The sequence below is a fragment of the Myotis nattereri genome (assembly GCF_964212035.1).
Source record: "Myotis nattereri genome assembly, chromosome: 5".
In the NCBI taxonomy this organism is placed as follows: domain Eukaryota; kingdom Metazoa; phylum Chordata; class Mammalia; order Chiroptera; family Vespertilionidae; genus Myotis; species Myotis nattereri.
Genome location: NC_138080.1, coordinates 110391766 through 110460812, shown reverse-complemented (window position 1 = coordinate 110460812; position 69047 = coordinate 110391766). Strand labels below are relative to the sequence as shown.

Here is a 69047-nt window from a genome sequence, read left to right as displayed (position 1 = left end):
GGCGATTTTTGAGGGGTCCTCTTGTGCGTGGTGGATCCTTTTCTCTTGCTGCTTTTAGGATTTCAACTTTTTGACTATAGCATGTGGTTGGGGAGCTCTGTCTTTATCCTACTTGGAGTCTGTGGAGCTTCTTGGATGTAGATTATTGTTATTCATCAAATTTGGAAAGTTTTCAGCCATTAATTCTTCAAATGTGTTTCTTTTCTCTTAGTGCTCCCATGACCCATATGTTGGCGTGCTTAATGGCATTCCACATTTTCCGTTGACCCTTTTCCTTAGGTTACATCATCTCTGTTGATCTTTAAGTTTAGTGACACTTTCTTCTGCTAGTTCAGATTGACTGTGGAGCTGCTCTAGTGAATTTTTCATTTTCATTATTTTATCTCCAACTCCAGAATTGCTACTTGTGTTTTTTTATAATTTCCACCTCCTTACTGATAGTCTCTGTTTTATGAGTTATTATCAACCTGTCTTCCTTTAAGTTATTATCAGCATGGTTTCTTTTAGTTCTTTGAAAATATTTGTAGTAGTTTCTTTACAATCTTTGCAATACTGGGCCCCTTCAAAGAGAGTGCTCTCTGCCAGCCCTCAGAGGGGGCAGTGTCAGCATGCATGCCACCTAACAGACCCCAAGGGTGACTCCAGTTTTAGTCTGGCTCTCTCTGACTGCTTTTTTCCGTGACATACATTTTTGGCTTGTATACCTCTACTAGTATCACACCAACCTGATGCTGACTGATTGCTCTATTGTTTCTAACAATGCCTTGGAGCAGAAATTGCTCCACAGTCTGATCTGAGTAAAGTCAGGCCCATTGGCACGGGAAGGGTGTTGGCAGTCTTTGAAGACGGCGTTACCATCTCTGATTCTGCCCCACCCTGGGCAGAAGCTCTGTGCTATGGAAGAGGAGCCGGGGGTGGGGAAACTGAGTCTTCACCAGCCACCCCTCCAAGATCCTCACCACAGGGCAGGAGCTATAAGGAAGGGAGGTGCAGTAACTGGTGCACCCAGCTGCCTCCGTCACCTGGTACTGATTACTAATAACACAGAGACAAGCAGCGTGGGATCTGCCCATGGGGACGTGGGGGCTGCCTGTCTTCTCTGAGCCACCAGCACAGCATCCCGCACACAGCGTGGGAGGAGAACGCTGCACTGTTCCCACTTCTCCGCCTGGGTCTTCCCGGCAGAGCAGGAGCAGGAGCCGGAGCAGGAGCAGGAGAGCAGGTGCCACCACCCCCCTGGCTCCCCTGGCATAGCTCTTCCGTAGCACCTTGCTGGGAAGGGACCCCATCATGCTCCCTGGCTGCTGGGCCCCCACAGAATGGCTTGTCCATCTCGGGGAGCTGGGGCGGCGGGAGTTTCCACACAACCCCAAGCCCCCTGGCGTAGGTGCTCTGCAGCAAAGAACCATGGGGGCAGGTGCAGTCCACATTGTACTTGCCAAGTGATATGGGTTTTGTTGAACAAATGCCCCATAATTTTCTGTAGCCCTTTTAGCAACAGCTACCAACACTAAGTGAGTGTCTTTGCTAATTACAACCAGTTTAACATGTTTGTCTAGGGCAGTGGTTGGCAAACTGTGGCTCACGAGCCACATGCGGCTCTTTGGCCCCTTGAGTGTGGCTCTTCCACAAAACACTGACTTCTGTGCATGGGCCACGAAGTTTCAATCACACTGTACGTGCACGCCCACACGTGGTATTTTGTGGGCTGCAGTTTGCCAACCACTGGCCTAGGGGAAAGTTTGTTGTTGTTGTTTTTTTTTCCCCAAAGTAACACTGCCAATCCCAAAGCTCAATTACCTTTTAAGGAGATTTAAATAACAATAAAACTTACAGATTTTCCTCAGTGTTTACCATCTCTGATTTTTTTTATTTCTTTTGTGTAGATTCATATTTTTATCTGATATAATTTTCCTTCTGCCTGATTTTCTTTAACATTTCCTGTAGTACAGGTCTGCTGGCAATACATTTTTTTAGCCTTTGTCTGAATAATCTTTATTTTGCCTTTTTTTTAAAAAAAAAAAAAGTCACTTTCACTGGGTATAGAATTCTGGATTTACAGGCTTTTTGCTCTCAGTAATTTAAAGGTGCTGCTCTCCTGTCTTCTCGTTTGCATGTGTCAAAGGAGAATCTGCTGCCACCCTCATCCTTCTTCAGTACACAATGCATCTTTTCCCGCTGGCTGCTTTAAATAGTTTCTATTCATTACTAGTTTTGAGTAATTTATCACATGCTTTGGTGTGGTTCTTTTCATGTTTCTTATGCTTATGATTCATACTTCGATTAAATGCTTTGTTTACTTAATTATGTTCCCTCTGCATTTCATTTTAAATAGTTTCGATTGCTATGTATTCAAGTTCACTAATCTTTTCTTCTATAATATTGAATCTGCTATTCTTCATCTCCATGGGCCATTTCATGGTCATTGTAATTTTTCATTTCTAAAAGTTCAATTTAAGCCTTTTTCTATATCTTCTATGTCTCTAACATGTTGTGTATATGGAATAAAGTGTTGGTAATTAATTTAATGTCCTTGTCTGATAATTCTAACACCCATGTTAGTCCTGTGTCATTCCCATTGGTTGCATTTTCTCTGTTATGAGTCATACATCCCTTCTTCTTCGTATGACTGCTAATCTTTTGTTGGGTGACAGACATTGTAAAATTTATCGTGTCACTAACACTTTCCACTCTTGCGCCCGGGCCTTTTGAGCACTCTCCCATGTGCCTCGGCGCCTGCAGCGTCCTCGTTTGGCAGGGAACTAAAAGGCTGCGTTCCCACTCAGGCTGTTCTCGTCCTGGCCTTGGGTAGTGTTCTCACACCGGTTCCCTGACCACGCACGGAGGTCCCTTGTGCACCTCGGCGTCTTCGCCCTGACGCTATGTCCCAGGACTCTCAGTCACCTGGCTCCCCCACACTCTCATCTCTCAACTCGCTTCCCTCCCCTGTGCTGTGGTCTGAATGTCTCTCGAGCAGTCAGCCGGGCTTTTGTAGGACCAACCTATTTGCTGTCCTTGCCGCAGGGATCGCTGTCCTTTCCTGCCTGGTGCTCAGATTCTTGAAAAACATTGTTTTAGCCCTGGCCGGTGTGGCTCAGTGGATAGAGCGCCAGCCTGTGGACCAGAGGGTCCCAGGTTCGATTCCGGTCAAGTGCACGTGCCTTGGTTCCATGCTCCTCCCCTGCCCCGGCTCTGGTTGGGGCATGTGCAGGAGGCAATCAATCGATGTGTTTCTCTCACATCGATGTTTCTCTCTGTCTTTGCCTCTCTCCCACTCTCTCTAAAAGATCAATAGAAAAATATCCTCGACTGAGGATTAACAAGCACACACACACAAACCCCTTGTTTTATATTTTTGTATGCAGGAGGGTGAATCTGGTCCCTTCGTTAGTCCTCCTTGCCCAGAAGCCCCACGCCTGTATTAACTGTGATTATGAGATGCGTCCACTCTATTTCTCCGGAAGTAAATGATCTCAGGCAAGGAGTCGTCGACCACTTTGTTTTTTCCCATCTTCCCACCTAGAGTTATACCTGGCACCCAGTAGGTGCTCGATAAATGAACGTCTCTTAGGAAAAAATGGGCAGTGGGCACCCCCACCGGGCAAGTGTGGACTCCTGAGGGGTCAGGACCCCGCCCTCAGGAGAGCACAGCCTGGGAGATGAGTCAGCCCCGCCCCAGGGACGTCCGATAGGAATGGTGGCTCGCTGTGGAATGTGAGACAGCCGGTGTGGAATGCACCAGGGAGGTCACCCAGGCCCCACCTGTCACGGGCCCTGGTGGGGGAAGCAGAAGGAAGAGACCAAGCTCTTTAGTTGGGGGCTTCCCAGAAGACGCCAAGTCTCAGAGGAGGAGGAGAACTTGGCCGGAGGGGCATGAGGAGAGAACGGAGCAGAGAAATGCACACAGTGAGGCACATGGAATTGCCATTTTTGTACATCAACATGGTTTGAATACTGGCAATTTCCTATGCTTCCACCTCATACAACTCATGGCATATGAATGGGGGGGGGAGGGGGGTCTGGGCACAGCAGAGCCAGGGTCCGAGACACTTTGGTGTTTGGCCCAGACCTCTTCCACCCAGGGAGGGGCCACACCTCTTGGGGGCCTTGCCCGCCCCACCTGGAGCATCTGTCTCCCCGTCTGGGCCTGACCCCCCAGAATCCTTTGAAGCCCCAGTGCCCCCCTTGCTCAGGGTCTGGACCCAAGACAGGGTAAGAGCCAGCTGTCTGAGTTTATGGAACCCAGGAGAGGGGAAAGGGGGGGCAACTGGTGTTTTGAAAAGATGCAGCTCCAGGGGGTAGAGAGGGGGCCGGCCCACAGCCAACCGCCCCCTCACCCTGGAACCCCTTGGGCTCCCAGCCTCTCTCCCCCGCTCTCCCTCCCACCTCCAGACCACCCTGGTATTCACCGAACCTGTCTGCACAACAGCTTTGAGGGGAGGGGTGTGTGGGGGGGGCGGTTTCGCAGGCCTGGCCCTGGGCCTGACCCCTCTCCCCCAAGAAGAACCCTCAGCCCCCCTGTGAGGGCTGAAAGGTTTGCCCAGCAGGTCTTAGAAGGAGCAGGCAGCACAGCCCGCTTTGAATATCAAGGTTTTCCGAAGATCAAATAAGAAAAAAAGAAAGAAAGGTATTTTGGAAACATCTGATGTGCCAACTAATTAAGTGTCTGATTCCTAACAAGCTCCCTGGCAGGAGAAGGGGGATCAGGCTCCTCAGCCGCCCTCAGCTGGAGGGAGACAGCTTCTCACGCCCCAGCGCAGCCGCAGGACAGACAGAGGGACCAGCGCGGCCGCAGGACAGACAGAGGGACCAGCGCGGCCGCAGGACAGACAGGAACCAGCGCGGCCGCAGGACAGACAGAGGGACCAGCGCAGCCGCAGGACAGACAGAGGGACCAGCGCGGCCGCAGGACAGACAGAGGGACCAGCGCGGCCGCAGGACAGACAGGAACCAGCGCGGCTGCAGGACAGACAGAGGAACCAGTGCATCCACAGGACAGACAGGAACCAGCGCGGCTGCAGGACAGACAGAGGAACCAGTGCATCCACAGGACAGACAGGAGCCAGCGCAGCCGCAGGACAGACAGAGGGACCAGCGCGGCCGCAGGACAGACAGGAGCCAGTGCAGCCGCAGGACAGACAGAGGGACCAGTGCGGCCGCAGGACAGACAGGAGCCAGCGCAGCCGCAGGACAGACAGAGGAACCAGTGCATCCACAGGACAGACAGGAACCAGCGCAGCCGCAGGACAGACAGAGGGACCAGCACGGCCGCAGGACAGACAGCAGCCAGCGCAGCCGCAGGACAGACAGGGACCAGCGCAGCCGCAGGACAGACAGGAACCAGCGCGGCCACAGGACAGACAGGAACCAGCGCGGCCACAGGACAGACAGGAACCAGCCCAGCGCTGTGAGCACCTGCTGGGCAGCGGGAACAGCGCCCGAGGGGAGGGCACCCACAGACTCGGATAAAACACTCGCAAACACACATCTGAGACAGGTCAGTCCCCCACAGACACGAGCTGCGGCAGCCGACACCAACCAGCCACCCATGGGACACGCGGCCAGCAGCCTGCTGAGGCCCCAGGTCTCAGGCAGTCAGAGAAATGCACTTTGAAACCGCGCATCAGACGGCTGTGCCCAAACGACTGGAAACACCTATTGTCGCGAGAACGTGGAGAAGCAACCCTCGGGCCGGGGGGGGGGGGGGGGGGGGATGTGGCCGGGGCCCTGTGGTGGAAACAGCACTCTTGTCCCCGACAGTTGAAAACCGAACTACCATGGGTCCAGGCATCGCACTTCTGGGTGTAAGTCCAATAGAATGGAAAGCAGGATCTTTTTAAAAAATATGTTTTATTGATGTCAGAGAGGAAGGGAGAGAGAGAGAGAAACATCAGTGATGAGAGGGAATCATCGATCGGCTGCCTCCCGCACGCCCCACATGGGATCAAGCCCACAACCCGGGCAGGTGCCCTGACCGGGAATCGAACCGTGACCTCCTGGTTCCTAGGTCGATGCTCAGCCCTGAGCCCGCCGGCCCGGCCGCAAGGGGGCCTTAAGGGTCAGGTGCTCACCGTGTCCACAGCTCACTCCCGATGACCCCGAAGGGGAAGCACCCGGTGTTGCCCGCAGAGGCGTGGACACCACAGCCGCACCCGGAGCCCCAGCTCAGAAAGAAGGCAAGCGGAGCCACCCCGAGGGCCCCGTGCTCCCCGAGGAGGCCCCACGCAGGACACACCGCGCCCGACTCCCTGTGTGAGGACCTGCAGGAGCCAGGCTCAGGCAGGAAGTGCGGGCGAGTCAGGGGCAGTGGGCAGGGCCTCCGTGGGGAGACGAGAAGGCTCCCGACGTCTGCCGCACAGCCGTGTGCGTGTGGTCAGCGCCGCTGTGACGTAAACACGAACGCCACGGCGCATTCTACGTCACATCTTTTTTTTTAACCACAATTACATTTTTTATAAGAGAAAAACCCACCCACCCACCATCCACTCATCCACCAGGTACTCACAGGCTCGCTCTGTGCTGGGCTGTTCCAGGTGCAGGGACACGGGGAGGAGGCCGAGGCTCAAGGCCCAGGCGGGAAGATGGGGGGGGGGGGGGGGGGCGGCGGGGGGAGAGAGAGAGAGAGAGAGAGAGAGAGAGAGAGAGAGAGAGAACACGACACTAACAAACAAGCCGGGATCTGGGAGGCGGTGCGATTGTCTTTCAAAAGCAAAGTAGGGTGAGGTGGGGTCAGGGGGTGCAGTGTGGGGGGGGGCTGAAGAACGGGGCTGCTTGTGGGTCCCAGGAGAAGGCTTCGAGCTGGGACATGCAGCTCGAGGGGGGTCAGGGAGGAGGGGACAGGCCGGTCGAGGAAGAAGGCGAGGCTTTGCCACCACCAGAGCTGGGCTGGGGACCAGCTGGGGCCTGGGGCTCAACCCTGTTAGTTTAAGTTGGGGCCAGGCCAGGGTCGTGGGAATCGATGCCCTGCAGAGAGGGAACCAGGGAGGCACCCCAGGCCCTGGAGAGGGCGGCACGTGGGGAGGGGGCAGCTCCAGGACCTGCACCCCCGAGAGCAGTGGACGCTGGGCCACACCTCCCACCTCTCCCCGCCTGGGGCCCACCTGGGTGCCGGGCGGGAGCTGCCCGAGTAACCCAGGCGTCTGCACTAATCCGCTCGAAGGGGACCGGGCCAGGGAGGGCGCCCAGAGCCGGTGCTCACCTGCAGGCGGGCGGGACCACGGCTCCCCCGGCGATTAGGGCCGGTCGGGTTTCATCCCAGGCCCAGGTGCCCCCGACCCCTGAGGCCTCACCGAGTCTCTCAGGGACGACCTGCCGCCAGGTGCCGGGAAAGGGGAGAAGGCCCACGCCTCCCTCAGCCATTACCGAGGATCAGCCTCCGCTCCCGGCTGGCTGCTCAGCCCTGGCCTCCTGGCGGCCTCACCGGTGGGAGGGGGGGTGGTGGCAGGGAGGGGTCCGCCAGGCCAGCAGCTGACCGAGGGACCCTGTCCCCTGGGCTGCCCCCACCCCTGCCCCCCTCCAGGAGCTGGTGTGCAAGCCACACACGCAGTGTCTGGTGTCAGGTGATGCCTCTTTGGCATCAGATAAAACGGGAGAGGGGCCTGGTTTAACACTTGACTGCGTCTGGTTTGGGATTCTCAAGGCGCTTGTCTGGAGTGAGGGGCTGGCAGGAGCTGTGGGCGCCTCCCTCTCCCCCTCCCCTGCAACCCCACCCTCGGCGCCCCCTCCCCCCAGCTCAGACCCCACCCTCGGTGCCCCCTCCCCCAGCTCAGACCCCACCCTCGGCGCCCCCTCCCCCAGCTCAGACCCCACCCTCGGCACCCCCTCCCCCCAGCTCAGACCCCCTGCATCTACGAGAGCCTGTTTACTCGTCCAGGTCCGGAATTTTCGAGGCAGCTGTGTGGTGTGAGTGATGCACCAAGAACCCACATAAACCAGGCCTCTCGCTTTTCCTCAAAGGGCCGCCCTTGGGCACCAGAGTGAAGATTCCCGGCCCCTGGGCTGGCGGCACCTCCTGGGCGGGTGTGGGTTAGGCCTGGGGGAGAGGGCCATGGCCTGGCCCCAACAGACGGACAGAAGCCTGAGGACCTGCCTGTGCAGAGACCAGGCCTCCTCCTCAAACTCAAGGCCAGGCCACGGGCTCCGGGGCAGCCCGGGGTGTCAGCACGGTGGGCCATGTTGCCAACCTGAGCCTGGTGTGTGCGTGACTGGCAGGGGCCAGTGCCTGGCCACGAGGCCTGGGCAGCAGGAGGCCATCTGACCAAGGACGGTGACCTCTGCCCTCTGCCTGCCTGCCTCTGGGCACACAGCCCTGCCGGCCGCAGACGCGCCCCAGGAAGTGGGACACGGTCTGAGCTCCCAGGTCCCGACCAGGAGGTGTGACCACACTCGCCTCTCCTCCCGGCGCAGGCCAGACCTCGCTGCCCACTTCAGAGGCAGGTCAACGTCAGCCCCTCGGGCGGCCGGGCACAGTCTGGGTTTCACTGCGTCCAGGTGGAGCCAGGGGAAAGGCGAGGCCCAGGGCCCACGGTCACGGGTGACCAGGAAGCGAGTGAGGTCAGGTCCTCAGAGCAGCCGGCGCCCCAGGAATCAGAAGTGCAGAGGTCACTGGGGGCCAGTGAAGGTCAGGGAGGTGGCAGCCAGGTGGCTCCTGGTCTCCCCGAATCCGAGCCTCTCGGGCAGCACCAGGCCGGGGTGTGGGCTCCCTTCTGACCAGGCAGGGCCCTGGGCAGGCGGCGGGGTGGTGACTCAGCAGAGGCCGCTCACCCCAACTGCCCACCACACCCTCCTTCACCCCTGGAGTGTGCGAGCCGTGTCCCTGAAAGGCCCTTGGACAGTTTATGACACCCACCACTTATTGAGCACCGACTGTATGCCAAGAGCTGTGCCAGGCGCTGGGGCAGCTAGAAGGATGTGCCTGCATCTGGGGCATCTGAGGGGAGTCAGCCCACATACATCACCCCCGAGGAGGGCCCCGCACCCCATGCCCAGGACCAGGAGGGCTGCAGAGTGAAAGCCAGAGGGCCTGGCGGTGGGTAGTACGCAGGGTGCAAAGCCTGGCAGGGGTCAGCCTGGTGACTGTGGGCAAATTGCTCAAACACTCGGGACCTCAAGTTCCCCATCTGTGAAGTGGGGATGCTAGTCACGCTGCCTCCCAGGCTGGGGACAGGATGGTGGGAGGTGGGGGAGGGGGCAGGGGGGTCCTGGTCCTGCATTTGGGGAGCCTCACTCTCACTCTCCTCGTCCTCAGTCTCTGAGGCTCGGGGACTCCGCCCCCGCAGATGCCCCCCCGCGCTGTGGCCGGGGAGAAAAGAGAAAGGTCCCTCCTGGCAGGGAAGACGCTGACCCAACACTTCCCATGACAAGGGCGGCCCCAAGCCGTTTGCACACTTTATAGCCTCGTCGTCTGGGCCACCCAGGCGCTGGGGCTGAGCCCAGAGAGGGGGAGACGAGCAGGGGGACCTGCGCGGAGGCCACACTTCCTGGGCGCTGGCTCTGAGCGCTGCCCCCCCCCCCGTCACTCACCTGCTTGCCGTGGCCACACAGTCACTAGCCCGCTCTGGGCCACCCCGCTTGCCGTGGTCACGCAGCCAGCGGCAGGGCGGCAGCCTGCTGCCAGGGCTGAGCCGGGGAACCAGACGCTGCGAACACCACGGCTGGACTTCGTTTGGGAGGAAGACTGGGCCATCGGGCCGGGCAGTAAAGACCAGGAAGGGGGTGGGGGGGGGCAAGAGAGTCCCAGCTAGCTCCCAGGAGCTGAACTGTGTCCCCCAAACGGGACCTGCTGGAGTGCAGCCCCCAGTTCCTCCGCAGACAGCCTGTGTGGAGATGCTGTCCTCACAGAGGTCACCAGGTTGGGGTGAGGTCCCTGGGGGGCCCTGGTCCAGAGTGACTGGCCCACAAACGGGAGAGCCAGGTGAGGCCTGGAGCTCGGACACCGCAGCCACACAGCCGCCTGCTGGAGAGGGGGCCCCAGCTGGCCGGCCCCGGACGCCTCGTCCCTGCGAAGCTGCCCCTGGCCCTGGGCAGGCCCGGCTGGAGGAGCGGGCGTCAGAGGGCACCCACGAGTCCTCCGCGTGTCTCTCCTGCACCAGCAAGACCTCCAGAGCCTCGGCCTCGGCGCCTCCCACCTTCTCGATCGCACGCGAGCCTCCCTTCGGGCCAGGACCACAGGAGGCTGGTGCTGTCCCAGGTCAGCCCGGGACACGGCTCCCGGCGCCTGGGCCCTCGGCACCGCCGCCCAATGGCACCTCAAAGACCCTGGGACTTGCTCCGGGGGCTCCCGGCCAACCTGGAATCAGCAGAGGACCCTTGGGCTGGTTTCGGCAGGAAGTGCAAGCCTGCCACCCTCCAGGCCCCGGCTTCGTCACCGACATCTCCGGGGAAAACCAAGAGAAACCTCCACCCAGCACGGCCGACCCTGTCCGTGTCCCTGGCCCAGGCTGGCGGAGCCCAGCCTCCCGGCCGCCCACCGGCTGCCCTCTCCTGCCCCGGAGCCCCGCCCCTGTGGACGTGGCGTAGCTGGATTCTGTGTCCATTTTGCTGCTTGTTTTCTGTTTTCGTGTCTCTTGCTCTCCTGTGTTTGGGGGGTTTTCGCTTCTTTGCTGTTTTTGGGGCACACCACGTATTTTACAGCAGCAGTTCCCAGGGTGAGGCCTAGAGCCCTGGGGAGCGCAGGACCCTTTCCCAGGCCCCACGGTCCAAGCATCTCGTGCTGAGAGCTGCACCTGGTGCCCCTGCCCGTTGACTCCGCGCGCCCACAGGTGCCCTTTCCCAGAGGCTGTGTGATGCGCAGGGTTAAATGCAAACGCAGATATGAGAACCCAGCTGCTTCCCTTTACAGCCCAAACATCAAGGAAACTTTCGAAAATGTAAGCGTGGCTCAGTGGTCGAGCATCGTCCCATGAATCAGGAGTTCGGGGTTCGATTCCTGGTCAGGGCACAGGCGTCAGGAGGGGGCGTGTAGGAGGCGGCCGATCAATGATCCTCACGGTGGATGTTTCTCTCTCTCTCCTCCCCTTCCTCTCTCTGAAATCAATAAAAATGTAAAGCAATGCTAGTCACTATATTTTTGTGAACATGGTTATTTTTTAAACTGTTGTTATGGTAGCATGTGATGGGTTTACTGTTGTTAATAATTTTATTGGGTTGGGCTTCAGGTTTTCACCCCATTTCAGAGATGAGCAAACAGCTGTTCCTTTACCCAACCTTCGTGCGACTTTGGCGCGACCCTGGGCTGTGGGTCTCCTGCCTTGACCCTTGACCTCTCTGCCCCCTCGGCCACTCCCGCTCTTGGCCGGGAAGGACTTTGCTGGTGCCCCCTGCCTGTCCCCATCCAGAGGTCAGTCCAGCTCAGGCACTGGGAGAGCAGGGTGTTCTGCTGGAGCCCCATCCCAACTGGCCAGAGGCAGCCCCGCTCTGTCCAGGGAACCCTGGCTCGGCCGCCTGGACGCCGGCCCTGTGCACAGCTGAGCCCAGGCCTGCAGGGCAGCCAGGAGTGAGGGGGCGGGCTTTCCGTCAGGCCTGTAGCGGGGCACCCGGAGCTTCTCCCGGAGTTTACGTCCCCGACGGAGCCCCGGGCAGGAAGGTGTGTGGCGGGAGGAGGACTGTGCAGCTCTGGGCACTCCGTCCAGCACCAAGCAAGGCCGGGGGCAGGTCCGGTCACCTTCCCTGAGGGTCGCATCATCCGCCTGCTGTCAGCAGGCAGCGGGCAGCGGGCAGCGGGCAGCGGGCAGCAGGAGGCAGACATCCTGCCGCATCCCAGGGCCAGGAGACAAAGGCCCAGGCAGTTCCTCTCTCCTGCTGCTGGACTTGCTGGGGCCGGAGGAGGAGGAAGAGGGGCAGGGGGACGCCAGAGACCCCCCCCTCCGCCCCCCCCCCCCCCCCCCCGCCGGGGAACCCGAGAGGCAGCCAGCACATTTTGTCAACGGAATGTAACTTCGCTCCGTGCACTCAGGGCGGGCACAGGGCCGGCCGCTCCCATCGGGCAACCCTTCCACGCAGCTCCTTGCACAGGAAAGGGGCAGATGTGGGGGACCCACACGGGCCAGAGAGTTCACGCCTGCCACACAGGGACGCGACCCGGGGCTCAGAGGGGTGCGGGAATGTCCCCGTGGGGGCGACCGGCTGGCAGGCGAGCACAGGCCCGGCAGAACCTCCCCAAGGCCTGGAGGTGCCCCGGGGGTCACACAGGAGCCCGGATCCCACGTGACAGGCGGGAACTCGTCTGAGACCCACTGGGGACTTGGAGCCTCCAGCCCCGGCCTCCTCTGTCCACTGCCCCCGACTCAGGGTCCCTGGCCACACCCTCCATGGGGAGCGGCGCCGCTTTCTTCCCGGCCCTGCTTGGTCCACAGACCCCTTTCAACATGTGCCCGGCTCTCGGCAACAAGGGCTCCTTCAGCCCCGTCCGCCTGCAGGGCGTGAGCTCGGGAACATTCCGTGTGCCGGCCACGCACCCAGAGGGCAAGGAGAGGCCACTCCCGGAAGGACACAAAGGAGCCAAAGCTGCCCCGCGCTCAGGAAAGGACGCTAATGCTGAACCCTGCAGGGGGCAGGCCGAGGCGGGACGGTCTCGCTGGGCCTGGAAATGGAGCGTCCGTTGCCCCGACCCAGACCCCGCAGGGCCTCCCCTGGCTCCCTGGGGCCCGACCTCCGACCCCTGTCCCCTCGGCCTGACCGCGGCGTCCGGTCCCCGGCCTGCGCCATCCTGTCGTGCGGGGCGGTCAGCACCTCCGCTGGAGCCAGCGCGACCCGGGAGTGACCCGAGACCCCCGCCCACTGATGGGGCTTTTCAGCGGTTTGTTGTACCCCTTACCCACCCAGTCCCGGCAACGCTGGCTCTGTTTGCTCTGCTCCCGCCTCCCACCTGTTGCCCATCCGTCATCCTGCGTCTGAACTCAGACACCGAGGCTCAGCCTGACGCCCGGGCGGGCACGGCAGCCAGCAGCTCAGCATCTGTGTCTCAGGTGACGTTTACTCGCAGGGACGCTCACAAATCCACAGCCCCCTCAGGTGCCACCAAACCCCACGGAATCTTGTCACAGTCCCAGACTTGCCCTGCCGACCCGCATGGCAGCGACGGGCCACATGTGGCTGCTCCGGTTAAATCTAAGCTAATTAGGATTAAATAAAAGGTACACGCCCCCCAGGCACACAGGCCGCATTTCAAGAGCTCGCAGGCCACGTGTGGCTGGTGGCTGCTGTGTGGGACGGAGCAGACCCCGGTCATGGCCACAGAGAAGCTCCCTTCAGACCACATCTGGTTTTGACATGTGGCTTCCTTCACCTGTTCGTCCAAAGCCTTTTTTTTAAAAAAAAATTTTTTATTGATTTCAGTGAGGGAGAGAGACAGAAACATCAGTGATGAGAGAGAATCGTGGATCAGCTGCCTCCTGCACACCCCACACTGGGGATCGAGCCTGCAACCCGGGCCTGTGCCCTGACCAGGAATCGAACCCTGACCTCCTGGTTCATAGGTCAGCGCTCAACCCGAGCCACGCCCACAGTCTGTCCAAAGCCTCTTGAGAGGCCCCGAGTGGACCCCTGAGCACCTGCACCAGCCACGGCCGCTGTGGGGAGCAGAGTGGTGGGTGAAGACCCAGAGCAGGACGACACCCACCCTCCTGCTACGGGCAATGTGGGCGCCAGGCCTGCGTGGCGGCGGCCGCAGCTGGGCAGCTCTCAGCTGCTCCCCACACGCGTGCGTTTTTTATGCGAAGCAAACAATGCTCTGAGCACCGTCTTCCTGGCACAGCAGCCACGGAACCACGGAAGTTTCCAGCCCAACATCAATACATCAGGGTGCAGGTTGCGAGGGGACCGTTAACCCTTAGAGGGCGGGCTCCAGAGCTCCTCGCACAGAAGAGCTGGTGCGGGCGGGGGCAAGGCCTGGCCTCCGTCCTCGGCGCATCCCCTGTGGCTTCGCCTGCTGCCTTGCCTCTCGGGGCACCAGCGTCCTCCTGGATCAGGGAGGCGTCCGTCGCCCTCAAGGGTGGCACTCACACACCTCAACGCGCCCCAACGCCTGCCCGGCCGGGCCACCCAACCGCCCAGACGGAGGCTGCCTCCCTCCTCGGCCGCACCCTGCGCCTCCTCGGGAGCCGCTCCCACAGGGTGCCCGCTGTGCAGGGCCCGGACAGCCTGGAGGAGGCCCACGTGCCAGGCGTCTACCCAGTTAAAACCCGTCAGATCGATCTGTCTGCCCTCCCGCCCGGACCAGCCTCCGATGGCCTGGACGTCAGCCGCACACTTGGGATTCTGGGCCTCCCTGGCTCCCTCCACCATTCTCCCCCGGCCACGCCCGCATGTCCAGCACACTGGATGCCCACTCGCCAGAGGCCGCTGGCCCACACCCAGGCCTCGGGTGTTTGTGTGGCATGGCCCCTGAGGAAGAAAATCACAGGGTGGGTGTGGGCCACGTGGGCAGGCAGTGCCAGCGTCTCAGGCACCGGGATGTGCCTGGAGCGGGGAGTGGGCACCAGGCGGGCACATCCCTGAGGCCACAGGCAGGGCTGGGCAGCAGGAGGCCGGTCTGAGGCTGGCACTGCCTGACCTGGACTCACACGCTCACCATGGGCCTGGCTCCTGCTCTCAGGACCCAACGTGAGGCTGCGCCCGGTGTGCCAGCCACTATGACACCGTCGTTACTAAGCGTTAAGTTGTACGAACTTGCGAAGAAGGAAGTCCTATTCAACACGAACATGACAAACACGCCACACTCCTCGCCCCCTGACTCCTTGGTTTGGCTGAACTGCCATCCGTGCCGCGGGCTCTGTGCCACGTGCCGGTGGGTGGACTCGGTGCAGGTTCCACTCCAGCCCTCTCCCCGCGCTGTGCCCCGCGGCCACGGGGGCCTGTCCCCCCAGGCCCAGACCCGCCATCAGGGCCTCCCCTCGGTCACCAGCCTCTCGCTGAGCCGTGCGTCCTCGAGTGTGAGCCGAAGGCCGTCACCTCTGCCCACCTGTGGGCCTTCCCGACGGAGAAGCTGGGAGGTAAACTGAGGCATGTCCACCTTCCCACCTGAGGTGGTTCCTGCAGAGCAGGGGCTGTGGGTAAGCCGCGGCCTCGGTCGTCCCAGGGCCCGGTGCCGGGTTCGAGAGCAGGCCTGGCTGAGTCACTGCCACGGTGTCCTAGAGGCAAAATGCGGCCCCACGGGAGGTGCTGGGCGGATGCAGGAACCGTCAGCCCCGGGCCTCCCGCTGGCTCTGCAAGGCCCCAGCTGCCCCGAGCGCAGCCTCCAGGCGCCCGTCCTCCACCCACCAGACTGTCCACTGACATGAGGGCGGGCCTCAGCCGACGCCACCGGGGGCGGGGGGCCGAGTCCACGAGGAAGCTCCTCAGCCCCAGCAGGTCGTCCGTTTGCCAAGAGGCAGCCCCGCAAACAAAGACCCAGCTGGGCCGGCAGCCCTGGCCCCGGCCCGACCCTCCCGGACGCGCTCAGCCCTGCAGCTGAGTTCTGTGTGGGCTCCAAGGGAGGCCGGCGCCCATGCCCTCAGACTGGGCAGCCCCATGGGTCCCGTGGTCCCAGGGAAGAAAGGCTGGGGTTGAGGAGGGCCGAGCTGCAGAACTGAATGGGGTGCTGCTCCAAGGGGTGGGGTGGGCCAGACAGGAGAGCTGGAGCCGGTCGGTGGGTGGGAGGGGGTGGGAGACGGGTGTGGGGCTGAGAGCTGGGGGCCAGGCAGGGGGGGTGCCACCACTGAGAACCAGGGCCAGCAGTCACGGGCATGGCAAGTGGGCAGCCGAGGCGCCATCGGGCTGTGGGGCCAGAGCAGGTGCCACCTGGGGCCAGGAGACTGGCCGGCCACCATGTGCAGGGGCCGCAGCTCAGCCAGCCAGGCCTTCGGGCCACGGATCCACAGACATGCCGGACTCAGCGGGACCTGGACTCAGAGTCCCACTCTGTGGTTTCTACCTGTGTGACCTCGGCCAGTCACCCCACACGGAGCCTCCTCCTAGGCCTTGGGGTGCAGAGGGGCCGCGTGCGCCTGCCGGCCCAGCCTGAGGCCCTCCTCGCCGCCTGCCGGGCACGGGCGCTTGGGCCAGGCTGCCCCACAATGTGGCCTGGCAGCTGCTGTCATTCAAAATGGCTGTAACCCACCGAGAAGCACTCAGGGCCCCGCCCCCTGACTGGATGGGGAGGGGTTCAGTGACCTGGACCCAGCCCTGGGTGACACTAAGGGGAGGCCAGGCCTCACTTGCAGGCCCACTTTGGGGGACGGCCCCTCACTAGGGCCAGAGGCATCTGACCCATTTCTTGGGGTGCTGGCCCAGGGAGCTCTGTCTCCCTGCGAGTCTCAGGTTGTTGGGCCGCGTGTCTTTCGGACGACAGCTGCACCCTCACTGGCCGCCACGGATCGGACGAGCAGCTCTACTCGCTGGCCCGCAGGCCCCTGACACCCAGCATGGCCAGGCCCGCCCTGTCCCCAGGCCCAGGGACAGAGACAAGCATGGTCATTGCACAAATCTCAGAGCAGCTGCGCGGGGCCGGGCCTGGCCTGCGGTGTGGCAGGAGAGACGGTGGACGGACGGAGTCCCCCAGACCCAGGTGTGCGACCATCTCCGTCCCCAAACACCTGTAACACGGGACCACGTCACTGACCGCAGCCCAGACCCCCCGCCCAGCCCCCCTCCCTCAGCGAGCCCCCAAGGGACCGTTTGCTGGAGGGGGAGGGGCGTGGGGCTGCCCCCCAGAGACCCCTACAAGGCGCCTCCCCGCAGAAGCCCCCATTCCCAGTATCTCCCCCGGACTGTCTCCCTCTCTCTGTCCCTCTCTGTCCTGTGTGGATGAGGAGCAGCTTCCGGGGGACAGCGGACGTCTGGTCGGCTGGGAGGAGCCGAGTGCCCAGGGGACAGCTGCTCGCTGGGGTCGCAGGCACTGAACGTGATGACCCTGGAACAAGCCCAGGCCTCACTCAGGAAAGGTCTCGAGTCGCCGTCCCTCCGGCTCTGACTGTGATTTAGCCTCTGACCCACCCACCTTCCAAGGTCTCTGCCCGCCCCTCGCCCCTGCACGGAGCTGGGAGCAGCCTGGACGGGGCAGTGTCGGGTGTCGGTGTCCCCGACGTCCAGGGCTCGCTGCTCAGGGAGCAGAGGCTGCCTCCGCCTGCTGGGGCGACGGCGGGAACTGGGAGTGGCCCGGCCGGGGGACAAAGCCTGGGGTGAGGGACAGGGCCAGGGGGCGACTGTTGACCAACGAAGCCAGAGGAACAGCCTGAGACAGACCCTGAGCGGCAGCGGAGGGAGCGGGACTCTGCTGTGCCTGTGCCCGCACCGCCCCACGGCTGCCCGAGGCTTCTGTTTACACAGCAGAGCCACCCCCGCCCTGTCAAACCCAGACAAGTTTTCACCTTCAGTCGCAGCCAGAGCCCAACATCTGATGGAAGTGATTTCACAAAGCGGCTGAGTGACAGGCGAGGACAATGGAGGCGGGATGTCCGGGTTATCAAAGCAGAGCAGGTGGGCGGGCGAGAGCAGGCTTGTCCCCAGCGGCCGGGCTGCGTCCTGCTTCTCTCTCGGCCGGCGGGCGCTTCTGCCGAACACTCTATGGCTCCCGCCAAGCCTCGCGGCTTCGGAGATGGAACGGGGCAGGACCGTGTTCTCTGCATGAGAATCGCTTCCCCTGGGAACTCTCTCTGCTGCTCGCCCCCAATCCGGCCCCACACCCTGCACTCGGGGCTGGCGATGCGTAAACCGGCAGCCCGTTGGAGACGGCGTGCGCATGGGGGTGGCAGGCAGCCCTCAGGTGGACAGGCTGCGCTTAGTGGTCTTGGAACAAGGAGCTGCCCTTCTGGAAGCTGTGCTTCCTCCCCCATGGCGGGGGGGTGGGGGTGGGGGGGTGCTACTTGCAGGACTTGTGGGAGTCTGATGTGAGAACTCAGTGTGTGTGTATGAAGGGACAGTCATGTGTGCATGCCTGGCACAGACGCAGCACTGCCTGGAACAGCAGGCCACCCGCCCGGACCTCAGAGGCAGCCCTCGGGACCCCAGACTCGCCCTGCAGTTCTGGCTTCTCTGAGCACATTCCTGCGTCTGGGCTGTGAGGGGAAGTGGGGAGGGGTGGGTGGCTCTCTGGGTGGCCCAGCGTAAATCTTGAACAATGAGGTGGCTCAGTTTCCCCTCCTACAAAGTGGACTGAGTTACCTCCTGCGGCCGTGGGAGGCTCATGAGTCAGTGTTTGTAAAACACTTCAGATCAGATGAAAGCGGCTCCAGGAGCGGCTGCCTGTTGGAAGTGAGCGTGGTGGGTGCACACACACGGGCACGTACCCCTACACATGCACACGTATGTGTGTGCACACACGTGTGTACACCTGCACATGTGCACCCTCACACATGTGCATGCACATCCCCTGCTCTCAGTGCTGTGCCCACACCCAGATCGCACACAGGTGCCCGCCTAGGCCCACAACAGGGCCAGCGCCTCCCACCTCCACCTCCTCGGGCAGGGCTGTGGGCCCCGGGCAGCCCTGGCAGCTGTCGGTGACTTCTGCCCTCTCAGCCAACAGGTTGGCCGAGGGCGGGAGCAGGACGAGGCAGTGCCCAGGGTCCCAGCCCAGCTTCACCTCCTGCATTTGGTGACAAAATCAACCCCAACCAGAGGGGCTCTCTGCCAGACCCACAGGGTGGGGCGCTGTGGAGCAGCAAGCAGCTCCCCTCTGGACCCGTGCCCGAGTGGAGACCTGGGAAGCTGCTACGCCGCCTGCAGACGTGATGGGACGGAGACCAGACCGCAAGCCTGAGAGCACCTGGCCCCTGGACCGAGGGCTGGGGTGAGCCGTCCAAGCCCTGGCCCCTGGACCGGTGTCTGGGCTCCCGCCGGCCTCTCAGCTGTCCCTGGCGGACCCTCCAGGTGCCGCCTCAGGGCCAGGATTCTCGGGGCGGCGAGAGCTGCGTGGCCGGTGCGGCCTCTGAACCCGGGGAGGCCAGCGGAGGGGACCTGAGGGTAGAGCACACCCAGAAGGCCCGGGACATGGGCCCGTGAGCTCTCGCCCACGGCTGTAATGGGTTCCGTGTCAACACGGCGACGCTTTGGATTATTGGGTCAAAATCCAAATTAAATCTCTCCTGCTCCTCTCTATGGCTTTTCATGCAGACACTAGCAAATTTAGAACCGCAGGCGTGGCTCTCAGCCTGTCACTCGGGCGGCTCTGACCTAGAAAGGCAGTGTCTTAGCGCAGGGGCCTGGGGACTGCGGAGGAAGCCACACCTCCCGGGGCCGCAGGAGTGACTGAGTCCCCGTGGGGAGGCAGGGCACCCCTGGGCCCGGTCACAAGTGCCCAGGGGTAGGGGTGCCCTCGTCTCCTCTGGAAGTTTTAGTTTAAGCTGCAGAATGGGCAGACACCGCGGTAAACCAGCCGAGCCCATGCCCTGGGCACCTGGGCCCTCTCTCAGGCTGAGCCCAGGGAACGCCGACGGGCAGTGCCCGAGGGGAGGCCGGAACCGCGGGGTCACTCGCAGAAATAGCCGCGGAGACGCCAGCTTCAGCAGAGACGCCACCTGCCCGGATGCTGCCCGGAACTCCCTCCTCCGGGCCCCGCGGGCCGGGACTGGGAGCCTCGGCCCATCCATCACTGTCAGCTCCCAGTCCAGCCTGGCTGCAGCCGCTTCCGCCGCACAGGCAGGAACAGAGAGGGTCCGGGGCTGGCGCGGGCAGGGCTGCCCCGGGCCAGACCGAGGTGCCCTGCCAAACGCACGCTGGCCTCCTTCTGGGGTCACGCAGCCGGACCGGCCTCTTCTCTCCAAGCCCCAGTTGGACCGCGGCCCTGCAGCGGCCGGCGTCCGGAGCCAGGCCCGGCCTCTGCACAGAGCTGGCGACGTGGCCTTTACGAGCGACTCCAGCTGGCAGCCCGTCTCCGCGCACCCACTAAGCGCCAGAGCTCAGGGGGCCCTGGCGTGGGCCCAGTCCCTCTGTGACCCTGCCCAGCTCTGGGCTGGCCCTGAGGCAGGAGGCCCTGGGGCAGGAGGCCCAGCCCCGGGAGTCGCGAGTGTGGCCGCTGCTCGAACGCTGGGCTGTGCCTGCACCCCTCCTGGGGCCCCACACACAGTGGCCGTCAGGTCAGAATCTGCACACATGTCAGCACCCAGTCGTGTCGCAAGAGCCTGCACTTATTTGTTCATCTACTGGCGTCTGTCTGCCCTCCAGCGTGGAGGGCCTCCCACCCCCACCCAGTGGCTCCCAGCTGGGACCCCACAGAGTCCTGTGCTCAGAGCCCGGGGGCGCGAGCTGTCCCACCACGGGTCATCCGTGTCCACCTGAGCTGCGAGGTGAGGGGCAGAGGCTGCCCTGGGGCGGGCAGGGGCCTGTCTCTGCTCCCTGTGGGCTGGCTCCTGCGTCCCACCGTGCCGAGGGGAGAGGCCTGTGCCCGAGCACGGCTGCAGCTGGGCTGCTGTGATGGGTGGGCTTGTCTTTCTGCCCCACCAGGGGCAGCCACCTCAGGGCCAGCGGTCGCTCGGGACGGCCTCTCTGAGCCCACAGGGCACGCTCTACAGGTTGCAGGTGCCCCCGAGCTCAGGTTGGCCATGCAGCTGGAGAAGGCAGAAGAGGACCTGCCTGCGGCCCCCGCCAGGGAGCTCACCGCCACCCTCCCCGAGAGCGAGCCCTCCGTCCCGCACGCGACATGGAGATGCCTGCGGGTGCCCCACATGGGGATGCTCAGGCATCACTCCGTGCACTGTGCTCATATTGGGGGGGAAACTGAGGCAGCAGCCAGCCAGGACTCTCGATGGCCACCCCACAAGGGGTGTGGTGGGTGACGGGTCCGCTCGGCTATCCTAACAGGACGCCCCAGGCGGGCGGCGGGAACAGCATGTCCATTTACTCACGGTTCTGGAGGCTGGACCCCGAGACCCGGTGCTGCCCGGTCAGCCTCTGGTGAGGACGCTCGGTCTTGCAGACGCGCCTCTCGCAGACGCCCCGGGGCCTGTCCGCTGGGCCCCTGAGAGACAGGGCTCTGCTCTTCCCTCTTCCCACAGGGACGCCAGTGCCACCGCCCAGGCCCACCCTTAACCTAATTCCCCTCCAAGTCCCTTCCCCCAAAGCAGTCCTGTCAGGAGCCGGGGCTTCACTGCGGGGATTTGGGGGACACGATTCTGTCCTCAGCAGAGACCCAGGGGCCGGGTGTCCCATCTGTGAAGGGGCCCCATGCGTCCAGCCCGCAGCGCGTGGTCCGTGGAGGGAGGAGCCACCAGAGTCTACGCTACAAGCGTGGGCACCCAGAACCCGAGGCCGCCTGCACCAGCGGCGCCATCCCCCGACGGGCGGCCGTGCCCTCCCTGCTGGAGTGGGGGCCGGGGTGGGTGAGCGCGGCCATGTGCAGGGCCCTAGGCACTCCCTCACGACTGTGAGACCTCGCCAGTCATCCTTCAGGAAACGCCGCTGGTTCACCCCAAGTTCCCTCCTCACTCGAGACCAGGGTGGCGTCTGATTGGCACCCAGGACTTTCTGACTCCAGGCCCAGTGCTCTAACTCCCCAGCTCCAGCCCCGCCCACTGCCAGCCACCGCGGAGGGGGGGCTGGGGCTCCAGCGGGGCAGGCAGAGGCCCGAGCCAGCCACCCGCCCTGGCCGGTCCTGGGCTGACACTGGAGCCCTGACTCTGCTGTTCTTTATCCGCTGAGGAATCTGGCGGAGGCTGCCCGGAGCGCGGAAGCCCGAGATAAAAGCTCACACTCGGGCGGCTGCCCCGGCCTCCTTTGTCTGCAGCCAGCTTCTGAATGAAATCGGACCTGGAGGGACTCTTGGGTGCCGCGGCCGGGCACTTGGTCGCCACCCAGCCCTGAGGAGCACCCACGGGGAGACGGACCACCTGCATTCAGACCCACAGTGCCCGACCCCCCGGCCTCCAGCCTCTGTTCCTTCTGCAAAATGGAGCCTCCTTCCCGAGGTTCAGGGGGAGTTCATCACTGGGAGTTCATCACAGCAGGTACTCAGGAACTGCAGCTCCCAGCCTGGTGCCCACCGGAGGCTCAGGACTCACAATAATGCCTGGTGCTCAGAGACTCCTGGCAGTGCCCAGCCCCGCCCCTGCTGGACGGAGCCCCCAAGCCAGGGCCCTGGGTGCGGCCTTTTACCTCCCTCGCCCCCGCCCCCGGAAAGCTCCCCGTGACCACAGTCCAAGGGAGGAGCCAAAGGCGGCTGTGGATCTGTTCCCACACCCCTCCGGAGAGCCCTGGGGGTTCCGGCCCTCACCTCCCCCCTGTTCTAAAGCCTCGGAATGTCAGCTCCAGAGGGCAGGGCAGCGTCTTGTCACTGTTGCATCCTCCCACCTAGGGCCGCACCTGACACTGAGGAAGTAATGACAGCTACTGGATGGGTGGGTGGATGGATGGGTGGATGGAGGGGTGGATGGGTGGACAGGTGGATGGACGGATGGATGGATGGACAGGTGGATGGACGGGTGGATGGATGGAAGGTAGATAGGTGGATGGATGGGTGGGAGGATGGATGATGAATGGATGCTTGGAAGATGGATGGGTGGATGGATGGACGGGTGGATGGATGATGGACGGGTCGATGGATGGATGGATGGATAGAAGGTAGATCGGTGAATGGACGGGTGGATGGATGGATGATGGATAGATGGATGGATGGATGATGGATGGGTGGATGATGGATGGGTGGATGATGGATGGGTGGGTGGATGGATAGATGGGTGGATGGGCATTGCTTGGCTGAGTAGATGAATACATGGATGGAGGAATGGAGGTGAACAGACTGGCACAGCCTAGGTAGGTTCTGGACACTCGAGCAGCCAGCTCTTTGCCTGAACAGCTGGAAGGGGTATCTCAGTCGGGGCTTCCTGCCTCAGTTTCCAGGCTGGAACAAGAGTCCAAGGTCAGTTCAAATCTCCCCCATGAGCCCAGGTTCCAGACCTCCACCAGGTCCCTGTGCCCCCAGCCCTCTTCTAACAGGGCCAAGTCCAGCGCCAGGCCACACTTTCTCCACATCCTCACCCAGAAGGGCCTCCCTGGGCTCCACAGCTTTACTACCAGCTCTGAAAAGCCATGGCAGAGCCTTGGTTCAGAGCCACAGCCAGGGCCACGGCATAGAGCACGGCACAGAGCACAGCATAGAGCCACGGCATAGAGCCACGGCATAGAGCCACGGCACAGAGCCACGGCACAGAGCCACGGCATAGAGCACGGCACAGAGCCACGGCACAGAGCCACAGCATAGAGCCACGGCATAGAGCCACAGCCAGGGCCACGGCATAGAGCCACGGCATAGAGCACTGCATAGAGCCACGGCATAGAGCCACGGCATAGAGCCACAGCATAGAGACACAGCCAGGGCCACGGTACGGCAGGTGTGAATCACAAGAGGGTGTTGTGCTTTTAGCCTCCCTGACGGCTTTCAGGAAACATGCCCAGGGATTAAAGATGGACTTTCCAAGTTTCTTCCTTTTCTCTTCAAAACGCAGCCTGTTGGCTTCCACATCAAGCAGTTGTTTCTGAAGTTCAGGTTATTTTGCCCCAGCGAGCTCCGATGGTGTGCCTTGTCCCCCAGAAATGGGCCATGTTTTGATGCCCCTTCACGAGACCCTGGAACCTGAGGGGTGCAGCCACTGTGCACAGACCCTCTGATGGGGACATGAGGCCCACATGGCCCCGGGGCAGAGGACACGGGTCTAGGGAAACGGCTGGGGCACCTCCTGCTCAGCTCCAAGGGGGGCCTTGGCTGCAGAACTGAATGAGATGCTGGGCCCTTGGGCAGCAGGGCCCCTGGGAGCCGGGCTTTGCTCTGTCCTGGGGCAGGGGTGGGGGCAGGGGCGTCACCCAGGGGGCGGTGCTGGCTCTCGCTCTGACCCAGGCTAATCAGGGGTCTGGGCACTCAGGCTGGAGCGGGGATGGGACCTGCTCTCTGAGCCCCACCTTGAACGTGGGGGACCCCACAGCCTCCCCCTCTGGGCTTGGCCGGCCAGGGCTCCCTGGAAGGACAAGGGAGACTGAGCCATGCCCTGAGGCCCTCACATCCCTGCCCAGACCTCGGTGAACAAACAAATGTCCTGCCAGCGTCTCCGGTTTCCCAGGCACACACCCCGCCCTCGTGCCATGGGGTCCCCAGCCCTTGCACAGGTGAGGACAGGGTCTCGGGCAGCAGGCGGTGGATCCGGACCGGACCGGCAGGGCGCTCGGGGTCACACCGCTGTGCCCCCACCCGGCCCCATCCCACAGCACCCCTGTAATTTGGGAGTGACATCACCCCCATGTCGGCTGCGTTTGATGAAAACTCCCCGTTCACAGGAGGAGGGTGAAATTTGTGGTGATCCCAAAATAGCCCCAAAGAGCTGCCCGCCACCCCAGGAATGCCCGGAAACCACGCCCGGCGAGGACAGAGGTCGCCCGGCTCCCAGGCCTTTGATGCTCTCCGAGACTGGAGGAAACTTCCAGAAGAGCAGTGGGGCCACGGCCCCTCCAGGGCCTGGGTGACGGGGCCACAGGAGAAATGCCTGCCCACAGGATGAATGAATAGGAAGGAAGGAGGGGAGGGAGGGAGGGAGGGAGGGAGGGAGGGAGGGAGGGAGGGAGGGAGACAGGGAGGAAGGGATGGAAGGATGGGAGGGAGGGAAGGAAGGAAAGAGGGGGAGGGAGGAAGGAAGGGAAGGAGGGGAGGGAGGGAGGGAGGGAAGAGGGGGAGGGAGGAAGGAAGGGAAGAAGGGAAGAAAGAAGGGAGGAAGGGAGGGAGGGAGGAAGGGAGGGAGCTGGAAGGGGCAGGTCTCCTCTGTGGCCTTTGGGTCATCGGCCCGTGGCCCCCAGAGCTGTGAGAGGACATGTCCAGCTGCTCTCAGTGGCCTGTGGCCCTGGGTCAGGGCAGCTCAGGCCCTGGCACAGCCACCAGGACAGGTGAGCAACTGCCGAGCCTGGGCCCTAGAGGAGCACATGGGCCGGGGCACGGGCTCCTTCCCTTGCCGTCCAGGAGGGAGGCAGGGGCTGCCAAGTCCCCACAGCATCGGGGTGGGTTTCCGACCGAAGGGCGAGCTGAGAGGGACAGGGACCCTGGAGGGACCTCAGAGCCGCCGGGATGGGGAACCGGACAGAGTGAGAGGCGGCCAGGTGGCGAGGACCACGCTCTGCTCCACCGTGGCTGTTCCTGGAGTCACCATGGCCCAGCGCAGCCCCTGCAGAGGCTGCGTCGGGGCCGGTCTCAGGACAGGTGGTCCCAGCCTCTGAGATCACCATGACGCCCTCCCGTGACCCCGCAGGGACAGGCGCGGCCCAGTCACCTCTCTCAGCCTCAGTTTCCCCTCTAAGGGGACTGCCCAGACTCCTCCCGGCCCTAGGCCAGCACTGAGGGTGGATGGACGGATGGATGGGCAGGGCGGGAGGCCTGGTGCAGGGTGGGCCAGGCCATAACGGTCCTTCCTCCTCGAGGCTCCCAGGGAGGGGCCTGTTCCAAGGGCTTCCTGCCCCCACACCCGCGGGGCAGCTGGCGGACGCGTCCTGGCCACGGGCCAGCTCCCCGGCATGCCTGTGGGTGACTCCTGGAGCCCCGCCAGACGCAATCACACCTCCTGGGCCCTCGGCATTCTTGGCTTTTGTTTCCGATGACGCGGGTCCACTGGGAAGGGCCGAGTCGTAGTGGGGGGGGGACTCAGTGGCTCAGAGTTCGGGGGGCAGCTGCCAGCGAGGAGGGGAGCCCTGGGGAAGCCCCCCTTCCAGACGGTCCCCACGTAGATGCAGAGGAGGCAGGGTCACTCAGGCCCACGCGTGGAGCACAGGCCGGGACCACGGCCGGGGAGCGGGGAGGGGAGCACAGCACCGGTCCGTGGGGACCCCGGTGACGGGGGACTGGAACCAGGGTGTCCAGGCCTCGGGCCTGAGGGAGGGGCCGCAGGAGGCTCCCACCCACTGCAGGTGGAGGTGGTCCGCGGAAGGGCCATCCAGGCTGCAGGCCTCCCCCCCCCCAGGCCATCATCAGGGCCCTCGGGGTCAGAGCAGCAGCAACTGCGCCCTATTTATATCCCAGGCTCCCCGTCCACAGGCTGCGGCCGCAGAGCCGCCCAGGGATTCACCGAGATCGGTTTACGTTTAAAATAAATCTTCCCTTAACTCCTATCTGATCTCCGCCCTGGGTTTCGGGAACCGTGCGCACCGTCCAGGCTCCGAGATGGGCCTCACTGCTGGGCACTCGGGGTGGCCGGCCTGAGCTGCCCCCGAGCCTGGGGCTTCCTGTGGGTCTGGGAGCCCTGATCCCCTCACCTGGCTGGGTGTGGGGTGTCCTGGGTGTCTGGTCCCCTCACCTGGCTGGGTGTGGGGTGTCCTGGGTGCCTGGTCCTCTTACCTGGCTGGGTGTGGGGTGTCCTGGGTGTCTGGTCCCCTCACCTGGCTGGCAGTGGGGGGTGTCCGGGGTGCCTGGTCCCCTCACCTGCCCTGGCACAACCCCCACCGGCCTCTGCCCTCCAGCTGGGCCCACTCCCCGGCTCTGCCCACCTTGCGGGCTGCCCTGCAGACCACTCCAAGCACACGCTGGACACACGGGGCCTTGTTCTGGGGGCACCTGACGGTGAGTGGCAGGACATTAACTTGGTGATTCCAGCTCTTCCCCAAGGCGGGCCTGCCCTGCTGGCTCTGGGAAGGGCTTGGCCTGGGGTGGGCTCAGACCCCTCAGCTGTGACTGGCATTCGCTGTCCTGCTGGGCACAGTGCCCTCCTCCCGGGGCTGAGAGAGAAGGGACAGGGTAGCCGGGCGCCCAGTGCGGCAGCTGCAGGGGGCTGTGGCCCAGACCACCCAGACTGTGGCCCCCAGAGACCTGGGAGGGGCCTCAAGGGCTCAGCCCGGGTTGGGCTCCCACCAAGCACCGGTGCCCAGCCCCCAGACCCTAACAAACATCTCCAAAGGAGGTTTGCTGCAGCCTCAGTCGACCCCCAGCCTCTGGTAGGAAACGCTCTTCAGACCATTGAGAGACCTGGACCTGTGCTGGAGGGAGGGTGAGGTCCCCAGTGGGGTCCCCCAGCGGGAGCCACAAACTCGAGGCCGGAGCGAAGGCTGAGCCAGGAGAGGAAGGAGCTTGTCCAGACTGACCAGCGTCCAGGCCCAGTGACCCGCAGGGGCTAGTCCAGCTCCAACCAGGGAGCCGGGCCCGGACACAGACGTGGGGAGTAGGGAGCCCCTCCATCTCACCCTGCCCCCCAGCCCTGCCTCTCCAGGTCCCAGAGGCAGCACTGAGCTGGGCACCCACCTCTTCATTTCCTGGGTGACTGTAAGGAGGGGCCGCTCGCTCTTGGGGTTGGAATGCTCATTACCTCCCCCGTGGGGGCTAAGGAATCTGGGGGGCGGAGGGGGGCACCCCGGCCTGGAACTCCACCATCGCTGTGCTGAGCCCGCTCAGGCTCAGTGCCTGTGAGGGGGCGGGTAATAATGGCTCACATTACTGAGCGCCTACGGCTGCCAGGCTCTGGGCGAGACCCCTTCACCACTGCGTCCTCCCCACCCTCCAAGGGGCTGTGCCAGGTGCCCATCTCAGAGGAGAACATTGTGGCTCAGGGACCTGAGATGGGAAGCCACTGGGCATTGAGCTGGCTTCACACAGGCTCGCTGACACCAAGGGGGTGAAGACCAGTTCCACGCAGACCCCTGTGTCTTGTGAAAGGGGCCGTGCTCTGGTCCCAGGGCCATCTCTCGGGCAGCCGAAACGCAAGTGCTGCACCTCCAAGCCCAGCAAACACTAGGCACCAACTGTGTGTTCTGGGTGCTGGGTCTAGAGGGGAGGCCAGGGAAGGGGTGGGCGCCCTGGTGGCGGGATCTTGGGCTGTGAAATGGCCACAGAGCAGGGGAAGGTGCAGCATCTGCAGGGGAGGGGTGCTTCAGGAACAGCTTGATCCAGGAGCTGCTGCCAAGCTGGGTTCTGAGGGCTGAATAGAAGTTTTCCATTGGGAGAAGCATTCCAAGTGAGATGTTAGTGTGTGCAAAACTGTGGCACCTGTGAGATGTGTGGATGCCAAGTGCACCGAGGGCCAGAGGCTGGGTGTGCATTCCCAAGGGCCTGTGCACCAGGCGGGGACGCTGAGAGGGAGGCTCATGTGTGTGCTGGCTGAGGCAGGACCCCACGGCTCCCGGTTCCTCCACCCCCACCCCCTGAGGCCCCCCAGGAAGCCTCTAGCTGGGACCCGGAGGTGGCACCGGGAGGCACCCACCCAGCAGCAGCTGAACGCCCCTCCTGCTCCGCACTTCCTGCTCTGGGCTCCGGTCCCCAGGGGGCACGGGGGCGGGCACAGAGGGGCCGCATTCCAACTCCTTGACAGTTTGTCCGTTTCCTGCCCTGGCTGCGAATGTCAACCATTTCCTTCGTGGGCCACCTCCGGCCTCTGCCCGCTGCCTGGCCCTGCTCTGACCTTGGCAGGGACAGGACAGTCCTTGTCCTGCCAGCTCGAAGTTTGGAACCGGCTGTGCCCTCCGCCGAGCATCCTGCCAAGAGGCCCCTGGATGCCAGCAGGGCGCCGAGCCAGGCGGGGAGATGGGGGCCAGCCTCGCTGTGAACCCCCAGCCGCAGGCCAACCTCCGTGGTGCATCCACGGTGCCTACTGTGTGCCTGACGAGGGCTGGCGCTGGAGACCCTCCAAGACAGAGCCCCGGCCGAGACGAGCGCCAGGTACGTCCTGAGGGTGGGCTTTGACCTCTAACCTTGAACACACAGACAGTCTCCGCTCAGGGAGGGTGGGCTCAAGGCAGAGAAGCCCCAGGACAAAGATGAGAAAGACACACCGGGCGGAGGAGCCCAGACCTGAGGCACCGTCCAGGGCCCCGGGAGGCTGGTTGGTGTGGCCCAGACGTCCTCCCCCCTCCCAGGTCTCTGGCCGAGGCCTGCAGCCTGCAGCACCCAGAGGTGCTTAGGGTGGTTCAGGCCCCTCCGGTGGAGTCTGGGGCCACCCTAACGAGTGATCTCCAGCATCAACCAGCCGATGTGGGTCGATGCTTGTTGCTAAGACCAAGCCGACGCTGGACAGGAAGTAAGCGCCCTGGAGAAGCTCCACAGCGCAGGAGCCCATGGCCATGAAGGGAGTGGCAGCCGGACGCGGTGCCCACCCAACCGGAGACCCTCCTGCCCCCTCCCTGCCCCGCCTCTGCCTGGGCCTGAGTCTGCCAGGAGGGACCCTCCCCTGAGGTCCTTAGCAGCAGGCACCCAGCCGAGCCCTGGATGTGGGGGTGGAAGACCCTCAGAGGGCAGGGCAGGGCCTGGGGGCATTGGGAGAGCCAGGAGGATGGGCCTGGGCCAGAACTTTGACTCTCAGTTGCCATTTCCAAAGTGTGTGCCCCAGGCGTTCCCGTCCCAAGAGCCTCCTGGGGTCCCCTCGCCTGGAGTTTGTACAGCCAGCCCAGAAGAGCCGTAGCCACAGCTGTAAATGGGGTGACTGCAGCCCTTCTGGGGGGGGGGGGTCTGAGGGAACCTGACCTTGTCCAGAACAGCATCATCCTGATGCCAACAAGGGAGGAAAGCCCACAGCCCCCATGTGCTGCTCCTCCAGCCACAGCAGTGACCAGGGATCTGTGCAGCACGGGTGTGGGGGGGAGGCTCAGGAAAGGGGGGGCGGGGCGGGGCGGGGAGGGGGCACCCAGCCTGTGGTTAACACGGAGGCGTGAGCTCAGCCTGGGACGGGCAGCGTGGCTCCAGCTCATTCGAGTTTAGTGATTTAACGGCCGAGCATCCGTGCAATATTCATGCCATAAATATTTCCATTTGGGGGTTTTAATATGTCATAGGAGGCTCCTCCCTGACCCCAACCCCCAAAACAGAATCCTGGGAAAATCTCTTTCCACAGTTTCCCATAAGGCCAGGTGCGTGCAGCCGAGGCCGCGTGCAGACAGCGGTTCCCAGGGACACATGGGGCGGCTGTCGCTCTGCGGCCGAAGGGGGCTGGCAGGTGGCTCTCTGCGGCCCCGAGCCCCGGAGCCTGCAGCGCCTGGCTGTCAGCTCCCGGGGGCCAGGACCCCAGCTCTGGGGGAGGGCGTCAGCCCTCAGGAAGGCAGCCAAATCCAAACCAGAGAACATGGGAATGCAGCTCACGGAACAGCGTCCACCCGCAGAGGGTGAGACAGTGGGCGGGGCTCCGGCAGGCGCGGACACACCCACCCTGAGCTGAGCACTCCAGTCCAAGGCTCTGGGACCAAACTCCAACCCCAGCGTCAGAGCAAACCACGACTGTGATAAACCCCTTCCCACCCAACCGCCCCCCTGCACCCCATCTGCCTGGGGCCTGAACCAAAGGCCTGCAGGGCTGGGTTCGGGGTGCTGGTGGGCAGGGAGTGGGGAGCACGAGGACAAACCAGGCACAGGGGAAGCCAGACCAGACCCCCAGCCTGCAGCCCAGCTGAGCGCAGGGCCCTGGCCAGTGGGAAAGGATGTCCATTCCTCCGTCTTCCTGGCGGCCCCTCCCTCTGCGCCTGCTGTGGCCTGCTGTTGGTTAACCTGAGGTAGGAAATGTATGGAGTTCCCATGAGGCAGCTGGTCGCCAGCCTCCACCCTCACATGGGAGCAGGAGAGACCCTTCCCCACAACCATGACAAGGTCCCCCGGCCTGAGGGAAGCGCGGGGCTCAGACCAAGCCTCTCCCAGCCCCCACCCCCTCCCCCGGCCCCACTCCCTCCCCCGGCCCCACTCCCTCCCCCGGCCCCTCTCCCTCCCCCGGCCCCTCTCCCTCCCCCGGCCCCCACTCCCTCCCCCGGCCCCCTCTCCCTCCCCCGGCCCCCTCTCCCTCCCCCGGCCCCCTCTCCCTCCCCAAGCCCCCTCTCCCTCCCCAAGCCCCCACTCCCTCCCCCGGCCCCCTCTCCCTCCCCCGGCCCCCTCTCCCTCCCCCGGCCCCCTCTCCCTCCCCCGGCCCCCATTCCCTCCCCCGGCCCCCTCTCCCTCCCCCGGCCCCCTCTCCCTCCCCCGGCCCCCTCTCCCTCCCCTGGCCCCACTCACCCCCCCCCTCCTGCCCCAGCCTCTGGGCCCTGCTGGCTCTGGCGGCTCCTGCAGAGCTGATGTGGTCATTGGCCCGGGGCCGGGGACAGAGCAGGTGTCACAGGCCCATCCTGGGCCCAGCTGTGCAGATACCGGCAGCCGGACTCTGCTGATGGCCAAGGGCCCCGCCCGTGTGCATGCGTGCACAGGAGAGGAGACCGCAGCCAGCTCCTCCCAGAGCCCTGGGCGCTGAGCAGCCCGTCCGACCACAGGCCAGTGCCCCGACCTCAGTGCCCCGACCCAGTGCCCCGACCTCACGTACAAGCGGCCGAGGCCACCAATGGTCTTCAGGTGCTGCCTCCGGGGCAGCCAGGGCTGCCTGCCGGTAGCAAGCACGGCTTCCTCTAATAAAACAAGTCATCGAGGCTGGGAAGCCACAAGAGGAAACAGCTGTGAGCTGCTGGCTGCGAAGGCGGGTTCGACGCCCATCCTCAGCTGGCCAGCTCCTCCTGCGGAATTCTGGCTTCTGGGCCATTTTCTTACAGTTGAGTGCTCTGGGCCGTGGAGCGGAGAGCAATAGAGGCCGAGGGACGCATGCACGGAGTCACACACACACACACACACACACGCACACACACACACACACACAGATCGGACCGGCCACCGCTGCTGAGTCAGATATCCTGGCACAACTGTAACCACAGACACAGAAGAGGCCAGAGGTTAAATGCCGGATGTCCACAGATGTATGTAAGGACATTCCTACGGGTTCTACTCAGAATGGCCCCAAACGTCCAAATGTCCTCCACCATCTCCATCCTCACTTCCATCACTACCTTCACCTCCATCACCACCTCCACTATCCCCACCTTCATCACCACCATCATCATCTCCATCCTTACCTCCATCACCACCTCCATCACCATCATCACCATTACCACCGCCCCCCCCCCCCCGAACCTATTTCCTTTGAGATGTGGGTGAGGATTCTGGTCCCTGGGGTCTGCAGATACTAAACTCTGAGACAGGTCTTCAGACTCTGCTCTCTGCTCTCGCTCCCCCAGCCCCCCAGGCCCTGGCCAAAGCCCCGTCCCAGATGCTGAGATGTGTCCACTGGGAGCCCAACTACAGGTCATCCTGAGACCCGTCCCCAAACTCTCCACAAACAACACGCCTGGATGCTCCTCGTGCGTCTTAAGGACCCACAGGTGTTAGCTTTACGGTGATTACGCGACTCGTGTAAAGCTCCCGGCTCCCCTGGGAGCCAACAGAGCCCGAACGCACACGTCTGTAGCCCTGTCCACATCTGACATGAGACCGGCCCTGCCGAAGAATGACTAGCACCCATAAACGTTTTATGAGGCCGGTGGTGGAGTCTGCGTTCAAAACGATTCTGTTAGCTCCGCGAAGTAAGTGCTTGTTTGGATTGGATGGCTCCCAGAGTAAAGACAGAGGTTTCGGCAAAGCCCTGGGCTGTAGACTGAAGAGAGAAAGCGGGTGTCAGGACGCGGGGTCCAGCGATGCGCCCCGAGGACGCCCTCTGTTCTCGGTGCCGCCCGGGCCAGACACAGACACGGTCTCGAGGCTGGTCCACGGGAGTTCCCGTGCAGGCACGCCGCGTGTCCCCCGGGCAGGACCCTCTCCCTGGGACCAACATCCACACAGCGTCCACAGCTGCTGTCCACTGTGGTAGCTTGTCACGTGTGGCCACGTACATTCAAACAAATTAAAAATAAACTCGATTTTAAACGTTTGGTCCTCAGTCACACAGACCACACTTTAGTGCACAGGAGACACACGTGGCCAGTGGCTCTGTCCATGTGATTGAACACATCCATCATCCAGAAGGTTCTATGGAAAGCGCTGGTCTAGAGGCGAGAAGCCGGACAGGAACCCGGAGGCGTCCAGGCTGGGGGTCGGGGAGCCACGTCGCTACGACCCGGGCGGCTGACAGCCACAGCTGGCTATCCTCAGTGCTGGACGTCACCACCTCCATCCCCACCTCCATCACTAGTGGGGGAACCTGCTCCCCACCCCCTCCAGCTTCCGGGGCCCCCACAATCCCAGTGGCCCGGGCCTGGAGACACATCACCCCCATCTCTACCCCCGCAACCGCATGGTGTCCGCCCCACGTGGCTGTGCCTACAGCTCCCCTTCTTTCCAGGATGAAGCCCCCCTCCTCCAGCAGGGCCCCTGACCCAATTGCATCTGCAAAGACCCTATTTGCACGAAGGCCACAATCACAGGAACCAGAAGTGGACGTGACTTTTGAGGGTCACTACTCACCTCAGGAGCCCCCACCCTGCAGCACCTCGCGCCCATCTAACCACGTGTGTCCAGGCGCTGACTATGCCCGCCTCACCACGTGTGTCCAGGCGCTGACTATGCCCGCCTCACCACGTGTGTCCAGGTGCTGACTATGCCCGCCTCACCACGTGTGTTCAGGCGCTGGCTCTGCCCGCCTCACCACGTGTGTTCAGGCGCTGGCTATGCCCGCCTCACCACGTATGTCCAGGTGCTGACTATGCCCGCCTCACCACGTGTGTCCAGGTGCTGACTATGCCCGCCTCACCACGTGTGTTCAGGCGCTGACTATGCCCGCCTCACCACGTGTGTTCAGGCGCTGGCTATGCCCGCCTCACCACGTATGTCCAGGTGCTGACTATGCCCGCCTCACCACATGTGTCCAGGTGCTGACTATGCCCGCCTCACCACGTGTGTTCAGGCGCTGGCTCTGCCCGCCTCACCACGTGTGTTCAGGCGCTGGCTATGCCCGCCTCACCACGTGTGTCCAGGTGCTGGCTATGCCCGCCTCACCACGTGTGTTCAGGCGCTGACTATGCCCGCCTCACCACGTGTGTTCAGGCGCTGGCTCTGCCCGCCTCACCACGTGTGTTCAGGCGCTGGCTCTGCCCGCCTCACCACGTGTGTTCAGGTGCTGACTATGCCCGCCTCACCACGTGTGTCCAGGCGCTGACTATGCCCGCCTCACCACGTGTGTCCAGGTGCTGACTATGCCCGCCTCACCACGTGTGTTCAGGTGCTGACTATGCCCGCCTCACCACGTGTGTTCAGGTGCTGACTATGCCCGCCTCCAGGTCATGAGCTCCTGGGGAGACACCTGTCCCGTTCACCAGGGCGCACCCAGGGCCTGGCTACAGAGCACGCTCAACAGACACCGCTGGCCAAACAGATGAACAGGGAAGGAAGGAAAGAAGGAAGGAGGGAAGGAAAGGGGGAAGGGAGGGAGGGAGGGAGGGAGGGAGGGAGGGAGGGAGGAGGAAGGACACAGGGCGCATAGTGGGTCTGACTGTCACACACCCCCACACGACAGTTCCAGCTCCAGGGAGGTGACCGGGACAGAATCAGCCTGGGCCAGGCCTCGCTCCACTGGGCGACGGGGTGGAGGGGGGCAGGGGGGCCGCTCACCAACTGAGCCCCACATTCTCATCGCACAATAGGGTGGGGCTCATCTCTCCAGGTCGACCTGGAGGGCCCGTACGTCGGTGGCCAGGCCCCCAAGATGGTGTTGGACAAGTACGGGCCTCACAGAAGGTCTTCTCGCCAGAGAGCCCAGGAGCATGGGACCGAGCCGCCGGCCACTGCGTCGCACAGCCCGGGGGACCAGCCACGGAGCCGTCTGTCTACGGGGCGGCCTGAAGCCTGGGGACCCGGCGGCTCCTGCCAGCCCCGAGTCACGGGGGCTGGGATGGGACCGGCCAATGGAGGAGGCAGCTGGCCGCCCGGGAAGCTTCCGGAAGGCAGCCACGCCAGGCGGGTGCTGGGCCTCCTCACAGGACCGCCCCCGCCAGGCCAGGGGGTGTCCCTCCCCCTGGCAGCTCCCCAGGCCTGGGCCGCGAGTTTCCAAGGAGCGTAAACTGTGTCTTACAAATTAAGATAGCAACTTCAGTGCCGTTAAAAATAGCCCTGCTTACTCAGGCCGCTCAGAATTCTGTGGGAAAGAGCCCGCTGGCTGGAGGGCCGGCCCCACGGGCCTCACACTGGCTCTGGAGGAAGCATGGGAGGAATTCGGGCGGCCGGTGCCCCGCAGCTGGTGGGCGGCCTCGGGAGCCATGCGCCCTGGGTGACAAGGAGGCGACCACTCCGGGCCCGGCGCCTGCCCCAGGGGGTGCAGCGCTGCTCACAGCTCCCCTGGCCCCTCATTCTCTCACGTTCTCTCCTCAGACGGCCGTTCCCAGCCTCCCCTCTGCCCGGGGAGCAGTCCCTGGGCTGCATTTTCATGTGAAGGGAAACTTGAACATGCAAGTACACGCGTGTGCACGCACACAGAGCTACTCCCAGTGAGGATGCTTTGGGCTGCAGGTACAGAACCAACTCGAAATGGCTTCAAGTGCAACGCGTCACGTGCCAGGAAGTGCCCGTCGGTGCCCTGGTGGTTGGGTGGCCTCACAGGACCTGGGGGCCCTCCTCGTCTCGCTCCACCATCCTCATGCGGACTCAGTCCTCACAACTCTTTTTCTTTGTTTGGTTAATCCTCACTTGAGGATAATTTTCCATTGATTTCCAGAGAGAGAGCAAGGTGGGGGGAGAGACAGAGAGAGAGAGAACCATCAACGTGAGAGAGACACCTCCTCCATCGGCTGCTCCTGCACGCCCCACACTGGGGATGGAGCCCGCAACCCGGGCCTGTGCCCTGACCGGGAATCGAACCCCGACCTCCTGGTCACAGGTGGACACTCAAGCACAGAGCCCCGCCGGCCGGGCAGCAGGAGGTGCCTGAGGCTCACAGGTTCCCACAGGAGAGTGAGGCCAGCTCTGCGGGGGTCTGCAGGGAAAGGGTGTGGACATGTCTGCAGCCGGCCAGCGGGGCCGGGCCGGTGTCTGCTCCCCGGGAGCGCCGTCCCAGGGGCCTGTGTGCCGACCCTGCACGTGGCTGAGCACCTTCACGATTCGGGGAAAGACTGAAGCTCCGTTGTTGTTTTCATTCCATTAAAACAGAAAATTAATTCAGCCGCTTCTCCTGACCTGGAAATGTCGGAGATGAATTATTCATCTCCCCAAATGTGCAGAAATACACGGGGTCCCCTGAAGCGGGGCTGCTGCGCCTGCGGGCTGGGAGTTTGGGAGATGAGACCTCGCCCGCCCGCCCCGCCCCCGTCAATGTCCAGGGGAAGCAGCGTGGGGACAGCGTGTTGTCGGGAGGGACCGGCGTCCAGGACCCCAGGTCTGACTGCTCTGCGGCCCCATCACCCCTCCTCCCGCCAGCACCCACTTGTCTGGTCTGTGAGATGAGTTTGCTGAACCGGACAAGACCGCCCGGGGGCTCCCGCGGGCTCTGCGCACAGAGGCCGACCACACCGGTGCTGCCGGTGCTCTCCCCGTTCGCCTGGGAGGGCGTGCTCTGTCCTCTCAGCCGACAGCACCCTTGGGGGTGGAAGGTCAGGGTGACCAGGAGCTCTTAGGGGAGGGGGCGGAGTCTGTTTTATTGGCCCCCTCCTCCCTGTGCGGTACCTCGTCGGGGTTTCCGTTTGCCTTTCTTGGTGGCTAATGGGGTCGGGCACCTCCTTCTGTGCTTCCCTGCACCCATCCATCTCCCTGGTGAGGCGGGAAGTGGCGTTTGGGCACTTCCTGTCTGTCCCTGGCTCAGGAGACCCCCACGAAGACAGGGAGACCCCTCCTCTCCCAGGGGTCTGCTGCCCAGCAGAGGCAAGCGCCTGACGTGCGACTCAGTTTGGGAAAAGGCGACAGGGCGAGCGTTGGCCGAGGGCGGGCGGGCAGCTCTCCTGCCTGGACTCCCACCCGGTCCCCCCCCGGGGCAGTTCCGAGGGGCCAGCCAAGCCCCGCGTTCACATGAGAATCATGGCCGCGGGGCCCCCCATAGCCCATGGGCCTCAATAAACGCCGTGAGGCCTGGGCCAGCGCTTGTCCACGCGCCCAGGCGCAGGAGTCCCGGAGGCGGCCCCAGAGGGAGCCCCCAGAGAGGAGGCCCCTGCCTGCAGCCCCCACAGAGACAGCAGCACCTCACACCATCTCCAAAGATGTCAAGTTGGTTTATTTTGTAAAAAGCCAGGTGTGGGGCCCCTCAGCCTCCAGGGCAGGGGCTGGCTGTGGGGGGCCAGGCAACCGCTGGGTGGCTCCGGCCGCCTGGACCTCACCTGCTGGGAAGCCAGGGTCCAGCTCTGTGTGGCCTCGAAATGGGTGAGCCAGAAACCGAGCTCGGGGACTGGCCAGGGACCCACATGGGCTCGCTGTGGAGGGTCCACCAGCAGCCTCTGCCCCCCACTTTCCCAGGATCTTAGCTGCAGTTTGAGAAGCACTTTCAGATGCTCAGCTGAGGGCTGCCGGGGCCCGGGGGTCGGTCGGAGGCCAGCTTACAGCTGCTGGGCCGGCACGAGTGGGTCCAAGACCAGGGGGCAGGTGGGCGCGGGGTGTGGGTCTCTATGCGTCCAACACCTCAGACACTGGATGGGCAGGTGGATAGATGGAGGGACGGGCAGTGGTTGAGTGGACACAATGCATGCAGGGGCACCAGCCCGGCCAGGGCGCCGGAGGGGGAGAAGGAACCCTCCCTCCGAGAGCAGCACCTGGCGCTTCCAACCAGGTGGCAGCAAGAAGCCCAGGGCTGACCAGCTTTGCCAGGGGGAGGCTGCCCTGCCCTGGGGCCGGGAGAGGGCAGGCCTGCCCGTTCTGGGAGCTGAGACCACAGGATCGCAGGCACCAGATGGAAGGCCAGGGCTGGGGTCAAGGGCTGGCCTCCTCGCCCTCCAGGTCGCCCCTCCCTCGCACCTCTGCCCAGGCGACAGGCTTCCGAGCCTCCCCGCGCAGCCCGGAGCAGCCTCTCCTCCCCTTAGGCCAGGCCAGGCTGCGAGCGAGGGTGGGGGCAGAGGAGGCATCCCCCCCCCCGCCCCCAGGTCACCGTATTTGGTGGGAAGGAGGCACGGCAAGCCCAGCTGGGGGACAAGAAGGAGCAAGCCCAGGACAGGACCAGAGGGGAAGCAGCGAGTTGGCCAACTCCACGAGGAATCGGAGACGAGAGCAGCCATGTCCACGGCAGCCCCCTTCCTCTGTCCTCCGGCCACGGGAGGCAGCCACGGCTTCCCACAGACATCAAGCCAGGCCACCGTTTCCCACAAACCCCAGTGGAATGGGCCTGGCAGCCACAGCAAGCCGGGCAGGTCCCTGGCACAGGAGCTGGGCCGTGTCCCCACCCAGCCTCTCATACGCTGGCCCCGGGAGCACCAGCAGAGGCAGGGAGGCCGAGGGGTGAGGCGTGGCGGCAGGAAGCTGGCACCTGACCCGCTAATTGACTGGTTCCAACAGCTCTGAGGAGCAGCCGCCTGCCCCCCGCCCCCCGGAGTGCGGCGTCTCCTCTGAAGAACGGCTTTGTCTAACTGGTTTCCAGTGTTTGGAGAAGGAAGGCGACCTCACCTATCTCTCCATCTTCTCCCCTCACGCTCATTAGCAGAGCCTGGTAACAGGTGGTCCGGGTGGGAGCAGAGGAGGGGCGGAGGGAGAGGGCAGCCCCACCTCCTCCTCCACACCCCTGTCAGCACTGCTTCTGCTGGTGCTGAAGGCTGCCCACAGCTCGTCCTTCTTCCTGGAGACCCTTCCCCCTGCTCACCCTCCCTGCTTGTCCTGGGGCTCCTGCAGTGGATGTCTCCACTGAACCCACCAACAAGGCGGGGTCCCTCCCCAGGCCCTGCCAGCCCCCGAGGCAGAAGACCTTCATGGCTAAAACCCAGTCTGGCCCAAGTTCAAATTCTGACTCCTGCACTTACAAAACTTGGGGCAAATTCCTTTCTGAATTTGCCCCTCATTTTCCTCCTGTGAAATAGAGGTGGCTCATGGCACCTACCTCATGGTGGTTGTGAGAATTAAAACATTTAGCATCTGACGTAACCCAGCGTCAGGATCCAGGCAGGCCTACCATGGCTGCCCCTCCCCTTCAAGCCCTTACTTCCATCTGCAATGATGTGATTCGTGTGGTTAATCCTGGACTTTCTCCCTTAGTTGCCATGAAGACGAAGATTCAGGAGTGCTGGACACAGCAACAGTCCTCTGGAAGGTGCCAAAATGTTTGTTGGGTGAATGAATGATAAATGGGTGGGTGGATGGATGGATGGATGGGTGAATGGATGAATGGATGGTGGATGGGTGGATGGATAGATGGATAGATGGATGGATGGATGGATGGATGGATGGAAGGCTAGATCGATAGGTGAATGGATGGATGAATGGTGGATGAGTGGATGGTGGATGGATGAGTGGATGGATGGATGGTGGGTGGGTGGATGGATGAATGGATGGATTGATGGATCGGTGGATTGATGGATGGATGGGTGGATGGATGGGGAATGAATAGATGGATGGATGGATGGCTAGATTGATGGGTGAATGGATGGATGGATGGTGGATGGATGGATGAGTTAATGGTTGAGAGACTCATGGAACCAGAGCACAAGCTCCATCATGTCCAACTGCGGTTCATCCCAGGGGCACCTAGCCCAGGCCTAACAAGAGGAGTTATCTTTCCGTCTGCACTGACCAGTGCTCGCTGTGGAATCGGCTGACCCGGGAGCACAGCTGTGTGGAGTAGGGTTTCCAGCCTTGGACTCCATCAGGCTGCTAGCCAGCAGTCCCGTTTCCAGGACAACCGAGCTCTTCCACTTCCCGCGCGTTTCTCAGGAGAGGACGAGGAGACAATGTTCCCCCGACAGGCAGCTGGAAGGCATGACAGGTGCCCGGAGGCCCTGCCGTGAGGGCCCGGGACCAGGGTACTCGGCCCTGGTGCGGCCTGGGCCACGTGTGCTCAGGACAGAGTCCGTGCTGCTCTTCAGAAGCCAGACCAGTCAGGGCGGGGCGACCCCCTGCCCGCCGCCGTGGGCTCCCCACAGCCTCTCCTCGGCCCACCTGGGGCCCCTTCCCAGCCACGCAGGCCGGCTCACGCTGGAGTCACCCGACACTGTGGGGAGAAATCCTTGACTGTCTCCCTGCTTGGGAAGCGATCATCTCGAGGCTGCAGCTTCCTAAGGCGTTGCCATGGAGATGAATTTTCTGTCATAAATAAAAGTATTCTGGGGTCAGGAGAGCTCAGGCAGAACTAGGACAGATTTTGAGGAGGAAAATGCCAGCGTTTCTGAAGCACATGAGACGATCGAGCTGCTTCTTCCCGGAGGCTGTTTGTCAGGCTGTTGTGAAGCTGGCGCCAGGCCCGGCCAGCCTGACGGACGGGGGTCTGTCCAGCCTGGCGGTGGGTCCGTCCCGTCCCGCCTCTGCGCCCCCTCTCGTTATCCGTGAGCCCCTCACGCCTGGTCAGGGGCTGGAACGTCTAGACCTGGTGCTTGAATCAGGCTACGTTCTTGGGGTGAGGGCTGTGGGAACCAAGGATGGGCAGGTCCCTGGGGACCCCCAAGCCACAGGACGAGCCCGTGGTGTCGCTGTGTCTCACACAGGCTGCTCTCCCTCGCTGGCCCCGGCCCGGCCCAGCCCTGCCCAGGATTCCTGGCGAGTTCCTCCAGCCTCAGAGGTGCTCGGGGCACTCAGGTGCTTCCTGTGGGGCTGGGAGAGGCGTGGCTTCCCAGGTGCCAACCCTTCCCCACAGACACCAGCTCCCTTCCCACCAGCCCCGGGGAGTAGCTCTCAGGATGTCCTTGGTTCAGGGTCACTGCAGGTCAGTGCTGAAGAGGTGGGAGGCGGGAGGAAGGCATGCAGGGCTGAGGGGCCTCTGGACGCCACCCAGGCAGACAGGCCCGCAGCCCAGGCTGCTTGCCAACAACTCCCCCACCACAGACCCAGACAGACACACAGACACAGACAGACAACACACACACAGACCCAGAAAGAACACACACACACACACACACACACACACGTATCAGGTAAGCAGAGTCCTCTGCACCCCCCACCCCCACCCCGGCCCTACGCCATCCTTCACAGAAACTCCAGAGCCCTGGGCTGGGGCTGCTGCCCGGGTCTCTGGCTGGGAGGGAGCAGCGCTGGGTCCCCAGGTCTTCCCAGGGCAGCACCGTCCCCAGGAAGGTGGCTTCCAAAATATGAAGAGGGAGGGAGGGCAGGGGAGGAGGGGGAAGAGGAGAAAGGGGGGATGGGAAGGAGGGGGAGGGGTGCCCTTGGCTGTGGACACTCAGCTATGGCCCCGTTCCCACTTCCCAGTGAAGATGCCCTGGGCGAGGCCGTAAGGTGTCCAGTGGGAGTCCCTACAGAAGCCCCCCTTAACCTGCAAATGCTCTGCAAAACAGGGCCCCGGCCACGAGGACGGTGCTCAGGCCCAGGGCCCGAGGCTGGGCCTGCTCCTGTCCACCCCCAGACCTGCTTCCATCCCGGTCGGCCTCCTGATGAATTGTGACACTTTATTTATTCAAACTCCTCTGTGAGGACAAGACCAACACAGAAGGTGGCTGTGACTCCTGAGCCATGTGCAGAGCTGCCAGGACACACGACCATCCGTCACCGGGGGCTGTCTCCCACCGCCAGGCTGAGCGAGGCCATCTGGGAGCAATGACCCCCCAGCGCCACGTCCGCTGGCATCTCACCAGCACTGGCCGCGAGCCCTGGTACTTCCTTTCCTGCAGAGGTTATGTCTCCACATGCTGGTGCTACCCATTCCACTGAGAAGGGATGCCAGCTTCTGGGGGGAGGGAGGAGCAGGATGTGACAAGGACTTCCAAGTAGGTGCGTCCACTTCTAGAAAGACCGCGTGCCCAGGAACTCAGCCAGATCCTGGGAGCGGGAGACAGGGGTCCTCTCATGGCCAGAGTCAGACTCCTGGAGTCTTCACAGGGGACTCCTGGGAAGCCAGTAGAAATCATGGGCTGAGGAATATTTAACAGCCTGGGAAGGCGCTCTTTCCACAAACAGGGGAAAACCACACAGAAAGAAGTACACACAAGGAACGCTCAAGAGAAACCTGAAAAGCTGAGGCAAAAAGGAAAAAAAACACCACAACTTATGGGATGCAGCTAAAGCAGTGCTCAGAGGAAAATTTATAGCTGCAAACTCCTGTATTATAAACAAAAGAAAGATCTCACATCAATAACTTAACTTTCCCTCTTAAGAAACTGGATCAAGAAGAGTAAATTCAATCCAAAACAAGAGGAAGGAAATAGTAGATTAGAGGATAATAAATGAAATGGAGAGCAGAAAACATAGAGAATACTAATAAAGCCAAAAGTTGTTTCTTTGAAAAGATCAACAAAATTGATGAACCCTGACCAATGACGAAGAGAAAAAGAGAGAAGACTCAAATGAAAAAGGGAATACTACAGAAATGAAAAGAATTATAATGGAATACTTTCAACCATTGTTTGCCAAGAAATTAGATAGATGAAATGGACAAATTTCCAGAAACACACATACTACTGAAACTGACTCAAAAAAAAATGACTCCAAGAAAAATCTGTAACCAGCAGTGATGGAATTTATAATCAAAAAGCTTCCGACAAAGAAAAGGCGAGGGCCAGGCGCCTTCCCTGGGGAATTCTACTGGATGAATACCAATGCTTCCCACACTCTTCCAGAACACAGATGAGGAAGGAACGCCTTTGCACAGACTCATCTTTGTGTGCTAATACCAAAACCAGAGATGTCACCAGAAAACCACAGGCCACCGTCCTCCATGTACAGACATGAAAATCTCGAACCAAATATTAGCAAACCGACCCAGCAACATATGAATATAATAATTATGCCCATGACCAGGTGGGATTTATCCCAGGAATGCAAGGTTGGTTCAACAGACAAAAATATCGATTATTAATAAAGAAAAAACATATGATCATCTCAACTGATGCAGGAAAAGCATTTGACAAAAAACCAGGCCCCTTTCATGGTAAAAAAAAAAAAAACAAAAAAAACACACAACAAAAACACTAAACAAATTAGAACCAGAAGGGACTCCCCAGCCTGGCAGAGGGCATGGGCACAGCCCACGGTCAGGAGAAGGCCCTGCCACGTCCATCCCATGATGTCCTGAGGCTCTCGCCGGGGCAAGGGAAGAAGAGAAAGAAAGAAAGAAAAGGCATCAGACTGGAAAGGAAGAAGGAAACCACTTATTCGTGTGCAGCAAACCCTCAGGAGTCAGCGAGGGTCCCGGACACAGACCGATCCATAAAGGCCAGTCGTGCATGGAAGACTGCGCGCCAGCCACAAGCCACCCAACAATCAGGACAAGCGTTCCACGTGCAATGGCATCAGAAAGAATGAACTCGCCGAAACCGGTTTGGCTCAGTGGATAGAGCGTCGGCTTGCGGACTGAAAGGTCCCAGGTTCGATTCCGGTCGGGGGCATGTACCTGGGTTGCGGGCACATCCCCAGTGGGAGATGTGCAGGAGGCAGCTGATCGATGTTTCTAACTCTCTATCCCTCTCCCTTCCTCTCTCTAAAAAATCAATAAAATATATTTAAAAAAAAAAAAAAGAATGCACTCCTTGGAAATACATGCAACAAAAGAACCGTAAGATTTGCACCTTGGAAATCACAGAAACAGCACTGAAATTGAAGACCTTGGATGAGCGGGAAGCCGCCCTGGGCTCGCTGTTGGAAGACGACATCGAGGTGGCCAGCCTCCCCCACTGGACAGAACCCAGACCATCCCTGCGGCCCCAGCGGCTTGTTGATGGACACGGACAAGCCGACCCTAACATTCAGACGGAAAGACAGTGAACCCAAAGTCACCAACAGTGTCCAGTCCTGAAGACAGGGTGACCAGGCGCAAGGACAGACCAAAGGAGCCGGACAGAGCCCAGGACCGTTTCAAAAAATGAACAGCCGGACAGCCACGTGCAGTGGAATGAGTCACACCACGGACCAAAGACCCCAAGAGAAGAGCTGAAGCTATAAAAGCCTCGGAAACAAACGTTCTAGTCCCTGAAAACGGAGAAACGACCCACCCGCCAAGGTCACATGGCAAGGTCATCCTACGCCCCACAATGCACTGCACTGCCCAGAGTCACCTTGTGCACACACTGAGGGCCTCTGGTCTCCCGTGGTCGAACCCACAGCTCAGCCACCTGACAGACAGGACACAGGCGCGTGTGAGTCCCGGCTGCCAGAGCTCACCTCCCCGGACGCGGGGCTGCGCCTCGGTGTGGGGGACCGAGAAGGGACGCGAGAACCAACCAGCCAACCCACCTACCAACCGCCGAATGCACCTCTTGGAGCCCCGGCCTCAGCCCCGGCCCTGCAGGCTGCCTCGGCGCCGCATCTGGCGCTCCATCGCTGGCCCTGGAGGCAATCCGAGGGGGGCTGCGGGCACTGCCAGGCTGTGACCGGGACAGGGTGAGGGCCCCAGCCCAGAAAAACACCGGGGAAGTGCCTCCGAGGTCAGGCAGAGTTCAGGCGCCGGTGAGACTGTTGACAAGGCGCAGCCTCGGCCCAGGTGGCAGCCACCCTCCCGCCTCCTGCTCACAGGTCCTGGCAAGTCGGTGGCGGCCGTCTCCCTCCGGAAGCACAGCTGTGGGAGGCCCGGGCCCCTCCCTCGGAACTCACGGAAGCCTCCGGACCCCAGTGGCGGGCGTGGGGGGCTGTGCTCCAGGTGCCACCTGCGTGTTCTCCCTGCGGGCCCTGCGGGGACGGGAGACCCTGGAGGAGCCCAGCAGAGGCCCAGCTGCCCAACAGACGTCACCTCGGCACCCGGAGAAGTTGCCCCTTGTCCCACGGAACCGCCCCGAGACGCACAGCCCGTGAGACAACCGCGCGTCTGGGTGGTGGGCACAGCGAGAGAGCGGACGGACCCAGCCCTCCCTTCCAGGGCCTCCGACGGCCCGACCGCAGAGGCCACGGCCGCCGCGTGCCCAGGGGCTGATGAAGGCAGGCGGCCACGGGCTGTGTGTTCCTGCCAGTCAGGACATGGGGTCGACAAGGTGGCCTTGAGGGCCCAGAGTCCCCCAGGGAGGGGGTGGGGGAGGGGGGCCCACAGCCCATGCTCCGTGGGGGGGAGGGGGGCAGGAGTTCTGTGGCCCAGGCCCAGAGCCTGCCATGTGCCTCGCCCCCCCACCCAGCGCCTGCGGGAGACCGTTGGAGGGGGAGGTGTTTCTGTCCCTCTGTCTGTCCCACACCCCACACCCCAGGACCACAGGGGCCTCCCAGGCAGTGCGGAGCCGGGTGGCAGGGAGCACCATGGGGCGTGCGGGGCGTCCGTCCTCGCAGGAACGCTGCCCACTGATCGGCGGCCAGGGGCCAGACGGTGAATGCTCCGCATTTTTTGGCAGCTCAAGGGCCTGGCTGGAAACAGTCCCCGTTTTATTCTGAAGAAGCCACACGCTCTGCGCCCCAGGCCCCTCAGGCTGTGGGGGTGGATTCCAGCCGCTGCCAGGGTGGGGCGGGGGGTGGAGAATGTGGAGTGACAGCGGCTCTGAGGCCAGGCGGGGTCCTGGCCCCCAACCTCCTCAGTGCAGTGATAACAATGGGGTTCGAGGCCCCCAGGGGCCCCCGAGGGCCCAGGCTCGGAGCAAACAGCCTGCTGCCCCCTTCAGGGGCCCCTTGGAGACCCACGTCCGAGGAAGCCCAGCCGCGGTGGAGGGGAGGCAGCAGCCTCCATCCTCTCGTCTGGGGTCACCTGGCTCACCCCTCATCTCAGCTCCACATGCACCGGAGGAAGGAGGGGGCACACTCTCTCCTGGTCAGGGAAGCTCCTGGAGGTGGGTGGGCGGCTGGGTGAGGCTCAGGCCTCGGGTCTGGCTTCAGCCCCCGGCTCACGCTCCCTTGTCGAAGGAGCAGCTCCAACCTCGCCCTTCTGTACGGCAGAGGCGGGGTGAGGAGACCCCAAGATTCCTCCCAAGCGCAGCCACAGAAGTGACCCCCCTGCTAAGGTCACAGGGCAAGGTCATCGAAGGTCACAGGAGACACCCAAGGCTGCAATGCTGGGCAGCCCAGGGCAGGGAAGAGCCCTGCAGAGCCCCCTCCCCCACCCTCTGGGCTGCTTGGCAAGTGGCCGAGGGGTGAGCAGACCCGCCCGGCTGCCCGGTGGGATTGAGGGGTTCGTTCTGCTCTCAGCCGTGGGGCGTGAGGCTGGCAGGACGCAGCAGGAGGTCCCACACTGGCAGGGCCACCCCCGGTTCCCAACTTCATCCTCAGGCAGGATTCTAAGTGTGTGTGTGGGGGGGGGGGGTGCTAGGAAGTGCAGGTGACACAGCTGTGGGGACACGCCCTGCACAGGGTGTGGGCATCCGTGCCCACAGCGCCCTCCCACGCGGGTGACCCTGGTGGGGCACTGCCTGAGCCCTTCACCGTCGCGGTTCATCCAAATCGACGTTCTTCTAGGCTACACTCTGCATCCCTGTCTGAGCTCGGGAAGCAGTTGGCTCTTTAATCACTCAGGAGACAGGCCCGTCCGGCCAGGGAACCGCCCCCTGCCGGCTCCTCCGCTGGGAACCAGGCCCCCAGACAGAATGGCCCTCGGAGACACCTCTGCCCACCCCCTTCACTGCTCGTCGGCTCAGGACCCCCCTAGAGGGTCAAGGTCATGCCAAGGGCACAGCTCCCTGTCTCTGGACTGGACGTGGAGGGATGCGAGGCTGAGCACACCCAGGGGGTCTGAGCCTGGCCCAGGTGCAGGGGCTAGAGCAGCCGTGGGCAAACTACGGCCCGTGGGCCAGATCCTGCCCGTTTGAAATGAATAAAACTAAAAAAAAAAAAAAAAGACCGTACCCTTTTATGTAATGATGTTTACTTTGAATTTATGTTAGTTCACACAAACACTCCATCCACGCTTTTGTTCCGGCCTCCGGTCCAGTTTAAGAACCCATTGTGGCCCTCGAGTCAGAAAGCTTGCCCACCCCTGGGCTAGAGGGTGAGACCGGCCCCTGGCGGCCAGGCTGTCTGCTCTTCAGTTGGGTACACTCACTCCCAGGCCGGGCACGGGGGCCTGGAGAGAGGGAGACGCCCCACACTACCGGGCATGCCCAACGCCTGGCACCTGACCTCCCAGCTCCCGACAGAGCCTCCGACGCTAGCAAGGAGGGTGTGCCCAGGGGACCACGGGTCCCCACGCAGGTGCCCGGGCGCACCGGGCACTGCCCCGGAGGCTCTGCGACGCTGGCCCAGAACCGCAGGAATGAGGACACGCAGAGGCAGGGGTGACGAGCTCCTGCAGGAGGCAGACGACCGCGACCCCAGCGGGCCCCCACCTCCGCCTTCGCATGGCTGACCTCGCTCTGCCCGAGCCCAGCCCACACGGAGGCCCGACTGAGGCCTGGCTCAAGGGCACAGGCTCCTGGACTGCAGAGCCAGCCGGCCACACCCAGGGCAGCCCAGGGTGGCAGTGCCGGTGCCGGTGCCGGTGGGAAGGCCCGGGAACGAGGGCTGCCAGCAGGCCCGGCCCCACAGGCACCGGGCCTCTCCGGTGGCACCTTCTCCTCCCCAAGGTCACATGAGGCTCCGGGCAGACCGTTCACCCGCTGGTGTCACGCAAGAAAAACAGCAGTGTCCTCGGCGTCTCACAGAACAAGCACATGCGTGACATGTTCATACATGACGTGAGGCACATTCTCAGGCACAGCGTCAGGCCCATACCGAGGAAGCGCCAGCACGAGCCTGGAGCAGGTCACCCGCCCGAGCCAGGGGTGCCGCCCTCCAGGGGTCCCAACCCATGTGCCCACCCCTTGCCCCCCACACCTCCTAGGGGTGTCGTTCCAAGAACCACATGGAGAAAGCCTGTGCTGGAGGAATCCTATCTAATAAAAGTGTAACATGCAAATCGCCCGGACAGTGGAGTGACCTTCGGGGGCGGGGCTCGAGCCTCTAGTCTCTATATATAAAAGGCTAATGTGCTAAGTGTCCACCCGAGTCATGACGTCACGTGGCACCGCCCGGCCTCCTCTCCCTAGCGACTGGCCTCCTTGCAGTTTCTTCAGCCCAGGAACACGACAGGTGCAGACATTTCACACTGTAACCAAATGTCTGTGAAGCGTCTTCCCTGCCTCATCTCATTTGATCCTCACAGAAGTCCTGGAGTAGGCAGATAGGAGACGCGGTAGAATCCTATTTTCTTTTCATTAGCCGGACAACGGAGATTTAGAATGCTTAGAAACTTGACCCGACTGAACAGAAGAAAGAAATGGTGGACCTTGACAATGACGTCAGGTTTTCTCACTGCGCAGAATATAGTCAGACACGGCTGCATTAAATATTTTACCCTTGGTTCTCCCTGCGTGATCTACAATAATAACCTGCTTTGCGTTGATATTTCCTGCTGTGTTGCTGACAGTTACCTGAAGGAGAAGTTGGGTGCTTCGCTGGGCTAGAAAAAGTTTAGCTGCATCAGAAAGCACGTCTAATGAAGCAAGCTTGTTCTCTAAGAGGCTAAGTTGACTCACGCATGCACCACACACACAGAGCTCGCGCTGGCGCCGATCGCACGTGTGTGTTTCCATGTCATTGTCGATCGTGAATGTGGTTGACACTTCTGTTATAGAGAAAGGGCAAATAGCGATATTAAAGTATTTCTTCTAATTAATTTCCTTTCAATGTGCATGAATCCGTGCCCCGGGCCACTAGTTTCTTTATAAAAACCCCGCCACACACACACAGACACAGGAGACAACCCTACAGGCAACTGGGGTATGGCCTCAGGATGGGGAGTGAGGTCCCACCTCTGCATTTCACCCTCCTCATCCATGTGGCTGCTCTGAAGGGTGGATGCCTCCATCTCCATGGCTACAGGCACCGGCGAAGGGGCTCCTCTGACCCATGCCCGTCAGGTTCCAGTCCCAAGAGCAGGCTGCACCCCAAGTTCTGCTGGGGGGGCCAGCCAGGGACACCCCGGGCCCAGAGACTATGACCTCCCCTCCCAGGAGCACTAGCAGCCACCACAGGCCGAGACCAGAGATGAAACCAAGACTCAGTTACCCACCGAGAAAAATGTGACCACGAATTGCGTATCATGTGTATGGGTTTTGTTGGTGTTTTTCTTTCCCTTTTGGTTAAAAAACAAAAACAACAAAAAACATAACAGGCTCTCAGGTATATAAAACTGGTAATATTAGATAAAAATACAAACGTCACCTTTACAAAACAAAAACGAAAAGCAACACACACACGTTTCTCTTGAGTACACGGAAGCGTAACATCTTACCAAAAATAAAGAATTTGGGTTGTGTCCTGACACGGGCAGCGGGGAGCCGCCTCCCCGGCCACGCCCCGCAGGAGCGGGGAGCGCTGGGGACGGGCAGCGGGCAGCGGCTGATTGGTTCACGCATGGGTCTCTCAATGTGGCTTAAATTAAAAAGCAAAACGAGGTGGGGCCAGGGGAAGCACGTGCAGCCAGAAACATCTAGGAAATGCTTGTAGGCGGGTATACCATGTTTATTTAATACATCGCATTCGCTCGCATCCTGCTGGGAAAGGTACCGTCTCGCTGTCCCGGCGGTTACAGCAGCCTGGTGTTACCGGTGTCAATGTCATCCAAGAGATAATTTAAAAAAAAAAAAAAAAAGCTAGGCAAAGAGTAAAAAGGAAAGCTTAATAATCACTTTATGGTGTAAAAAAAACCCACTTAAGGCTCTCAGGAAGGTTCGGGACAGACTTAAACACTACAGAAGGAGATGCGGCTCCTACGGCCGCGGCGGCCCCGAGAGGCTCCTGTGCCCCGGCAGCCGCGGCGCCGGCCTGTCCTCCGCCAAGAGCAGGTCCCCCCGTGTCCTTGGCAAAGCACCTGTGACCCCGGACAGAAGTCCATCCGCGTGGCGTCCGTCGCTGCCGTCCGCAGGCGCCCTCCATCCCCGCGGCGGGGAGCGTGTCGGAGCCGCTGGGTTCTGTGCGCTGTTTTGGACAAGGAAGCTCTGAGCGGCTCGCCCAGCGCCACAATACTCGCTTTGATGTCACATTAAACAGACGGACACTGTCTCTTTGTTCTCCAGGGTGCGCGTGGAGACAGTTTTTCACGGAGGAGAACAAAGACCGCACGCTGGCAGTAAGCACCGTACATAGTAGGTTCAGGAATGTAACACGCCATGTACATCCGTGTCCCGGGAAAGGGCCGCTAGCTTATCCTCACCTCACATCTGCAGGGAGAGGGAGAGAAAGACAATGAGAGGCGGGCCCAGGAGCACACGCAGCGAGGGCACACACACATGAACGCGCACATGAACGCGCACACGTGTGTACACACACAGCGACAAGTCTTAGCATTTGACGTTTTTGTCAAGTTTTCAAACCCCCTAGGGCTCATTACTCTTTCGGTAACATCCTACCAGAGCTGGGACTAGACTCTCAGCTCTCACAAACGAAGAAGGCTTGGGAGCAAGCCCCGTTCTCCCACTGTACACACAGGGGAAACAGGCCCAAAAAGGTTCTTTCGCCTTTCTCCTCACCTTCCTCTTTCTTCCAGCCTAGGGCATGATGTGATTCCTGGAGCTCTGGCAGCCACATTGGGCCATGAGGCAACCCTGAGGATGGAAACCACCAGCCAGACAGAAGGGGTCTCTGTGACCAGGCAGATGGACACTGAGCTCTGAGCTGAGAGCGGCTCACCCCATGCGACCTCACCTGTCCACTGCTCATTCTAACACCCGCACCACACCCAGGCCCAGAGCCCGAAGGCAGAACACCTGCCTCTCACTGTAGGGTCTGCCATCAGCTGGCCCACGGGGCCTGTAGACTAGAGGCTCAGACAGCCCCTGCACCATGCCCTGGGGCCTTTCCTCCCCAGAGACTCCTCACAAGTGCACCTGGCCCACAGGCCTCACGAGCTCCTGCCCGGCAGCCCCCTGCAGCCACACTGCCCACCAGACACCTGTCTCCAGGAGTTCCTCTCGCCACCACTTGTCTGGATGCCCTGGGCCAGAGGAAGGGCCAGGCTCTCCAGAGCCGAACAGGCCAACACCAGGAAGGCTTGAATCCGCCTCCTCCATGCTGATGCTGGCTGCCCAGACCCCGTTTTCTTCGGCAAGCAGTGCGCGCCCCTAGACTCTGCGTCTCAGGTTCCCTTGCTGCTGGGGGGTGGCCCATGCAATCAGCGTGAGCCCCTGGGTGAGATTCCTTCTTCCCACCTTACTCGGTCTTTCAGTCTGGAGTGGGGGTGTGATTCTGGAGCTTTAGCAGCCATTCTGGGCCATGAGGCACCTCTGAGGATGGACAGCACCGGGCCTGGACGGAAGAGGGTCCCTGCTGACACCTGGAGATGCCTTGCATGCTCTGGTCTCCCTGTCTGTCCACGAGTCACAAACGTCTACCTTCAAAGACCTCCTCAGCCTTCGGCAACCCTTACCTGCCACGTCTATCAGCCTCAGTGTGTTCACCTGTCAAATGGAGCAAGTAACCTGCCTGAGCTGCCCCCACTGCTGCCCAGGGAACTCCAACCACTCCACTCAGGAGACGCCTTTGCCCCCCAGTCAAGGAAAAGACTAAAGCCAGAGCAGGGCCTCCGGCAGAAGGGCCATGGAGGAGGCTTCCATGTGGCGGGAGGGGCGGCATCGGGGACGGGACGGGAGCAGGGGACCCACAGCCCAGCTGGACACCAAGCTCGCAGAGCAATCACAGCCAATCACGACCAATCACGGCCAATCATGGCCAATCACGGCCAATCACGGCCGCGGCCTCTCCTCGCAGTGATTCGCCCTGTGATCAGCCTTCGCCCTCCCCCCGCGGGACGTGGCCCGTCCAGCCACAGCTCCTACCTGGTTGGCTGGTTAGGTGGGTTTTAACCTTTTTCTTTTCCGCTTTTTACCTGACTCCCTACGCCTTCCTGTTAACAGAAGGGCAGGGAGGGTGAGCGGGCCTAAGAGGGCTGTCCGGCAGCGGGCACTGCAGGAATGAGCACCCGAGCGGCTTGTCTCCTGGAGGAAACCTAATCCATCAGCGCCACACGACCTCCTGGCCCCCTGGGCGGCCACACCGCCAGGACCCCCCTGGCAGCGCTGCAGCCAGCGGCCCAGCACCGGCCTTCCCACCAGGGTGGGGACCTTCCTCAAACACGTCTCCCCGAATTACCCCAACCGGGCCGGAGACTTAGCATGCACACCCCACCCCACCCCTCACTGCAGCCTGAACCTCCTGCCAGAGCCACACGGCTGGGCCCACCTCCCGCCGATGCCCACGGCGGCAGAATCCGCCCCAGCAGGGCCCCAGGGCATGCTGGCCGTCAGCAAGCGTCTGACTGAGCTCACAGCAGCCCGATCCCACCGCCCCCAGAACCCTGCTCACCACAGCCCCAGCAGCCAGGCGCCGGCCCGGGACACGGGGAAGAGAGGGAGGGCGCGCAGCTCACCTGTCTCCTCCTCGCGGAAGTCGGGGCTCGGGCCGGTGGGCGTGCAGGTGCACTCCAGGTGCTCCTCCAGCCGCACCTGCACTTCTTTTAACTTTGGCTTCTTCCTGATGTACTCCACCTTGGCCACCTGCCGAGACAGACCCCGCGTGAGCAGGAGGGAGCCTCTCCTTCCACCTCCGACCTCTGACCTCTGACCTCAACACTCCTCCCAACGGAAAGGCACAGGTTAAAACAAGCTTCAGACAGCGTTTGTGGTCTGGTCCTCTTTGACCTTAAAATAACCTCACAGCCCTGGCTGGTTTGGCTCAGTGGATAGAGCAGCGGTTCTCAACCTGTGGGTCGCGACCCCTTTGGGGGTCCAACGACCCTTTCACAGGGGTCACCTAAGACCATCGGAAAACACATCTATAATTACATATTGTTTTTGTGATTAATCACTATGCTTTAATTATGTTCAATTTGCAACAATGAAAATACATCCTGCCTATCAGATATTTACATGACGATTCATCACAGTAGCAAAATTACAGTGATGAAGGAGCAACGAAAATAATTTTATGGTTGGGGGGGTCACCACAACATGAGGAACTGTATTAAAGGGTCACGGCATTAGGAAGGTGGAGAACCACTGGGATAGAGTGTTGGCCTGTGGACTGAAGGGTCCTGGGTTCGACCCCAGTCAAGGGCACATGCTTGGGTTGAGGGCTCGATCCCTAGTGGGGGGTGCGCAGGAGGCAGCCAATCAATGATTCTCTCTCTGATGTTTCTCTCTCTCTCCCTCTCTGAAATCAATAAAAATATATTTAAAAAATAAACCCCACAGCGGCCAGTGGGTCTGAAGGATGTGCTGCAAGGTGGGAGCTGGGGTGGGGGGCAGGAGGGGCGGGGAGAGTGGCAGTGAGGGAAGGTGTTTGATTCCGTGTTTTAGGCGCATCTGGGGCAAAGGGCAACGCTCCCCAACGTGTCCCTGGTTATTATGGGGGGAGCCTTGGCCGAGCAGGGCCTCTTGCTCCCGGGCCTCCCCCAGTTTCCAGTGTGGGGCTGACTCTGGGACCCAGCTCAGCTGAGACCCCGAGACCCCCAGACTCCTGGACATAATGGGGCAAGGCGTCCTCCACCACAGGGGGTGGGTGGGAGGTAGACATTCCAGAAACACCTCCTGCCGGTCCCCTGGTGAAGCGCACACAACACTGACCGCTTCCCATGCCCGTGTTTGTCCGAGAGAAACAAGCAGCGATTTACGACGCACCTGCTTCTGGGCCTGCTCGGGGGCCGGGCGCCCGCACCTCTGTCCAGGCAGGAAATGGCACATGTCCCCCCAAAAACATGCTGTGAATATTAAATTCTCAGAAGCACCCTCCACACCAGCCAGGCTCACAGAACGAGACATTTACACCCTAGAGTCCCCCCTACCCCCGTTCCCGTAACCTCAGCCCCCAGACCCACACACTGGAGCCCAAGTGGGGTCCCCATGTCCCTCCTCCCTTCCCCCTTTGTTTGCACCGTATAAAACAAACATCCCAACTCCCCACGACTGAGGGTGCCTGTGTAATGAACCACAGGCCCCGGGCCCCGCAGTTCCAGGCACCCCATGTCCCAGCCCGGTTCCACAGCCATTCAGGACCGAAGCCAACCCCAGAGGCTCCTGGGCCCGATGGGCAGTGCCCCCGGGGCCATGGGCAGCTTCCCGAGCCCAAGCTATTCGCCTCCCTGCCCGCCACGGCCTCCGAGGCCCTCGCCGGAGACCTTCACCTCCAGGCCCTAAACTGGACCCATGCGGCCATGAGGTCCCCAATGCCCCCAACTCCGTCCACAGGATGCAGAGGCTGGTCCCGGGCACCACAGGGGGACCACCCGACCTGCCTCCCAGAAGTCCAGCAAAGCAGAGCTGGGTCCCAGCCGCTGGAGCCCTGGGGTGGCCCAGGCTCGTGACTGAAGGACTTTGGCCCGTGCTCTCAGACAAAACGGGCGCCCCAATCTGCAGCTCCCCTCCCCGAGAGGGGCTCACAGCAGCTCCTTCACCCTGACCCACCGTGGCCTCTGCTGGGGGCCGGGGCCTGAGCCGCTGGGCACACCACCAGAGTCCTGGCCACCACCGTCCCGACCCCGAGGCTTGGACTGGGGACAGGGCCCGGGGTCGGCCCACACGGCGGCTGAGGAAGGACAGGCTCCTCAGGGAAGCCAGTTAGGGAGCGGACAGCAAGCACTGACCACAGCAAGCCCAGCTCAGGGAAGTCGACTCCTGGGCCCCAGCCTGCCTCTGAGGGCAGCTAGGGTCCCTACCTATTCTGGGGGGGCCTGGGGCCCCTGCTCCCAGGTGTTGCCATCAAGCTGCTGCAGGGGAAGGGGGGCCAGGTCCCTGAGGAGGGGTGAGCCCTGCTCCAGGCCCACATGGGGGCTGGCCTTCGACCCCAGCACGTCCAGACACCCAGGGCCTGGGGCCAGTGGGCAGGCTTCGGCCAAGTTCACCCTCCTGGGCCTCAGGGGGTGACCACGCCCAGCCAGGCTGTTGTCTCCGTTGAGAAGACGCCTTTGTGACTCGAGGCTGGGAAGCCAGAAAGCCAGGGAGGAGCCACCCCCCAGGACTCCCACCTGCCGCAGCCCATCCAGGACTCGGCCTCCACCCAGACGGGGCGGAACGGCCCCTCACAATGGCCCCCTGTTCCCACTGACCTTTTGTCCCCTTTCAGCCAGAACCCCAGTGTCTGGGCCGGATGTTTTCCTGCCAGCCCTCCAAGGGTGGGCAGGCAGAGCAGGGCAGGGCGCGGGCGGAACCAGCTGCAGGATGGAGGCCCCGGCCCCTCCCGGGCTGACCATGACCCCGCTGGGGCGATGAAGGCCCCAGGGGGAGGCCCTGGTCCAGCTCCGCCACCCACCCCCCCCCCGCCCCCCGCCCCAGGCAGAGACACGCCCTCCGGGAGGGCCGGCCCCACCCACCCACCTGCTGCCGGGTGTCTGCGCCAGGACCCCACCAGGACGGTGCGAGAGGCCAGCGCCGGCCGCGCTCCCGGCCTCGGAGCACCTTGCGTGTGGCCGTGGAATGTGCTTCCGCAGCCTCCGCGGGGCCCTGGGCCCCGGGCCCCGAGGCCAGGGAGGCCCCCCGTTTGGGTCTAAAGGGCCTTCTCATGTGACAGGTGGCCGGCCGAGCCGCGGTCCTCCCTGAGGAAGTTTCCCCTGCACCTCACGCGGGGGCGGGGGCGGGGGCGGGGCGGACACCAGGGGCGGACAGCAGGGCACCGAGGGCTTGAAGTAACACGTAGTCAAGGAGTGAGTTCGACACACCCCGACGGACACCTTCCACCCAGGAGAGTGGGCGCACCTGCCGGGGAGCTCAGTGGGGGGTGCAGGCCTGCTGCCCAGGAAGGACCCACACCCCAGAGCCCAGACAGGGAGCCACTGGCCTCACAGCCTCAGCCTCACCCCCGAGAAGCCAGGCGGCACCCCGAGTCTCCCTCCAACCCTCTCCCCTTCCTAAAGGGCTGGCTCTCTAGTTTCCCAGCCCAGACACCCAGTTGCCCAGCTTCAGACCCATTTTACAGATGAGGTTAGTGCGGCCGGAGGGGGACGCAGGTCCCAAGAGGAGCTGCCAGCCATTGGCCACCTGGAGTGACCTAAAGAAGTAGCATTTCCCCCCAGGACTCAGGTGGGGAGCTCAGGGAACTCCTACGTGACCTTCCTGCGGGCACCTCCGCCGGCCCAGCCTGAGGAAGAGGGGGCTCACTCAGGCTCCCAGCGAGAGTCGGCCCCAGCCACCGGTCCCTCCTGAAACAAGGGAGGCGTGGCCTTGCAGCAGCCCCAGAAGGACCCTCCCAGAGAAACACTCCATCGACACCATGAAAGGGGGGTGCCCTCCCCGATTTACAGGCAACATGCCCAGGTCCGTGCAGGCTGAGGGGACCCAACCCCACCTTCCAAGCACCCAGCCCCCACCAAGGTGCCTCCGTGAAAGAAGACTCTTCCCCCCCCGACTGTTTCCTGTGATGCTGGGGCGGGGGGGGGGGGGGGGGGGGCGGACACCCGCCCGGAGCAGGAGACGAGACCCTCGGCCGCGCAACCCTGCCTCCCGGTGCGGGCCCAGCCCCTCAGGTGGCTGCAGGTGCCCGGGCAGCCCTGCCTCCCGGTGCGGCCCAGCCCCTCAGGTGCTGCAGGTGCCCGGGCAACCGTGCTGGGCTCACCTTGACGCTGCGGTGGTGCACGCGGGACGGCTGGCACTTGACGCTGCTGGTGTTGCAGCAGCCGGTGCAGCGTTTCACCTCCACGCACGGGGGCCAGATCAGGAAGTTGGCGGACGTGGGGTCCACCTGGCTCCGAGGTATCTCATAAATGACCGTCCTGGTCTTGCAGACGGCGGGGACGGCTTCCTCTGCAGAGGGAGAGCCTGGTGAGTGTGGAGGCCATGCCTGTCCACTCCGCCACCCCTCCCCCAGCCAGGGCTGCAGCCCCTCCGGGGGTGGGGGCTGGGGCTGGGGCTGGCCCCGGGCAACTGGGCGTGCAGCTGCTGCTTCCTCCAATGGGACATGTCACAGCCCCAGGGTCCCCACTCCCCACAGGGGTCGCTGAGCTGTCCCAGGATGAGCAGGGGCTCGAGGGCCCAGTGGGGGAACCAGGGAAGGAGGGGTCACACGGCCGGCACAGCAGGAAGGAACATGGAAGGCCCAGGCCTGGACACCCAGCCCCCGAGTCCACCAAGGAGGACCTGGATCTCCTCTGCTCTGTGCTCCTCGCACGTCCACGTCCAGCCCGAAGCCTTACGGACAGGACACCGGGGAGGGACTGACAGACAAGAAACCCACCCCTGGACCCCAGACACGTGCCCAGGGAGCCCCGCCAGCAGGGTCTGCCACCACCCACCGAAGCTGCCTCCAGCAACACTCAGGGCCCCCGGGACCCTAGGGCCGGACTGGAAGGAGCCTCCCCAGCGTGCAGGGCCCACCACGGCCCCAGCACCCACTTGCACACCCCGGGCTCGCACGAGCCCAGCAGCCCAGCATGGAGGGGGCGCGACCCTGCAGACAGAGGACCATCCTCTGCCTCCACCCGTGTCAGCTGCTACACCCCTCCTCACACGGGTGGGAAGACCTCGGGGAGCCTGGGAGACCCAGCAGGGACCTGCGCCCCGAGAATAAGCCACCACTGCTGCACCCCCTGAGGGAAGCACAGGGGAACCGGACCAGATGGGCTGGGAGTGGAGCCAGGAGAGGCCTTTGGCCAGCTCCTTATTTTACTCAAGGAGGCCCCTCCTGGCTGGATCGGACCCGCACCCTCCAGGGAGCCCGGCTGCTGCAAGGACGTGACCTACGTGGTCACAACACCGCGAACATCACTGGGGAGAGGCTGACTGCCTGAGCCAGGAATCACGCCCACACCCCATGCTCAGCGGTAGAACCCACAGGACCCTTCGTCTCGGAGGGACTAAAGCTGGGGTGGGGTCACCTGCCCAAGGCCAGGCAGAGCCCACAGGCAGCAGCCGCGGGAAGCGGGCAGCCCCGTGGCGTGGGGCGGGAGGGGCCACGGCCGACGGCACCCCCAGGGCAGGAAGGTGCAGAGCCCCTCCGAGCTCCAACGGGAGCAGACCTGGGCTGCTCTGGGAGACGGACAAGAACCAACACCCCCAAACCCAGGCCGATGTGGAGCCCCAGGAGCCGGGGGGTGGGGGGGGGCGCGGTGGGAGGTGGTGCGGGCACGAAGGGGCCTCCGCGCGGCCAGGAGCGCCCGGGCTCCGCATGACGAACTGGAAATGGAACTGGCGTCTTCCAGCGCGGCCTCCCGGGAGCAGGCCCCAACAAGACCGGCACTTAAGGAATTTATGACGGCTCCCTCTCCAGGGGCTCTCGGCGGGCTGGGCAGGGAGACACCCCTGCAGCAGGGAGGGGCCCCTGAGCAGGCTGGGCCTTTGTTTGGAGGAGGAAGGAGGGAAGCTGCCTCGGGGCCCCTCTCCGGCCCCCCAGCCCCTCACTCACCGATGCTTCTCTTCCTCCGCACGGGCACAGGCCGCTTCTCGGGCGTGTGCTTGGGGGCGCGGCCCCCGTGGGCCCTCAGGCTGCTTTCCAGAGCATCCTCGGCCCCTGAAGGTACAAAGAGGACACGGTGACCCGCTGCCCCCCAGGCCTGACCACAGCACCTCCTGCAGCTCAGCCCCACCCTCACTCCCCAAGACAGAGGGTCCCCTGGGAGGCTTCCATTCCCTCACGGGGTTCCCTCACGGGGAATGTCCGGATGTGCAGGGTGTGAGGGACTCCCAGCTGCCCGGCACCCCCCCGACCCCGCAAAGCCTACACGGAGTCCCTCACGTGTGGTGCCCTCACCGCACTGCGCGGCGAAGCTGTGGACTTGTGGGGAGGGCAGGGTGTCCGTCTCCTCCCAGGAGGCCCAGGTGAGGGCTGACCAGGTAGGGAGGCCCAAGGCCGGCCCTCTGAGTCCACAGACCCAGAGCCCACAGGCGAGTGGCTCCCAGCTGGGCCCACCTCCCAGACGGCCCCTGGGAAGGGGCTGCCCGGAGACAGCAAGGCGGGTGCTGCTGGACGTGCCTGTGTCTCTCGTCCCCGCCCCGCCTCACCCCCCTCACGCCCCTCACGGAGTGTCCTAGCCTTGGAGGCACTGGAGACAGCAAACCCACTGTTCCCGAAGCAAGTCCACTGAGCGGAGACCCCCCAAGAAACACCAGAGGGGAGCGAGCCCCCACTGAGCTGAGTGGGGAGCAGCTGCAGGACTGAGCGGGGAGGCCTGGAGACCGACAACACAGGCGCTTGCCGGAAGAAAAGGCCTCGGCTCCCCAGCGCCCCCAGGTCTCAGAGGAATGAGGGAAAAGGTGGGTGAGGGGCCTTCCTGCCTTTGCCCAGACCCAGCTGGGGGCTTTGCCACTCCTCCCCTCCGTCCCCCTCCCAGTGGGTGACCGGGGGCAGGGTCCTGAGAAGTCAGCAGCGGCACAAAGATCCCCGGCCCCTCCTGGCGCACCCTGGCCCCACGAGGCCCGGGCACCGCCCACTCGTTCTAAACCCAGAACCAGCACCATGCCCACGGGGCCGAGGGCAAGGGCCGCGCTCTTCTGAAGTCTGAGCGGAACCCAGCTCTCCCCTTAAAGTGACTCAGAGTTCCACGACCACTATTTTCTGAGACCCAAAATAAGACAGACAGAACTGCTCATGCTGTAAGAATTTCCCAGCAGCAGCTGCCACAAGAAGCGCTCTTTCACGGAGGGACATTCATGAGTCACGTCCGTGGTGGCCCTCCTGCTATCGCTGAACCGGAGAGCAGGGAGCAGCCGGCCCATCCTCGGCCGAGAGAACTCAGCACCGTCCCCGGCGCCTTCCCACAGCCCATTGCTGACCGCTGACCGCTGACCGCTGACCTCAACACGCAGTGCCCCCGTGTGCGCAGGGGGCACTGCACCCCTCTGGGCCTAAGGAAACGGAGGCCCACGAGGAGGCATGACAAGCAGGGGGCACCTCCGGCAGGACGCTGTGTCCCCGCTCAGCCTCACCGCCGCCCAGGCCTCCTCCAGCCCCAGAAGCAGAGGACGGGGCCTCCCCGCTCACCCACCGGCGGAAATCTGACCCGGCTTGGAGACAAGAGGCGGCAGAAATGGCTTCTGGTCAGACAAGCCCACCCTCCGCCCAGCACGATGGGTGGCCAGCACACCCGCCGGACTGCGGCACGACTGCGGGCACAGGCGGCCTCCCTCCCGCTGGTGGCTGAGAGCGGGCAGAGAGGGCTGCCCCACTGCTCCCAGGACAGGTAACCTGTGGCTTCCCTGGTCTTTTAGGCAGAGCCAAGGAGTCCTCAGGCCTTCAGTCCCGGAGCAAAGTTAATGGCCCAAGATGGGATCTTCATGTATCGCTTACTCAATGACCCGCGGGCACTGGGCCAGACAGCTCAGAACAAAGCTCCGGCCGCTGGACAAACAGGCCCCAACTGCACACACACACTCACTCACACACAACCGCGCACGTGAGAAATCGACTCCCCTTCCCACACACTCAGAATGAATTCACAGGCTCAGTGAGGGAACCTCTGCCTCAGGGCCTCCAACCACACCTCCCAGGAGCTGCAGGCTCAGTGTCTCACCTGTGAAATGGGAACGCAGCCCGGTCGCTGGGAGGAGCCCAAAACCCACATGCCAATCACAAAGCTCCGTCCACAGGAGGGAGGAGCCACTTTGTTTAAAAACACTCATTTCTGATTCCTGGGGTTTGGCCTCCCATCTGGTCGACTTGGAAACACCCCTTGGCGAGGGGGGGGGGGTCTCCACACCCAGCCCCTCCCCACTGACCCCAGCGGGGCTGGCAATGGCCTGCGGGGCAGCTTGATCCTCCACAGCTGCTCACAGCCTTCCCAGCAGCCTGCTGTGGCCCTCTCTCCACTCTGGGCGGGAACAGGGGTTGGGGAAACCCCTCCCCCCGCCCCACAAGCTCTAGAAGCAACAGGTGCAGCCCTGTGCTCAGCCAGAGGCCACGGTCTCCTCTGGTTTTCAGCTCCCAGGTCTGAGAAAGGGGAGGAGGCGGCCAGGATAAATACTCTGGGGTGTGGGTGACAAGGACCCCCTAGGAGTGCGATAGCGAGCAAGGGAGGCCCTGCTCTCCTCTCACCCCAAATCTCCCAGCAGGAAAGTCTGACAGGTAGGCCAGGGCAGGTGAGCCACCCACCCCCTCCTTGGGGGTCGAGGGGAGGGGAGCCCCTGGGGCTTTTTATGAGGGGCAATTCGAAATCAGCAAAGAACTGACTGTGAATCCCGGCTTTCCCGGTTGGGACCCCTCCCCTCGCCGCAGAGGCTGTGGGCCCGGAGTGCCGGCAGGATAGCCCCCCCCCCCCACTCCCCGCACTGCATTCTCCGTGGGGGCGGGGAGGCGGCTGCACAGACCAGCATAAGAATGGGGCCCGCTAATGGTCCATTTCCCATTTCCCCCGTCCCACAGCCCTCCCGCCGGGACCGGCTCCACAGGCCGTCCCATCCTCGAGCCAGAAAAAGAAAACAGAAAGCGGGGACTCTCTCTGGGGGCCCCACCCCCAAATCCACAGGGACCCGCCTTCCTGGCTCCCCCAAAAACAAACCCTTCTCCCCAGGGCTACACATCAAGGAGCAGATAACACTCCCCCAGCCCCATCTGATCTCCCAGTGAAACCCTACCCCTGCGATAAGGATCGGCCAGAGGATTTCCTGGGTCAGGAGACACAGGCCCGCCGGCCGCGGGAAGACGTTCTTGGCACGAAATGAAAACAGTGCAGGCCTCTCCACCACAACGAGGTACAAATTTCCAAACGGCCGGCCCTTGTGGCTGCCCTCCACGCCCCACCCCTCCTCTTTCCAGAGAGAGATCCTCCCTGAGTCTCCCCGGCGGCTTCCACGGACACCGGGGCCTGTGTCAGTCCACGGCAGGCTCTCCGGCAGGAGTGCTGTTCCCACGCTAGACACGTGTCTCTTCCTGGACCCGCTCTCCGGCCCCCACCCCGGCAAAGCCACCCAACACCCCCTGTTCCCCTTCACCAGCCACGCGGCCCAGACACCAGAGCGTGTCCTGTCTGCCTCCCAGATAAACGTGTCTGCAGTGGCTGGGCTCCAGGGCCTAAGGGCCAGGCCCGAAATAGTCCCCAAACACCAGATGTGTCTGTCCCGGGGGCACCTTTTTATTGCCTCGTGAAAACAGAGAAGACAGGGCCTCCGGGACCAGAAAAGCGCAGCCTCGGGCAAGAGTGGGCAAGCTCCTGGGGACGCACAGGGACTCCCCCGCACCCCCGGGTCACCCGCCCAGCCTGCGACCCCGCCCACCTCTAGGGCTGTGCCCCGGGCCGGCCGGCTCCCACCCCTCCTCCCGGCCGGAGGGCAGGCCCCAGGCGGGCGCACCTGGCCGGGCACCGGCGCCCTCTATGTGGCTGAACTCCCCGTGACACACGCGGCAAGTTCCTTAAAGGCAAAAACAAGCTCCGGGCGAGCGCGCAGCCCGCTGCGCGGCGGGAGAGAAAGTGGTGATTGGAAGAGAAACTCCTGACTCATCCGCCTGGGCTTTTATGGCCCGGGATTGGATTCTGACCTTTCGGTGCGCTCCTCCGGGCGCCCGGCCCGAGCGCGGGAGGCGGCCGAACCCGAACGCAGGAGGCCCCGCGGGGCGCACTCCCTCCCCGCGCCCTCCCCGCGCGCGAGGGCAGGGGCGCGATTTACCTACGGAGTCTATCTCCAGGAGTCGCTGGAGGTCCCGGATGCTGTGGATCTGACTGTGCGCCAGCCGCTCGATCACCTCGCGGGGGATCTCGGCCTCCTGCAAGCAGAGCCACACACACGGTCAGCCCGGGCCGGCCCCGCCGGCCCCGCCGGCTCGCGCCCCCCGCCCCCGCCCGAGCGCGCGCCCCCGCCCCAGACGGCTCCCGGCCCCGCCCCACGTGAGCACCTCGCACCAGAGGCCACCCGACCCCCGCCCTGGCCGTGGAGCGGGAGGTCGAGGGTGGGGCAGCGGAGACCCCCAAAGTACCCGTCCCCATCCATGTCTGCCCTCTGCAAAAAAAAAAAAAAAAAAGCCCGCCCCGCCTTTAAATTTTCAAACCAAAGCCCCCCCACCCCCGATTCCAGCCCCTCCGCGCGGGGTGTCAGTTACAGGCGGCCTGGGGGCCGCGAGGGGCCCGGGAGTTTCTGATTCAGGAGTGAAATCAACATGCAGAAGCTCAAGTTGAAATGCGTCACGGATGGGCGACGGGAGTCGCGGCAGCCCTAACACTTTAATCCAGCCGGGGCTTGGATTTCACCCCCGGAACCGGCGACCCTGCGCGGGAGAGGGTCTCCGGCTCCCACATGCACACACACCCACCCACACTCACGCGCCCCACCCGCTCCGGCCCAGCAGCGGCCCTAGCGCCGCCGAGGACGCCCCAAATCCAGCCGGCGGCCGGGGGAGGCTGCAGGGATGTGAGGGTTAAATCTCTCCCTCCGGCGGCTCCCGGGTCCCTGCCCAGACAACCCCCACCGCTCGGCCTCCCCCACTCCGCCCTGCTTTTTAAAGGGCCTGGGGGGTTGCTGGGGGTCTCCAGCACAAAGTTCCCACGACGGGGGGCTGGAGAGAGTCATTGATCCAGCGAGCTCCCGGGATTCGGGATCCGAGATGGGGGCGAGGGGTGGGGGAAGACGCCAGCTCAGGGCGGGCGCGGGCGCCGGCCCGGCTCGCCCTGCTCAGCCACCTGTAAGCAGGCCCAGGCGGGCGGGACTGCGCCGGCCCAGCGCTCAGCCAGGCTTGGCCTCCGGGTACCCGGAGCTGCGGCTCCGCGCTGCCCACCCGGACCGCCGGGGGCCCCTACCTGCTTCCCGGCCGCTCTTCCCCCGCCCCGGCTCCACCGGCTCACACACACCCCCTTCCGCGGTCCCCGCACCCCGACACTGCATTGCCCGCCGCGCCCGGGTTCCCTCCCCGGAGAGGAGCCCTCGCCCCCCGAAGTTTCTCCCCGCTCGTCCACCCTGCCGCCCGCCACTCGTCCCTCCTCGGCAGAGCGACGCCACACGCTGGAAACTCACCAGCACACTCGGGCGGAAAATAGAACCCAGTTGGGAAAATTTAAAAACCGAGCACCCAACAGAAATCAAAACGCGCCCTGCAGCGCCCAGCCAGGGGCGCCCCGGCCGCGGGCGACTGCAGGGGGCGTGCGCCCGGCAGTCAGAGGGTCCGGGGCGGGGTGGCACCCACCTCGGCCAGGGCATGGGCGAGGTATCCGCAGCCGAGGAGCAGCAGGCAAGCCCAGGTCCTCATCGCGTCCCGAGGCGCTGGCGGCTCGGCGAGGAGGCGAGGCCGCGGGGCGGGCACTCCAGCCGGGCTCCTGTGGCGGCGAGATTCAGTACCATCCCTCAGGGAGCGCGGCCCGGAGGGTGGCGCGGAGCGGCGAGCAGGCGGAGCGCGCCCGGCGCGAGCAGCGAGTGCAGAGGAGGCAGCGCGGCGAGGAGGAGGAGCAGGAGTGCGCGCCCGTCGCGCCGGGATCCTCCTGGGCCGCCGGTAGGGGGTGGGGACGGAAGGGGCGGAGGGCGGGGGCTGGGCTTCTTCCTTGGTGTGTCCCCGGTGCTGGCCGCCGCCGCGCTCGCTCCCGGGCGCAGCTTTAGGAGCGACCCGGCCGGGAATTCTGCACGTTTGCGGGCGTCAGCCCCGGGAGGGAGCCCGGAGCGAGGCCGGAGCCGCCGCCGCCGCCGCCGCACCACCCATCACCTGTCTGGATGCCCGGCCAGACTCGGCCTCGGGCTCGCGCGCTCTGCGGGCTGCGGGCGGCCCTGCGCGCCCACCGTCGGCCCCGCGCTTGCCTCCGGCCCCTTTTCGGCGCCACCGCCGCCGCCGCCGCCGCCGCCAGGCCGGGCACGGCGCGGCCCAGCACAGCACAGCGCGGCCCGGCGGCCTGCGTGCGCCCCTCCGCGGCGTGCCCCGCCCTCCGCCGGCCCGAGCCGGGCAGCCGCCGCCGGCCGCGCGGGGCCTCTCCGCGCGGGCCTGAGGGCGGGCGCAGGACCGAGCCGGGCGGCAGCCGCCACCGGCAGAGGGACAGGCGCGGACAGGCCCGGCTCGCGGGAGTGGTGCGGGCTCCTCGGGGCGCGCGTGTGGAGCCGGCCGGCGGCGGGGAGGGGGTTATAGCGCCGCCGCCGCGCCCCTCCCCCGCCCCCTCCCTCCCGCCTCCCCCGGATTCCAGGCCCGGGACCCGCACCTCGGAAGCACGCGGGGGCCGCACGGGCCCGGCCGCCGCCGCACGGAGCACACACACGCGCTCACGCGGGCGGGGAAACCCATCCAAACCTCGCGCCCGCTCCGAGCACTGCCGCGGGGGCCGCGGCCCTCCCGCGGCCTCGCCCACCCCCTGCGCCCGCTGCGGTCCTGCGGTCCTGCGGTCCCGGCCCCGAGGGAGGAGGCCGCGCAGAAGCCGACTCGCCTCGGCCCCAGCGGCAGCCGAGGGCAGCGCCGGAGCTGCGACGCCAAAAAGGGCAAAAGCAGGCTGCCCCGATCGGCGCTCCGGCCTCTCCACGCCGGGACCCGGGCGCCCCCGCTCGCCATAAAAGGAGGGGAGTGAGGCCGTGGTGGAAAGTGGGGCGGGGTTCGGGGCGCTGCTGGGCACTCACCTGGCGGCGGCCACGCGCCCCCGCCCACGACCCGGTGCCGGGGGCGTCTGAATGCGGAGCCTCCACCCACATCCCGAGGTGCAGGAGCCCCCCCAAGTCCCCACTCCCGCGTGGAAGGCCGGGAACTCCAGGGGATGGTGGGGAAGGGAGCCGCTCCTCGGGAACCCCGGAGAGAGTGTGGGCCTCGGACGACGGATCCGCGGGGCGCACAGAGCGCCACCTCTCGCCTGGGCGCGACTTGGAGGTGCGGGGGCAGCACCAGGGGAGCCGAGGCCAGTGCGCGGCTGGACCGCTCGCCTCCACGAAGGGTGGGTGCGCCCCGACCCGGAGGACTCCCGCCTCGACCAGGTGGGTTAGGGACCCGGGGGGCCCTGTCGCCCGCCAGTGCTCGTCCCTCGTCCTTCGTCCCTTGGGCGGGAGCCCAGTTCAGGACCAGAGCACCAGCAGTGAGTGAGGGGCGAGCGACCCCAAAGCTCTAGAGCCAGGACCCCGGCGGCTGGCCGACGACCCGCCTAAGGGCCCCCCGACCCCCCCGACCCCCAGCCCCGCGGTGGAGGCGCAGCCTGCTTTCGTCTCGGCTGGGCCGCACCTGGCATTTCAAAGGCCGAGTCCGGAGGGGCTTTGGGGCGCTGGCCTTTCCGCAGATTCCTGGGCGTGGGGAGCTTCTCCTGCGGGTCCCAGAGGACCTCGGTCTACGTTCCTTCCAGAGGCTTTCACGCCCCTGCGGCCTCCCCACAACACGGGGCCCTGCAGACCCGCAGGCCCATGGAGGGCCCAGGCAGAAGCCGGGAACTTGGAGACCATGAGGAGCACGTGAAAGCCACCCCTTGTCTGTCCAGGTGGAACCTTCAATAGCTTCCGAGAGGGACCCTTGGAAGTTTCTGGAAAGCAGGCCTCTGGCTGGAGCCGGTGGGAGCCGTCTGCTGCCCACACATCTGAGAGTGACCACACCACCCAGCTGAGACCCTGGTATTCGGCAGGCAGGGCCCAAGGGCATTTCCCTGGGGTGATTCAAGGACTCAGCTTGGTACCAGGGGTGGAAACGAAGGAGAAAAGGGCCCTGCACAGGCCCAGCTCCTGGGGGTCCATGCCCCCTGAGCGGCCTGGCACTTCAGGGACACCCCATTCCAATTTGGGGCCAGCAGGGAGGTTTGGGGGCACGGATCTTCTCCGACCAGAGCGGGAAGGGGAGCAGGGTCAAGCCTGCCCCAGACTGGAGAGCTTTGGGGGAGCAGGCGGGCCTCCCTCCCTCCCTCCCTCTAATCTCAAGCCGCTATTAAAAATAAAACCCGCTCACGTCGTCATAGCGACCACAACAACAGCGACTGTGGCTTCGTGAGGGTGGCAAAAACTTCTGCAGCCACGCGACAGCCGCCTGGGGGAATTGGCGCACCACACGGGGTGCAGCCCCAGGCCTGCCCTGGGGTGGGACGGGAACCCCAGCACCCAGCCCGCCACACCCTCTCCCGTCCTCAGAGGGAACTTGCAGCCGCTGTTTCGAGAACTGGAAATGGAGACCGGAGGATTGACTGGACCAAGAGGTCACCAGCTTGGGGAGAACCACTCCTGCACGGCCCCTCCTCCCGGACCTGGGTTCCTCCTCAGCACCCCCTATTCAGACTCCAGCGCCTGGAGCAGGGGCTGCGTGGGGAGGTGGTGGTGGGATGCTCGGCTGAGGGAGCATCTCAGGGTGGTGATGGCCGGCCCAGGAGGGGCGTTCTCCACAGGTAAGGCGTGGGCGGTGCTGCTTTCCCCGGGAATGGAGTCGAAGAGGTTCGCACGGATCCCTGCAAACATTTGATAGCGAACGAGACTAAATACACCTGAGCAGGAGGGAGCAAAGGCCTGGTTCCGGGTTCCGAGGGTGGGACCCAGGAAAACCCAGGCCAAAGGTGTGTGTCGGAGGCCAGCTGGTGGAAGCGGGGGGCAGGGGTCCCCAGGCTGGGGAGCTGCTGGTGGGAGGGAGGGTGCCCCCAGGCAGGGGATGCCAGTCGCTCTGCAGCCCCAGCCTTGCCCGAGGCCCATCATTAAGGTGAGTCAGGTGCTCCAAGTAGGTGGGGAGAGGCCACCGCACAGCTGAGGTGACTGGCTGGGCACCCGCCCCTGGAGGCCCCTCCTGGCACTCGGGAGGGTCAGGAAGGCCTGGTCCACCTCAGAGCCAGGCAGGGCTGGAGGCGGGCAAGGTGCCTTTATGAAGGGCTGTCAGCGCCCTAGCTGGTGTGGCTCAGTGGGTAGAGCGTCGGCCTACGGACCAAAGGGTCCTGGGTTCGATTCCAGTCAAGGGCATGTACCTCGGTTGCAGGCTCTTCCCTGGTCAGGGCGAATGCAGGAGGCAACCCATCGATGTGTTTCTCTCAGATGGCTGTGTCTCTTCTTTCCTTCTCTGAAGCATCGATGGAAAAATAACCTCAGGTGAGCACTAGCAGAGAGCCCAGCACGCTGGGTGCTCAGCCCACGGCACCCTAAAGCCCCCGTGCAGAGGTCCCAGAGCTGATGAGGGCCCTGCTGGCACCAGCTCCCGTGGCCCCGCTGCTCGGCACAGACTGGTGAGGCGCCACGGTCACTGGGTGGCATCTGTCTGCAGCTCAACAGGACTGTGAAGGGTGCTGTCAGGGGAGAGTCGCCCGCAATCCTGGGGCCCACGCCCACCTGATCCCTGGTCCAGAGGTGCCAGGAGATGGGGGGCACACCCAGGCCCGGCAGCCCCAAGTCTCAGTTCTCTCATCTGGACAATGGAGGCCCATAACCCTGCATGCACAGCTGCCTCCGCAGTGCACATGCCCCTGGGCACACAGGCAGAGCCCTGGCACCCAGCTGTGCAGGTGGGGGCCAGCTGGGCGTCCAAACCCAGGCCCCCGCTGGTGCCAGAGCGGATTTCGGAGCAATTTGTCATGATGAAACCCCTCGGTGCCCTTTATCTCTGGGCAAGGCTTTCTCAGTTCAGGGCAGTTAATCCAGCAGCAGCTTCAGCCGAGTGGGCACCACTCCTTGAAGATCAAAAGTGCCCAGGCAGGCGTTAATTAAGTCATTATCTCGAGGCCCCGGGCCCTGTGACTAGTCCAGGCTCCCCAGAAAGGGAGAAGCCGCCAGCAAGCAGGGAAGCCATTCTCTATAGGGTTGTTTGTAGCTCCCTATTAATTGTTTTTATTTTATTTTCAAAATTTACACACAGAAATGAAGTTTAAAATACCCCAGAATGCCTGATGGGCGTGGCTCAGTGGTTGACCATCAACCTATGTGTGAACCAGGAGGTCACAGTTCGATTCTAATCAGGGCTCATGCCCGGGTTGTGGGCTGGATCCCCAGTGGGGGGTGTGCCAGAGGCAGCCGGTCCATGATTCTCTCTCATCCTTGATGTTTCTCTCTCTCTCCCTCTCCCTTTCTGAAATCAATAAAAAAATATATTTTTAAAACCCAGAATTGATTGATAACTATTTTGTGAATGAAGAGCCATGTCACGGGCACTGGGTGGCTTCACAAAGCGAAGGCGAGGCCTGGACAGTGGGCACTGGAAACCGGCTGCCCCAGACGGGTGCGCTCTGCGGGCAAAGCCCACAGCCTCCGCAGGCCTCATAGGAAAGTGAAGAGCGTAACATGTCTCGTTGGTAATTTTTATATGAACCACATATTAGGATGATACCATTGAGTTAAATAAGTTATATGATTGCAATTAATTTCCCGTTTGGTTCTCCTTTGTTTCGTGTGGCTACTATGAAGTTTAAAATGCCGTGCTGCTCAGAGGCTTCCACCGGGCCCTGCGCGTGTAGGCACCAGAGTTCACACCTACACGGCAGAGCCAGGCAGGTGCGTGGGGGGTGGGCAGGGCCTGGGGTCTCGTGCTCCCAGCCGCAGGGCTGTGCGACCAGGGGCTGTTCAGCACCTCGGAGCCTCAGCGACCTCCCCTGGGTCACAGCGGGCTCAAAGGGTTGCTT

At 63.1% G+C, this 69047-nt stretch overlaps 1 protein-coding gene and 1 long non-coding RNA gene across 7 annotated transcripts; one reads left to right on the top strand and one right to left on the bottom strand.

The window, feature by feature from the left end:
* Nucleotides 1-48804: 48804 nt before the first annotated feature.
* On the bottom strand, nt 48805-65539 carry PDGFA (platelet derived growth factor subunit A; the record flags this gene model as incomplete). Of its 5 annotated transcripts, none has more annotated exons than XM_081092055.1 (7): nt 65116-65539; nt 63713-63842; nt 62210-62302; nt 58013-58117; nt 56228-56415; nt 52053-52179; nt 48805-49848 (listed from the first exon to the last, which is right to left on the bottom strand). In XM_081092055.1, the coding sequence occupies exons 1-7, from the start codon at nt 65185-65187 to the stop codon at nt 49838-49840; spliced, it is 726 nt and encodes a 241-aa protein (XP_080948181.1). In that variant the 5' UTR covers nt 65188-65539. The 5 variants fall into 5 exon arrangements, with proteins under 5 accessions (XP_080948181.1, XP_080948180.1, XP_080948179.1 ...); XM_081092054.1 differs by having other exon boundaries at nt 62206-62302; nt 65116-65319; XM_081092057.1 differs by lacking the exons at nt 48805-49848; nt 63713-63842 and adding an exon at nt 51475-51530 and having other exon boundaries at nt 62206-62302; nt 65116-65327.
* On the top strand, nt 65345-68533 carry LOC308519798. 2 transcript variants are annotated; one of them, XR_013996044.1, is made up of 5 exons: nt 65345-65463; nt 65955-66084; nt 66592-67007; nt 67418-67527; nt 68288-68531. It is a non-coding gene; the product is annotated as an uncharacterized lncRNA (long non-coding RNA). The 2 variants fall into 2 exon arrangements; XR_013996043.1 differs by lacking the exons at nt 65345-65463; nt 65955-66084 and having other exon boundaries at nt 66154-67007; nt 68288-68533.
* Nucleotides 68534-69047: the final 514 nt, after the last annotated feature.